At 35.3% G+C, this 72,089-nt stretch overlaps 5 protein-coding genes across 5 annotated transcripts; 3 read left to right on the forward strand and 2 right to left on the reverse strand.

The window, feature by feature from the left end:
- The first annotated feature begins 9,218 nt into the window (after nucleotides 1–9,218).
- LOC103962465 (RING-H2 finger protein ATL38) lies at nucleotides 9,219–10,930 on the forward strand. The gene has a single exon (XM_009375165.3). The coding sequence runs from the start codon at nucleotides 9,406–9,408 to the stop codon at nucleotides 10,663–10,665; it is 1,260 nt and encodes a 419-aa protein (XP_009373440.2). The 5' UTR covers nucleotides 9,219–9,405; the 3' UTR covers nucleotides 10,666–10,930.
- Nucleotides 10,931–19,918: 8,988 nt separating this feature from the next.
- On the forward strand, nucleotides 19,919–21,113 carry LOC103962475 (putative clathrin assembly protein At4g40080). The gene has a single exon (XM_009375177.3). The coding sequence runs from the start codon at nucleotides 19,919–19,921 to the stop codon at nucleotides 20,966–20,968; it is 1,050 nt and encodes a 349-aa protein (XP_009373452.2). The 3' UTR covers nucleotides 20,969–21,113.
- A 1,012-nt stretch (nucleotides 21,114–22,125) lies between these two features.
- On the reverse strand, nucleotides 22,126–26,512 carry LOC125476034 (protein DETOXIFICATION 27-like). Its single transcript, XM_048581742.1, has 8 exons — nucleotides 25,959–26,512; nucleotides 24,503–25,044; nucleotides 23,974–24,060; nucleotides 23,790–23,846; nucleotides 23,455–23,693; nucleotides 22,937–23,055; nucleotides 22,696–22,785; nucleotides 22,126–22,547 (listed from the first exon to the last, which is right to left on the reverse strand). Exons 1-8 carry the CDS (start codon nucleotides 26,259–26,261, stop codon nucleotides 22,467–22,469), a joined length of 1,518 nt encoding a protein of 505 aa, XP_048437699.1. The 5' UTR covers nucleotides 26,262–26,512; the 3' UTR covers nucleotides 22,126–22,466.
- A 1,078-nt stretch (nucleotides 26,513–27,590) lies between these two features.
- LOC125476104 (protein DETOXIFICATION 27-like) lies at nucleotides 27,591–30,919 on the reverse strand. Its single transcript, XM_048581828.1, has 7 exons — nucleotides 30,257–30,919; nucleotides 30,045–30,131; nucleotides 29,237–29,293; nucleotides 28,865–29,103; nucleotides 28,598–28,716; nucleotides 27,929–28,018; nucleotides 27,591–27,811 (listed from the first exon to the last, which is right to left on the reverse strand). The coding sequence occupies exons 1-7, from the start codon at nucleotides 30,790–30,792 to the stop codon at nucleotides 27,737–27,739; spliced, it is 1,203 nt and encodes a 400-aa protein (XP_048437785.1). The 5' UTR covers nucleotides 30,793–30,919; the 3' UTR covers nucleotides 27,591–27,736.
- Nucleotides 30,920–45,287: 14,368 nt separating this feature from the next.
- On the forward strand, nucleotides 45,288–46,067 carry LOC125476078 (pollen-specific leucine-rich repeat extensin-like protein 3). Its single transcript, XM_048581813.1, has one exon. The coding sequence runs from the start codon at nucleotides 45,288–45,290 to the stop codon at nucleotides 46,065–46,067; it is 780 nt and encodes a 259-aa protein (XP_048437770.1).
- The last annotated feature ends 26,022 nt before the right edge of the window (nucleotides 46,068–72,089 follow it).

The following is a 72,089-nucleotide window of genomic DNA, read 5'->3' on the forward strand; positions in this document are numbered from 1 at the left end:
ATATATTCCTTTAGTGTTAAAAATGTTACCATTAGTATATTTATATTTATGGCTAAAATTTTTATCATATATTTTTATTTTTAGTTTGTACCCATTTTTAATTTGCAAACCTTTTTTTTAATTTGTTCCAATTTTCATTTTCAGTTTTAATTTGTACCCATATATTAATTTCTTTTTGTGCCACATATTGTTTAAAGTTTTATTTGTATTTGTGCCCATGTGTTTACCGTCATATGACATTGTATAATTAATCAATGATAGAAAAATTACATACAGTGTATTTATGTTTTATGGCTAAACTTTGTATCATATGTTTATATTTTTAGTTTGTACCCACTTTTAATTTGCAACTTTTTTTTAAATTTGTAGTATTTTCTTTTTAGTTTTAATTTGTACCCATGCATTAATTTTTTTTTGCGCTCATATTTTTTAAAATTTCATTTGTACTCATAATTTTTTAATCTTTTATTTGTACCCTAATTTATTTATAATGTACCCATTCTTCTTTATTAATGTACCACTTTGTTATATATGAAATGTACCAATTTTTTTAACACTATGGATACATTCTTTTGCCATTTATTATTTCTTATTGTTACATAGTTTTTATCCATTTATTTAATCAAAATGTTTGAATTTTTTTATTGTAGCCATTTCTAATAGTATTATAATAAGGAATTTTAAATTTATAGGATTATAAATTTCATAAAATATCAAACAATTAATGTCACAACTATAAAAATATAAATATTAATGGTAACATAATGAGGTGTACAAAGTCAAGAGACTTTGATCAAAGTTTGAATACCATTAAGGTTTTAGTCAAAGAGTATTAGAGACTAGGGACTGCATCCAAAGTATCCCTTTTTTTTTTTTTGGTTTTTAAAAAGGTGCTAATACTATTTAGTTTGCATGATAATTTTATAATAGAATCATGTACACGCATAACAATTTAATTACCTTAGCAGTGTAACAGGGAATTTTGACGAATTCTAGAATCAATCATTTTGAATTCCTTCCAAGGATAAGTTACTATGGGGATTAAGCTCGACTAATCTCATGTTAATTTATATAAAATCTCGTGATTTTGCTTCTTTTCACCCCGTTTGGACTCGGTTAGAACACAAAAAGGGGTCTAAAAGCTTTGCTTTTTGTACGTTCTTACGTTTATAGCATATGTACACTACAAAATGTCCTCGGAACGCATTGTACATTGTTGCAAATGCCACCCTGTCTGACAGTCTGAGTTAGAAGTGGCTACAATTATTTGATAACGACTTAGTTTCAATTTTTGTTTTCATTTTTTCGAAAATTGAAAACTGAAAATTTGTTTGTTAACTTTTAGTTTTCAATTTTCAAACAAATGAAAACAGAAAATTACATTTTGGATGGCCGTTTGATAACAATTTCGTTTTTTGTCACATCCGGCCTAGGGCGGATCACTTCTCGGGCCCGCTCCACCACCGTAGCACGATATTGTCCGCTTTGGGCTTACCATTCCCTTACGGTTTTATTTTTGGGAACTCACGAGCAACTTCCCAGTGGGTCACCCATCATGGGATTGCTCTAGCCCCTTTCTTGCTTAACTTCGGAGTTCCTACGGAACCCGAAGCCAGTGAGCTCCCAAAAGGCCTCGTGCTAGGTAGGGATGAGAATATATATTTAAGGATCACTCCCCTGGGTGATGTGGGATGTTACATTTTTAGTTTTTTTTTTTTACTTTTTTGAAAACCGAAATCTAGTTCGGTTACTACTTTCATCTTTCAAAAAAAAAAAAAAAAAAAAAAAAAAAAAGAAACGAAAACTACTTTCTTGCTGGTGATAATAATTTTGTTTTTAGTTTTTGTTTTCACTTCTTGAAAACTGAATTCTTGTTCAGTTACTATTTTCAGTTTACAATTTACAAAAAAATGAAAACTGAAAAATGACTCTTGATAGGATTTTTACGACACGAGCAAAAGGGTTAAAAACACCTATAATACTTGGAAGAGAAACAAGGATATTGTAGTATAGATGACTTTAACAAGATCGTTCTCTACAGGAATTATTAAATAATTCATATTAAACCAAATCTCAATTAATTATTTAAAAGCAAAGTTTTGGGATGATTGATTTTATGACCTAATTAAATAAAATTGAACTTAATAAAAAAGAGTGGAAAAATATGCAATATTAAGAGAAGGAGAAAGAAACAGTTTTTAGAAATCAAATTGAGAAAGCATTAGAGTTCCGCCGTCACCTTAACAATATATGCCTACTTGGACCCCTAATATAGAGCATATATCAAACATACAATCAGTCTATGGTATTTAGATCAAATCTAAACATGCATGACTCATTACGTTTTGTAAAAATCCTCTGAAAAACCATGCAACCCTTAAAACGTGGTATTCATCCTAAGTGAACTTGCATAGATTAACCACAAGAAGCCTTCGTCAATTTTAGGGACCGACCTCCAACCAAAATTGCATTAAATTACTTTTCTGAACATCGTAATGTCGCGAATCATCAAAACACTTAGATAGTTTAAACCGGTGATTAATAATTTAAAAACCTGCATGCATATTATCATAAGTGAATTGAAAATGAACTACATATTCTTGCAAAGGCTCATGGCCTCAAGCTAGCAAAAGAGATTAGTTACACATATTCATAATTAAAATCAAAAGGAATTGTAAAGATCAAAAATACCTTGAATGTAAAAGTTTGAAAATCTCTAAGCTTGGCCAATTTCCTCTCTCAGATATTGCATAGAAGAATAAGGAATTAGGGTCGGCCAAAAGGCTTATTTAAACTACTATAATTAAATCCTCCAAGTAAAAGGTCTTAGAATTATAAGACTGGGAAACCAAATAAATTAAAATAAATTACACAACATAATCCTAAATTGACTAGTAAAATTCGCTCAAAATCTGTACAGCCACGTTTTGGACCCATATTTGCTCCAAAACCAACCCAAATAGCAGGATTTAAAGTTTGCAATATTCTGAACACTTCTCTAGAAGGCCACGAATCCATCAGAAGTCCTTGAGCTCCAAAAATGGCAATTAACCACAAAACGTCACTTTCTAACACCGCGCATGCTTCTTTATTTTATCATCAGAAAATAACCGTATGGTGGAAAAAGCCGAAATTTTGTTACGAACAAGGCAAGGAATTGCGAACATCCTCCAATTTGAATAACTCCAAAATTCGTCCGTCTAGTCACGTTTTGCTCCAGAAGAAATCGAATGTCCTATATATTATATTAACACCCCACATATTGTTGAATAAACCTCACATACTTAATGCACCCCACATTTATTTTTTCAATTGAAAATTATCTTAATATACCCCCACATACTTCCCCAGAATACCCTTACATTCCACATTTTCAAAATAAACATTACTTTTCTACATGCACCCCACATTTTCTATACACCCCACGTTCTTCAAATTTTATAACACTCATTTGTTTCTTGAATCTCTCCTTGTTCAAAGTTTTCCGCGTTAGTACCCCTCCCATTAAGGAAACTTTGGAAGTTCTTAGCAGTAAACCCCCTTGTTTATCAACCACAATCACCTATTGCTCCTCACTTGTGAGGGCAAAAACCATGTCCATCATTGCTCCTTCCACAATCTCTAAACTTCACTTGGTTGTTCTAGCGATTGTTTCTGCAGAGTAGTCGTACTCCAATAAACATCCAGCAGACAAAACTGAAACATTCCTACAGCGATACCGACGTGAATAGAAATCCATAATTTAGACCACCCTCGCCACTTATGGGCTGCTGCTACGAATCATACACCTCAAGAACAAAACTATTAATATTGTTGATTAGTAGCAGCAGTGACATTGTAAATAAATATTAGGCTTGAATTAATAATAGGCTTAAATAAATATTAGGGTAGTATGGTTTCCTGGGGAATCACAGGCAGGCATTTGGGAAGAAAGAAAGGAATCCTATAAAATAAAAAAATTGATCTTGATTCACAGTTTGAAGCCCGCAACATATGTTCGAAAGATAATTATGATACTTTTATAAAGTTTAATAACCCAGAAAAAGAGAAAGGGATTGGGTATGGAGGGATGGGCATATACGTGCAGTAAACGTTTTCAAAAAGGTAGTTTCATTCGTTAGAGTTTGTTCAATAATGAAGGATAGGAGAGGCTTTGATAGTTAAAAAAGATAAACAATATGTTAAAAGTGATTTGTAGTGTATTCAGAAATTTCTTATTTTTATTAAACCTAATAAAGTCGAAATTATCATTGCATAGTAAGGTACATAAGTAATTTAGTATTATAGGGTGCGTTCAATATTACGTGGGTACTAATAAAAAAGTCAAATTGTAAAGCAAAATATCAAATTCTACCAAAATAATTATTAAAACATACTAAGAACAGGATAAAGTATATAATATGAAATTGACCGTCAACTCTCGAGTTTTCAAAAGTTGGCCTTGAATTTTCACTTTTTGGTTTTCAAAATTTTCAATTAAAAGAAAAAAAAAAACGAAACGATTATCAAATACTCCATAAGTTTTAAATTTTAACCTTGAATTTTCACTTTTTGGTTTTCAAAATTTTCAATTAAAATAAAAAAAACGAAACGATTATCAAATACTCCATAAGTTTTAAAATTTAACCTTGAATTTCTACTTTTTGATTTTCAGAATTTTGGGGAGAGAGAGAGAGAGAGAGATGAGGACGTGGAAATGAATCTATATGGCAGCTTCTGGTTGGTTGGTTTGACAGGTTTGGTAACTGCAAGCCAATGAGGAAGAAATGACTATGCTACATGTCAGCACATTTAACCCATTTTGACGAAATAGAGAATCCGATCAAAGTTGAGCATACATCGAGTTACATGATGGACAGTGACAATGCTTCAGGGAGAAAAGTGAGATTAAGTTTGAGTTCAAAGAAGTATTGCAAAAAATAAGCCTATCATTTTCTCATATTATAGTATAATATTTTGGAAACATATCAATTTATGTCTTTTAAGTTATTCAGCTGTCTAATCATTCATTAAATGGGTAATACGACGAGTGTGGAACAATTTATGAGCTAAAGTCTCCACCAACACTTGCAACACATGACAAAAAAAAAATAAAAAAAATAAAAAAACACGCATTGTAGAGCTTCCTCCTAAATCGATGCTTTGTATCCTAAAACCATAACCAATCATACAATTTGGTCAAAATGTTCAAGCTTGGCTTATACAACAAATCAAAACTGTCCTACTACTACATAATGATACGTCATCAATACAATGATACATTAGACATTTAAACGAATTAAGAAGCGTAAGTTGATACAACTTTAAAACTTCATAATGCAATATGAGAAAATTCAAAACTCATAACCAATTTTGAAAACCACCTCAAAAATTTAAAGCATATAAATTTAGTAAGCCCAAAAAACTTAAAGGTACTTAGCAAAAATTCTACTTTTACCATAGTTTTCACTTTTCATACAACAATTGTATTACCTTTCTAATAAAAGTGAAATCCACTTATATCGTTAAACTATGTGTCTATTAAAGAGGTAATACAAATATAATATTAATAATATAATAAATGTAAAATTACTCGGTTCTTAGTAAGGTCAAATCGTAAACATACCTCTATTGTACCATCAAATTACAAGTGGAGTAGCTTAAATTATTGAGTTTTCTCTACAACTCTTCTTCTATATCTTTTGGCCCACAACCATGTGAAACTTGGTCCGTACTATCTTCCATTAGTCCACACGTGTCTCAAGGGCCCCAAAATATTTGTATTCACTTTTGTTTTTGTTTGAGCCTTGGGCCTTTTTCCATGGGTCGGTGCCTTGGGCTTAAACAACTCTCTTTTTTCACATTTGACATACTATATATTTTGAGTAATAGACTGTTTCAGAAAGAAAACAAACTTGTGATAAGATTGATAGGGACGGATCAAGGGAAAGGTATAGAACACCCTTGTGTATATTTGGTAATGACGTAAACAATCACGGGGTGATCTAGTGGTTGGGGACGAATTTTAGGTCCGAATTTTAAACGGCACATCCTAGGTTCGATCCATGATGTTGGTGAATTGCAGAATGGTGGTCAGAGGGAGACTGAAATGCATTTGTGAGTCTTTTCGGTCCCCGAAAGGATGGACTGGCATGACTAAATCACCAACTAGTCCCTTTTAAAAGAAAGAAGGTGATGAGGTAATGTAGATATTCTCTCTATGTGTTTGATATGTCATTTATATATTCAATTAGTTGTTATGGTTCTTGCTGAAAAAGGACTACAATATTATAACTTGTACGAAATTAGATGTGTCTTGATTTGGTTAGCTCAATTTGATCAACGTGAAATGGGTCATTTTTATAGATCAAAGGAATGGTGGTTGATAGTGTGGCAAATAATATGAGCTTTAATTCTATGGGCAATGTTGTGTTTGATGATATCTCGAAGGTTATTTGGATTGGGGTTGTTTCTTTATGTTGATTTTTCCTTTTGTTCGGTGTTTTGCTTGGGCCTTAAGCCCCCTTTGTAACTAAATAAACGACGGAGCAAAATTTGGATTTTTATTAACAAAGTTAAGTGTTTTGCTTCATTTTTTTTCCCTCAGTTTATGAATTTGGATTTTTATTGAAATTGTGAAACTCAAAAGTTGGGGATTATGTACAATTTTTATAGGGTCAAATATAATTCATGTGAATGTAAAAAAAATTTCAGATTGTAGACGAAAGCTGAAACACACAAAGGAGACCGATTTTTTGTTACTTGGTTTTCGAAAAAAAAATGTGTCAAAGGATCGTAGGTACTGAACAAGGAAGAAGATGAATATGATGGAGAAATAAAATCTTACTCGAGGACCACCCTGGGACTCTTGTGTTCTTCTTTTCCATTACCAATTCATCCTCGATTAAATACCTAGGCAAGGAGAAATCAAATTCATCTGCCAAGACATATGCTTATGTGATGAACAATGACAGCAATAACAGGATAAATTAGTAATTGTATGTTACAACTAAACATAAAAATTAGATGGAGGGATTTCAAAATAACAATTAGTAATTACTAACTGTATGATATTCGATCATTACCTATTTTTAATATTGAAAATTAAGACTTTGTTAAATCAAAGAAGAAACCAGGATTAAATGTTTAACAATTATGAATACAACTCATCGTTCAGGATGTATATAATTTTTAACAAGCCCACGGTTTTAATAGGATTAGAGAGTTTGAATTTCTTCTAGTTAAATTTGTGTTTTGATTAGGTATGTGATTGAACCAATGAAATTCTTCCATTAAAACATAATAAGGAGTAGAAGCCAGCGAAGATATATTTAATTGTGGGAATAATTAATTAAAGAACTTGACGAACAAGTAAGCTTTCTCTATCACTGACTTTTATATTACATACATCACAAACATGAATTTTGTCCATGTGTATAACCAAATAAATGAAGAAAATTTTGGACAAGTAAATTAACCAATCTCTTTCGTGCCTTACATTCTAGTGTCAAATGTATTCATCAAGTTTCGAAGCCGCACATTGAATTAATGGAACCAAACAGTCAAAAAAAAAATTATTATAATTGATCCAGTGGACTAATCACTTAGTACTATGAACCTATAGTCTAATGATATTTTTCTTCACTTGTAAGTAAGATGCTTTAGGTTCAATTTTGCCAAAGACGAATTTAAACCACTTTATTGCTAGTTCATTATGAGGCTAAACTCACCTCCTTCTTAGTATAGATAATATCGTTTATTGAAAGAAAAAAAGTGATCAAGTAGACTAATCAGATGATCTGCCAGGAATAGTTTTAGCTACAACTTTTTTGCAGTCGTGGCTATCTCCATTGCCACTCACCTTTGCAATTCCTATATACAGAATCCAAAAATGCATTTCCTTTTTTATTCTTCTTTTTTTTTTCGCCTACAATGCTGATCACCACATGCCCTTTGAAAATAAGTCCTTTTCTAATTACAACTAAGCAATCAAGAACCAATGAGACACGATTATATCCCACACACAATTTGCATCACACATTTAGGCATGAAGAGCAACAAAGGGGGCAACAACTCTTAAGGGCCGTTTGATAACACGCATCTCGTTTTCAATTTTTTTTTTCATAATTTTATTTTATTTTATTTTTTTTCAATTGTGTTCCCTTCCAACAAATTAAAAAAATACTATCCAATCTATTACAAGCATGAGCAGGCACATACGTAAAAGAATATGACCGCATCTGTTTGCCTTCCAACGCTTCTTCCTTTTTTTTGGGTTGCCTAATCCTAGATGGAATGTAACGATGTAGGAATTCATATGTTTAGTACCTATTTAGATATACTCAAATGACCACTTCTCATAATTGAAATATGTATATAACCCTGGTCTGATCTAGTTTGGTACGGAATGAACGTATAATCATAAAACTGACTTGATCATCATATTATGGATTATGAATTCATAACCCTAGTCCAGTCCAATTTTGAACGTAACAACAAACCTATTAATTCTTGTAGAAGCTAATTTTAAAGTCTTGCCATGAAATGACATTACCTAACAGAACAATCAATATTCTAGAAATAAACAAACACAAAAGAAAAATTAGCTTGGACATGGTTGCTACTTTTCACTTCAAAAACTGTTCCTATAATACTCAGCCACTTTGATGCATTTTGAAGACAACAACAGTTATATATGTAGGCATTATTGCTGTCCTAAAGATAGAATTTTGCCGGAATGTGAAAACAAACCTAATAGTTTTTCAAAACATGTCAAATGTTCTAGAAGATCATATATTATATTGTAGGATAAAATTACACATGTATGTCCAGCTCCAGCTACACAAGCCGCCTTAACTAATGGATTTTCTTTTTCAAAAATCCACACCAAACATTTACAACCAACAAAAAGAATCAAACTCCCGTAAACACATGGGCACCATTGCCACACCCAAACCCTACATCACCATTAATCATCACATTCAACACCAAATAAACGACAAATTATCCTTTTTATTGAAAAAAAAAATCCTAAATAATTATTTTTTTGATGAACGATAAGATTATTATACTAAAATTTATCTAAATTAACAGCGGGTGAGATTCGAACGAGGATGCTGAGAGATAACAACACTACTCTTAACTAATTTCATTAAACCCAAATCCGCCTAAATAAATCCTTCTAATCCTCCGTAAAAAAAAAAAAAATTATTTTCCTAGTGGGGTTCCACCCTTGTCATTAGTCAACCTTCAAAACTCCTTGCCTATAAGCCCACACGACTCAGTCAATCCTTCGTTTCATTCCCTCTTTGCTTTATACCTCTGCACAAACCTCATGGAGTAGCGCCAACCCTTTTTTTCTTTTTCTCACCTTCCTATTTTTTTCTTCTCTTTCGAGCAACAAACCTTAATAACTTGCCGCCAGTCATGAAATACAACATTCATGCCGTCTTGCTGTGGATGCTCAGCTTCCTCCTGTTGTCGCAGCTGATCACAGCCCAAACCACAGCGCCTTCTCCGCCACAAGCCAACGGCTCAAGCTCGTCTAAATTCGACATCAAGATGGCGGTGGTGATGGTGGTTCTCGTAATTGTATTCTTCATCTTGGGCTTCCTCTCCGTCTACACCCGTCAGTGCGCCCAGACCCGCCTCCACGGGCGCATGGTTCGAAACGGTTCCCGCATGGCGCGTGGCCTTGACCCCGCCGTCATCGAAACCTTCCCCGCCTTCATATACTCCGATGTCAAGGCGCTCAAGCTCGGGCAGGACGCTCTTGAATGTGCCGTATGTTTACAGGAGTTTCAAGACCATGAAACGCTGCGTTTGATCCCCAAGTGCGATCACGTATTCCACCCCGATTGTATTGACACGTGGCTGCTCTCTCACTCGACTTGCCCGGTTTGCCGGACTTACCTGGTTCCTAAACCCGGAGAAGAGCCATACACTTGGGTTGATCCGACTGAAGACGACATCGAGTCGGGTCAACCTGACACTGGGCCATGTACGGTAGAAGCACCCTCACCTCCACTACCGTCGCATATGCCACCCCGCCAAGTGTCAGTTCGGATGGTAGAAGATCAAATCAAAGAGGAGGAATCTCCATCTCCAGCTCCTCCAGTGTTTATCAATTTGGTGAATGGAAGTGAGGCAACCAATCAAAGAGGCCCACCTCGGTCTAGGTCAACGGGTTTTGGACCGCCTCGGTCAAGATCAACGGGGATGCGGTTCACCGGAATATTATTTCCACGATCACATTCGACCGGACACTCGCTGGTTCAACCGGGTGAGAACGTCGAAAAGTTTACACTAAGATTACCGGACGAGGTACGGGCTCAACTTGTGAATTCAGCCTTGATTCGTAGCAGGAGTACCAACGTGGCATTCCCAAGGGCCGGCAGTGTGAGAAAAGGTTTAAGGAGTGCGAGTGGGCGTGGAAAAATCCCCGGTTTGTATGAACGGTCTGACCCAAGTTCGCGTTCGAACCGGTCGGGGCGATCGAGCCGCTGGGCTTTCTCATTGTTGCCGCCTTTTGTGTCTCGGAACGGGTCCGTTAGGAACCAAGTTGGTGATAACGACGTTGCAACTGTGTCGGCAGCCGGGCCATCGGAATTGAATAGAGCACCGTTGGACAACAATGGTGGCGATCAACGATCAACTGATGCCTTGCGGCCGAAGGATCGTGTTTAAACAAGGAATACGTTAAGGTAGTTTGAGTAAATTGAAATTTTGTACATATATTTTTTTTTTTTAAGTATAGTTCATTTTCTTTGTTTTTATTCATTTCAAATTAAATTGTGAGAGGGAATACGTGTAAGAAAATGATGTGGTACCTATTAGTTTCAAAAATTTGAATATGAAATTTTGATTTGTTGTGACAAAGAAATTGAATACGGATGCCTTGCTAAGTAATAATGTTGAAAAATTACTGTTCTTTTTAGGAGACTCGTCCTAATTTTAGTGTAAAAAGAAGTTTATGTTACTACTAGATATAAAGGATTCCATGGATTCTTTCTTTTTCTGATAGGTGAGTTGATGTTTGTTTGTAAGTTGATAACTTGATGGGCATAGGGTTTCCATACAAAATATCCCATTATAAAATCCGAAACGTTTTTCGCTTGCGATTAGCATACTTTTACCGTACAACTTTTTTTTTTTGAATCTTCCATTTTTTTAGTTATCATTTAAATATTATCTCTATAAAAAAATCAATCCGATCGGTGATCATTTGGTTATCCAAATGTATAAAACAAATCAACAATTCTGTATCAAGTAACATCTTTATAATAAACTGTCAATTTCACTTTAAAAATTTAAATGGCTAAATGGTCTTCGAGTTGATTAATTTTTTCAAAGATAATCTTTAAACGATTTTGATTGTGAAAATTGTATGTTGAAAAGACGTTAATTGCAAGAGGTGAACAACTGTGATGAATGCAAACCGATGTGAGCAATTGGAAATAGAACATTCATTGGAATATTGAGAGAAATATCTCAATCCTTCATAAAGTAACATAAACATGAAAGTTTACCGTTGGACACTAAACAATTAAAATGTCTGTGGGCCGTTATCCTAAATATATTGGGATGGTCAAAGCATTTTTTGTGCTGCAAATTAATACAAATTAATATAATTTAAATAAGCAAATGTAGTTAAAAAATATATTTTAGAAAAAAAAAATAATGCAAATGTAAGAGTTTGGCAGTGCTGTGAGTTTTGGTCTTCTTTGATTGCTGGGCTCACGTTTTATATGCAGTGAATCAAACCATATCAAGTTTGTATTCATGTGTTGAAAGTCAATGTTTACCAACTATTTAAATAAAATTTTGTTTTCAAGTGCGTTTCCAAACCAATGAAGAAAACAACATTATAAAAGAATGAAGACTTCGATGTAATCCAGGTCTGCGGACAGCCAACGCACCCTTCTTCGAGCAATCCTCTGTTTTTCTAGTTTCCAGACGTATGCAAGATGAATAAATGATTTAGTCGTTTGCTGTTTATTGTATAAGCTAAAATGCAAGGAGAAATGTATTTTTGTCATACCAATTTCATCGCATGGCAATGTTTATTCGATAGATAGTACATGTTTTTGATATATGACAAATGTTAAACTTGGTTGCATGGGAGAATCTTTTATCCAAGAGAAAAACTTGTGCATGACTTAACTTGTCACTGAATTATACTGAGTAGAACTACAATCCCATCAAAAATTGACACGTACTAATTTTTAAATATTATTTCTTATTTATAATTCATATTAAAAGATTTCAGAATACACACATTAGTTCTAAATAGGAAACATAAACAATTAAATTATAAACTTATCTCCTTCAGAATTCAATGGAAAAGATTGAGGACATTCAGATTCGTCGGCAAGTTTTTCCTCTATATGGTCCAATATTTTTTTTCTTTTCAAATTATGATCAAATTAATTGAAGAGACGCTATGTTCTTGACGGATATAAAAGAAGTTTAAATTGTTGACGAATATGATCCTGTTTACAATACTAAGTCGAACCGCAGCATTCAAAGATCAAATTATCAGAAGTTAAAATTGTATTTTCATAGCTCCCTGGTCTCCCTTTTCCTTGTAAGTGTTGAAAGAAAATTATGCAACTAATTAAACGGATAAATGTGTTAAACAAAACAAGTATGGAAAATTGCAATGGACTGATTAATATAGGATAAAACCTAAGATGTGATGTTGCTGCTGCCTTATTCACATGTGAATGTGCTTGACAAAACCAAAACCCAGGATTAAACCTCTTGGCTACGGCCCCATTCTCAATTTCTTGGGCTAGCTCTACCCTCCAGTTTTGGCATTGAGTGGTTCTTTGTATACCCAAATTTCATCTTTGTACATTTATTAATTTTATCTAAACGAAAAAGATGCTATCCCATATATATATATATATATATATATATAATTACTACAACGGGCTTAGTGATTACTCAAAAAAAAAAAAAATAATTTTCTTTGGAAATCTGTGGAGTTTTGAAACAAACAACATGGTAACTAAGTGACTGATTAATTTCGCGGTTGTTGATTCACTTCAAAAACGTTCTTTGTTCCTCATATTTTGTCTGATTATAGTGCAAATTTTGCTTCATGAAATAAAAGAACCATGCAGTCACATATAAAACAGATAATTATGCCATCAGCGAAATTCCTTAATTGACGAGAAAGCCTTTATAATTTATACAAAGAAAAGAGTGTGCAAAGAGAATAAAAAGCAGGTGTCCAGAGAGAAATAAATTCATAAAAAAGTAAAAGAAGTGCACTCTTGAAAGTTTAGTAAATTATATTGGGTTAACCTCGGTTTATTACCTTCAAGTTTCGTGGTTTTCAACATTTAGTACATGAAGTTTTTTTTTATCTCAGAGTCATACCTAAAGTGTTAATTTTAGGACAGTTTTATACATCTATTAGTCTGGCTGTTAAGTCTCTCGTTAATTGATGATGTGGCGCCCACATAAACAATGACTTGACGCCATGTGTCAATAAAGGTCCCACGTGGAGAATGATTGGGCGCCACATCATTAGTTAACGGAAGACTTAACAGTCAGACTAACGGATGTATAAGACTGTCTCAAAATTAACACTTTAGGTATAACACTAGAACGAGAAAAACTTTATGTACTAAATATTAAAAACCACGAAATTTAAAAGTAGTAAACTGATATTAACTCAATTATATTTGTAACTATAATGCCTCAATCTTGGGCCCACATTCTTTCACGTGGTCTATGACTTCATGGGCCAATTGTAGTTCAAACAGTGGCTACCGGCGTCGATCTTGTCGATACTGGACGGTCTTCACATCCATCTTTATTGACCTGTTGTGAATATCCTCTATGTTCTTGCTTCATCAGATTTTTTCATTCATTTTATGTGTTAATGACTTGTTCTTTTTTCCTTTTCTTCTTTTCTTTGGTTTTTAATATAACTGATGTTGGAGAGAAGGGAAATTAAAAATTTCACTTGTTTGAGTTCAAACTTTTTCCTCCTCGTAGTTCAAATAAATTTAAGAATTTTTACGACTCACTTTATTCTCGTCTGTTATGTTTAGGCAGAAATTAACACCAAATTTTTTGTTTGTTCAAAACTATCTTAAGGGTGGTTCCGCCAGTTCTGCCTTTCCTTTTCAGTTTTTATTACCTCCAATTTATGTATCCTCCTACAAGAGCCTTCATAACTGCATATTTATATCCAACTATAGGTCAATTTTATCTTCATAATTGTGTATGTATGTATCAAATCATAAGTCAATTTTATTTTGAGAGATGGCAAGAAACAAAATTGCATGATGAAATTGGGTCAATCATGTAATATTCCGAAAATTTGAAGTAGTGGATTAAGAGTGGATTACTTGCGGGCATGTGGCCATTGTTCGTAAAACTAATTTGTCTTATTTTAATGTTAGATTTTTATCACAAATGGTCCCTAAAATTGAACCACTCAATCAAGATGGTCCTTAAAATTGAAAATCGACAGTGTAGTCCCTGAAAATGGGTGTCGTAATTCAATGTGATCCTTCCGTCACGACTCCGTTAAATATTATGGTATGTGATGATGTGTCACCTAGTTGGGTCCCACATATATAATTAAATATTATCATATAAATTAAAAATATTTAAATAATGAAATAACAATTTTTATTTTGTATAATTAATTTTTTTTTTTAAAGAAAAGAAAATCATCATCTTCCCATCTTGACACTCCAAACAATCCAGTCGGCCGTGCAACTCCTGAGGAGCTCAGCGTCGCCGAGCCAAACCCTGAAAATCCAATCAATTGCCTCCCTTTGTAGGTGGCTTTGCACTCTAGGAAAATTTTGGAAAAAGTTTTAGATGGGCAGTGTGAGGGAGGGGTATAGTAGCAAAGACTGGAGCTTTGCCGTATGTGTACCTGTTTGGGCCCAAAATAATATTATTGGGCCGAGCACCACATTTATGTTCGGCCCAAAGCTTTTTCAAATGTATTATGGGCTGTCTGGTGGTCCTAAGCCGCTCAATTAGGGTGGTCGAGTCCTATGGCAAGAAGGCGTGATTTGGATAAGAGCGAATGGGTCGAAGTCCTAGTACGATAAGGGGTCCTAATGCAATGAGGATTCTTGGCTGGAAATGACTACGGCCTGAAAAGGGGGTGAGTTTAAAGTCCTAACAGGAGTATGATTGGTCGAGATAAGGTTGGATCAGAATAAGAAGTCCTAGTCCAAATATGGTTTCAACTCGATCTTAAGGAGAATTTGTTGCTATAAATAGATGGCAGAGTGCATCATTCAAGCCCCCTTCAATTCAACACACAAATTGCCCTGCGCAAACCTCTCAAACATCTTGAGATTTTTTATTTTCTTTTTCCGCCAACACATCTTTAGTTTGGATAAACAGCAGTTTGGATAAACAGTACTGTTGCTGTAGAATCAGCCGACCGAGGAGCACCTTCAGTTTGGATAAACAGCACTACATCGAGGTCGACTGGTTACCTATCCAAGTCTCGGTCGAGAAGGGTTTTCGAATTCTTATCAGCGGATGTCATCTTATTAGCCTTCTCTGCGAAGTAAGGTGTTACAAGTTACTACATTCGGCGCATTGAACGCCGAGCAGTTTTATGATTGGATACTCACAAGTGAGTTTCAAAGTTTGGCATTCTGACGGCCGAACCACATTTATCATCAAGACATACATCTTTTTTGAGTACTTGTGTCCGTATAATTTAGAGCCCGTTCGACGTGCTTATACTCTTACGAATATAATCATCGTGACCGAACCCAGTGCCAACGATTCGTGAACTTCGCAGAACTAGCAGCCTTGTCTTCAGCCTCTAGAACCTGACGGCCGAGACGTGTTCCTTCCTGGGCCATAGTCGCAAGATCAAGAAGTCAGCAACCCACTCAACGTAACATCAACAAATTTTACTCCTCGGGCCTAGCTCGGCCGACGAGTTAGCACGCTCCGCATCAACTGAAGGACATAGTTAGCTCATTAGTTACTTAGCCTGTGCGCCACGTAGGCTTTGTAATTTTTAGGGTCAACAGTACCCAAAATTGTATTGGAGAACGAGCTGGGTTCATGGCTTGGTTTTGGAGAGTTCTATGGGTTTGGTTACTTCGAAGAAGAAAGTTGGTCCGGCGTCGTTTTGAAGGGTGGGCTAGGAGAGACCCAAGTTTCATTAATATTTGAATGAATTTGCAAAAAAAAAAAATAGTGGTTAATCTTTCCAAATGCGGCACTGAGCTCCGATCTGGGTATTTGGCTTGGCGTTGATGAGCTTCTCAGGAGTTGCACACTTGCACGGTCGACTGGGATTTTTTGGTGTGTGAAGACGGGAAGAAGATGACCATCATCTTTTTTATTCTTTTCCTTTTTTTTTTTTTTTTTTTTAATTTTTTATTCTTAATACACACTTTGTGTGTATAAACACGTTTTTTTAGAAAATGAGAATGAGAGAGGGAGAGAGGGAGAGAGAGAGAACGTATTTGGGGGGGGGGGCGGAGGGAGGTTTTTGTTTTCCCTTTTTTTTTAATATTGGATGTATTTTAAAATTACATGTAGGTGATGCTTCAATAAAAAAAATAGTAAAATTTGGACTTGTGAAATTACATTATTGCCCATCATTTTTTTGTGTGATAGCAGACTAATTTGTTTTTTCATCTTCTTTTGGTTGACAAAGAGGGTTTTATTAATTAGTAAAGATTATAAAAAATAAAAATTTTTATTTTAATATTTTTTAATTCATATAACAATATTTAATTATATTTGTGAGACCTAGTTATGTGCAACATCATCACATTATATAATATTTAACAAAGTTATGATAGAAAAACCACATTGATTTGTGACACTTATTCTTGTTTTTAAGGACTACATTGATTAATTTTCAATTTCAGGGATCATTTGTGATAAAAACCTTTAATGTTTAGAACAGTTGGTTTTTAGCCCATTAAAAAATCCTTTACTCTTGGGACCAGTCCATGGTAAGAAAGAAAAAAAAAAACAAAAAACTTATAAGAGTTTACATTAAAAATCAAGGGAAGGGTGAATTTCTCCTGTCTAGTTCTTTTGTTGCCAATTTTTTAAAGGAAGAAGAGTTCAGTTTCCGGTTGCTTTACTTGTGACGATCAGGACGGGTCAAATTCTTTCCTTTGTCTCCACTAGAGATATCCATTTTTTCAATTTGAAATCTGTTTGTTATTTGGTGTAACCCTTGAATTAGAGTTTGGTTTTCTTATAGTGTGTTTATTTCAAAGCATTTTTACAGCATATTCCATTGTTGGATTACTTAGTAGTGGATTTGAATGATTCTGAATTACTCTTGTTGTTTTTTGGCATGCACTAAGAATTTAAATGACTACAGACTTACTGAAAAACCCTACCGAGCATTATTCTCCAAATGGCCTGAACATATCTTTATGTAAGAAGCTCAAAGTTTCTTTCGTGAACTCGTTATATTTTTGGCCCTGAGTTATCTTATGAGAACCATTATAAAACTTGGTTATATTCAAATTTGTGGTTGTTTATCTACTATTCAGTTAGCATTTTTCATTTCAGATTTTGACACTTTAGGATGAAATCGATTTCGTTTCCAGAGTCTTTGAAAGTGATTTGGGGCTGCTGAAGTTTTTACGAAAAAAAAAAAAAAAGCAGCATGCCTGTCTTAGACTTCAATTTTACAGTACTTTCCGAACTTGGAAACCCAATTGACATTTTAACACAAGTTAGTTTTATATGTACTTTGAATCCTGAAATTTTCACACTTTTTAGTTAAACAAGCTATTTTTGGTGAATTTTACGGTATATGTTATTTCTGCATTTTGTATTACAGCAAGAAGTCCTTTATTTTATTTGTTAAAGTTACACTTGTAATTTTGGTTACTATATTTGTTGAGTTTATTTTATTTGTTAAAATTCCAATACCAATATTGTCCTCATGGAACCATCAATTATTAGGGTGAGGTTTTATCACAAAGTGATATCAGGGTGTGGAATATATATATATATATATATATATATATATATATATAAATTGTATATTATTTTGTTCTATTTTAGATGTGAAACATTTCTCTAAGGGTAGCTTCGAGGCCAAAAAAGATTAAATTTCGATATGAAGGAGGTATACCTGTGAAAACTTACATACGAGACATTGTTGCTTTAGTTAATGTCGATACCCGCGTTAGAAATTAAGGGTTTTAAGAAGAAGGATCCAACACGTTCGTTTGACTCATCTTTCTATACGTGCCTGTTGGTGATTCATAATTATATATGTTTGGATGATCTCATATTTCTAGATTCAACATAAAGTCTTGGAATTTTAATCCATTAGAGATTGTTAAACTGATGATATGTTAAATCATAATCCAATGGGTCAAAAGTAAAATCGCGTGAGTTGGAAACCAAATAACTTGGTTGAAATATACAACGGTTGTAAAACTAATGTTTGAGAGAGAGAATAGAGGGAGGGCCGGCTAGAGAAAGAGAGAAGGAGAGATGGGCTTGAGGAATTGATCCTTGTGTAATTCATGTTGCTTAGTGCTTTTATTTATACTAGTTATGATGAGTTTTACTTGCTTTACAAGTAATACAAGTTAAACAAGAAAAGACTTTTTAACCAAAATGGTCATTAAGATTTGTATACCTCTTTACTTTTGTCTCTGAGATTTGAAATCAATACAAGTGGTCTCTGAGATTATTCACCATGAATCATTTTGGTCCTTCTGAAAATAGTTATGTTAAATAAAAATTAAAATGACATAACTACCCTCAATCTAATAAACAATAGGCCAAAATGATTTAACAAAAAATGAGGGTATTTTTATCATTTTATCTTATTTAATGAAGATTTTTCACGGAATGACTAGAATGATTGATGGTGGATAAACTTGAGGACCAATTCTATCAATTTCAAATCTCAGGGACCAAAATGAGAAGTTATGCAAATCTCAGGGACCATTTTAGATAAAAAGCCACAAGAAAATGATCTTCTAAATCCTATAAGATTCCTATTTCTAGTTTACACAATCACACTAATTAAAAAAAAAAAAATACTATTTACAACAAAAATCTTAACATAAGTTTACAAAGTTGTGGAAATGCTCTCCATTTTTCTCATGGTGAACTAAACATGAGGAAATATCTAATTGGACTTCGGACAAGTCAATTACCTACTCTAGCATAATATACTTTGCCATTGCAAACTTGAACGTTTTAAAATAATTAATTACGAAATATCCAAAAGAGAATGCCACTAGACCAACAAACAGGAGAAGACATAGATGTCACGTTTTAATACCTAATAATAGTAGGGAGAATACTTTTGGCACAACATTTTAATACCACTTGAAGTCAAGTAATACATGTAATTAATCTCCCATAAGATAAATCATTTCATACATAAAAAATATCATGTTAAATTCACATGTAACACAAAAATACGCAAAATCATTGTTTTATATCACTTCTCCATAAATCTTTCTTCTCATGTGACTTATATGTATGTGGTGAGTAAGAGAAGTGATACAAAACCGATTCGGAATGGTAGTCGACACTCTACACATACAACAAATAGGCAAAATCATTTAGAACATATATACTTCTAGACTTTTTTATTTTCTTTATGTAAACTGTTCTGTAAATAGTTTTAACTTCTTTGGAAAATACAGATATTATCTGTAATTCTTCTATATTTACTCAAAAAAATTAAGAGGATGTTTTCCATATAGTTTTATTAGTAAAGCGATGTTCGCGCTCCAACTTGCACATAAGCGTATGAACACATTATAAAGCGTCAAAAGCTCTCTCCTCACACAGTAAGATCCATGCATAGTTTGCACACACACGGACACCATGAAATAGTAAAACCGCGTCCAACTGTCATTTTGTATCTTTCTCTGCCCTCCCACCTCAATGTTACTCAACCCTTCTCATTCTTTCTTCATTCGCAATGGCCCGAATCAAATTCATCGGCATCCTGAAAGACAAAGCCTCAATCCTCAAAGCGACTCTATGCATCAACGGCCGAGTCTCCGTACACCTCGCTGTCCTCCGCGCCACCACCCATGACCCGTCAAGGCCGCCTTCAGAGACACGAATCGCCTCCGTGCTCGCCCTAGGGCTTTCCTCCCGCCTCACTGCATGCGCATGCATCGAGGCCCTCATGGACCGACTCCACGTCACTCGGAGCGCCTTTGTTGCCCTAAAATGCCTCCTCACAATTCATAACATTATATCAAGAGGGTCTTTTATTCTCAAAGACCAGCTTGCTTATTACCCTTGTTTTGGGGGATACAATTTTTTGAATCTCTCCATGTTTTGTGACAATTCCGATTTGTGCATGCTGGAATATTCATCTTGGGTCAGATGGTACGCCGGTGTGATCGAGCAGAATCTCATGGTGTCTAGAGCAATTGGGTATTATCTCAATTCGACAAAAACCGATGGTAATAAAAGAGACAAGGAAGAGAAGGCACTTGCTCTTTTGGACTCGGATTTGGCAATGGAGATTGAAGTGCTTGTGGAATTTGTGGTACGAATTTGCGACGCACCCGATTCATTAGAACTTCAGAAGAACAATTTGGTATACGAAGTGGTGAGAGCAGCGGGCGAAGATTACAGGTCGATTCAGCGTGAAATTGTTGTCCGAGTCAAGGAAGTTGGAGATAGAATCGACTCAGTCGAGGGTTTGAGTTCGGATGAGTTGACTCGGTTGATTGACGCATTGGAGAGGCTGGAGAGTTGCAAGGGGAAGTTGATGCTATTGTTTGTGAACAGGAAGAGGAATGATGGGTTGTGGGAGTTGGTGAAGGAGACGAAGGCTAGGCTTGTGGAGATGCAGGAGAAGCGAGAGGAGAAGAGAGTGGTGGTTTTTATGGGTAGGAACGAGTCAGCCGAGTCGACTCAATGTTGGAACCCATTTCTTGAACCAGGACAGTTGTTGCTGTTACCATCTGGTGGTGCGTGGGTAGGCTTGGGACCGACACCAATAGCCGTTTGAACAGCAGATTATCGTGTCTTGTCGGGTTTTTGTACAGTGGTATGCATCTAATTGTATGTGTGAATTATATTAGCATTTATACATAAGCGATTACCAACTGTTAATAATACATTATGGAATATAAATGTGAACCGATGACTCATCATCACGCATTGCCCTTGTAGGAGAATACGAGCACTAGCTACTCCGTATATATGTTTCTAGATTAAATTAACAAAAGAGTTATCTTTTCGTAATCAACAAAAACGAAAAAAGTGACTTTTGATCTTCAAACAATGTTCTTTGGTGTGAACACCTAAAATGGGTACTTTGACAACCCAATATTTGGTGTCACAATTCTTCCAACAATGCGGCTGTAACAGTGTGAATGTATTTTGACATGCCAAAAAGAATGGTTGAAAGAATTTTTTTATTTTTGGGACAACAACAGCAACGGTGTGGCATTATTGTTGTTAGACAAAAAATTGAATGGGGTCTGTTTTTCTTTGGAGAGAAATGGACAAAAGAGAGAATGAAATTCTAGCCAGGTTTGCATTATTAACCCAAAAAATGAAGTTTGATTTTTCTCATGGCCTGGCTTTTGATGGGGTTTTCCATGACGTGTTTGACGAAATGACAATAAGATAATTCTGATGTTGATTGTGTTCTTATCTTAATTTCTTTCTGTGTGTTGCTAACTATGTTCGGAACAATAAAATGCTGACTTTGGTTATATTGTTGCGTTTTCAAGGCACTGTATGCTGTATATGTACCCAAAACAAAGAAAAGAAAAAATTAGAGTAATTAATCTTCATCACTTCATCCTGCCCAGTCAACTATAGTAGGCCTTTCATAATTGTTCTCCTAAAAGAAGTGGATGGAAATAATTGATAAGAAACGCCATTAAGAGAGAGTATTGAATTAAGAGAGAGTATTGAAGGAGTGTTGTGAAATAGACAGATTATGAGAGTTGAGTTTTGTATGCTTCAACTTGAGAATGGGTGAATCACAACATCCCTTTAGGGGTTTCACAAAATAGAGCATATACAACACTTGAAAAAAAAAAAAACACCCTATAGAGCATTAAACATGCTTCAAAGAAAAAGTCTCACTTGACTTCGATTATATTCAATTATCTTAGACGCGAGTTCAATACCAAATTATAACTGACACAAAGCTAAATATATACGGCTTCACTCCAATTAAAAGGTTGTATAGAAACACAAAGGTCGTTATTTCACCACACTATTATTTCTCCATACTACTATTTCACCCACATGCAGGTATCCATATATTTACAACGAGTTCTCTTTACCTATTTGTTGGGAAAACGTTTAAGAACTACTCTGTGGTTAAGCTTTTGAATTCACAGGGATGGCCTAAAAACCAAAATGCTACATCAAAGAAAGTTGGTTTAAAGTAGCTCGAAATATTTATGCTCAAATCATTCTGTTTCCTTTTTTTTTTTTTCATGTATATTCAAGAAACTAGAGTAGCCTAATAAACTGCAGGTAGCATTTCATGTATATTGTTGCTCCTCTGTCTGATCATCTGGATTAGGAGTTGACCACTTATTTACACGCTGGCTGGCCTTCTGAGCCTGCAAAATTTGTCAACCAATATTATGCTCGTTTCAGCTTGGACATTTTTTTTTTTTTTTTTTGCTGAAAAGAAACAAGTGTACACGTAGCTTTTATTTTTGGTGAAATTAAAGAAATAAGTGGCTTTTTTATGATCGAATCTTATACCTCTTTTTCCCAATCACGTCGCGATGTCACGATGCCCAAAATCACTGTTTGGACAGCAGTTCCGCCAAGGATCATCCCACCCCATATGCCCTATTTTTATATGAAATTTTAACAACCATATATAATGAGATAATGTAGTAAACTGATGCTTGAAGAGTTTGTTAGAAGTACATATAATTATGGAGTCAAAACACACAATAACTAGGTTGTCCATTGAGATAGATGAAAGAGCAAAATGTACCGTAACACCCAAGTCAGCGACCCATCCCATTACAAATCCTAGAGGGAGCCCAATAATGTAGTAGCAGAAAAGATTTATGTATGCCACCCATGCCTGCCATCCTGAGCCAACAGCTACTCCTGTGATACAAGTAACGACCATCTTCTTTACAAAGGAACAAAACACTAACGTTTTAGGCATAAAAAAAGTACCATTGTTAATTTTAAAGAAGTGCTATCGTACGAAGGCAGTTGTTGGACACCTACATGCATCTATGACCAGAATTAGCGCAGGCATGCACAACTAACAATAACAAAACGATTACTTCTACCTTCGCGACACTAATATTAAATCTGGAAGTGTTGTTTAAGCTCTTGAGATAACTCAAATGATGATGTGCAAAGTTAGAATTAGGATAGTTCAATGATTTGATTCCCACTTATGTTACCCAAAGACAAAACACGACCATCGTAATCACTCCACAGGAATTGAATATCTAAGACATGTAGCTAACAATTTATGAAGGGGAAAAATTTAACCTGACAAGACGGGTTGAACACCGTTAAGTAGAATTGTGATACCCAGGATGTAAGACATTTGATTAACTCGTTGGATGACTTCACTGCTTGTTGTGAATATGTATCCAAAACTATCACGGAATGCAATAATAAGTATGCAGAAGAATAGGGCAATCAAGCTGGATTCTGCCACAGATACTTTTGCTGCAAATTTTGCTGCCTGACCATTTCCAGCACCCAGCTCATTCGATACTCTTACTCTGTGAGAGCCATGACAAATTCTTTTTAAATTTTTTACTTCAATCATAATGCAGACTCACAAAAGTAGTAACAGATAAGATAAAAAAATCATTTACCCAGTTCCAGCGAAGAAGGCTAAATGAATCATGAGCTCCCAAGCATTCATAGTCATGCTGCAATAAGAAAAAAGGTCAAAACTCACTGTTGATATGGTCATTTGCATTTTTATCTTTTCACTAAATTACCAATTGCAACCCAAATTCGAATATATGCTAAGCAATGTTGATAAAGGTCTAGTACCAAATTGATAAGGCATCCACAGAAAGAGTCGCGTTCTGTAAGTGTCCAGTCATCAATATCAAGATTCTGTAGTACCAAAATTCCAAGCTGCATAAGTGATTAACAACAACACTTGAGATCAAGGATGATTAATTTTAAAACACGCGATATTAAACTGTCCAATCAAACCCTTATTACATTTCTAATCATCGAACCATAACAACACCAACAATTAGGGAAAAATGATCACTGTAATAAAATGCTTACAAGAAAATATTGACTTGATCCTTTTTAGAAGTAAAATAACTCTCTCACAAGAAACTTTAAAATTCTATTAACTGCCGACATACTGTGCATCTGCTGAGCAGTCCGGTATGTTGCTTAAGTTGACATAAATATTTTTCGATAATTAAAACTTCTCACTTAATGTTGTATGGAAAAAATTAGTAAAGCAGGGACATGGTTAACATTTAAAAGAAAAAGATTTACCAACACTTCAAATTTTTATGATAGAAAAAAAAAACATGAAGAAGAAAGGAGAGATCTATACCAAAGCATGACCCCAGAAGCAGTAGATAGTTTGACAAATTCCCAAAGGCCAGAAAAGGCCTCCATAGAGAAACCAGTCCAACTGAGTGGACACCAACCACATGTCACATATCCTAGTAGCACGAAAAAGGAAACCCACCAAGAGATATCCAAAGCAATAGCAGCACCCACAACCCCAAAGTCTAAAACATACACAAAAAGCCAACTTATCAAGGCATGAAACACCAAAACCACCAAGGCAACCCACAAAGTCACAAAGTTCTTCAGCTGGCTCTGCAAGAACCTCTGCAATGGGAAAAGAAACGCATAGCTGAAGTGCATGGGTAAAAGCCACAAAGACACCACTCCCGACATCTCTGCAACGTCATCGGACTGTCCTAATAGTTTCAGAATCGGAGAGGCGAAAATGTATATAGGCAAGAGCAGAATGCAACATAGGAACAACACAATCCATGACCTTTGGAGGTATATCCCCAACATATGGTGCCTCTTGGCCCCAAAAGCCTGCCCACATAGTGTCTCTAGTGCGCTTGCCATGCCTAACTGGTTGATTGTGACAAAAAAACAAAACAAAAATACAATTATGTCAAGACGTAAACATATAATAGAGCCCAAAGCTATTTCAATTGGCTACGGGTACCACATCATTTGATTTACAAAATTTTGTTTAAAAATTTGGTATCTTTAGCATTTCCCTTGCTCTATAACAATGTTAACTTTGAATAAATTAAAAATTTATTATATTGAAGAATTGGAAAAACCAAAGCAAACCTAGCAGCCACACCGTGAAACCCAAGTCCCCCACCCCTGCCCACCCCACAGGCGGTTCGGCGAGTCTGCGACAGCCTGCCCTCCCCTCCCCTCCCCACCCCACCCCACCCCGGTTCAAGATCTGGTGTGGATTGAAAGTTCTGCAACGAATAAAATGCAAGTCCACATTAATCGTTAAAATCAATCCCCCTTCACCAAAATCACATTTTAGATAAACAGCACTCTTACTGAAATCAAACTCAAAAACAACAAATGGAAACCAAAAAGTTCAAATTGATCATAGACCCATTAACCCATAACTTCGAAAATCGAAAAATTGAAAGAAAGAAAAAAAAAGGATTGTTAGAGGAAAAAATTGTATACTGTAGACACAAAATAGATGGGGGCGGGGAGGAGAGAGAGAAAAGGTTGCAGCCGGCAGGGTGCGGTGGTCAGGGTGGGCGGGGTCATGGGATGGGATAGCTGCTAGGTTACAGGTTAACAATGTACCGTTAGAGTTGAGTGATTGGAAACGTGTCGATTAACGACAAAGGAGACAGAGAGGGACACGGAAATAGGGACACCAGACCTCTGGCCATTTACATTTCTAGTTTGGAATTGTGTACAATTTGAAAGTCGGAATAGCACGTCACACAGAAAAAATTATTATACAAACAGACTAAAATTTATCGTATTTTGATCATTACCAGGAGACCAAAAGTGAAGCCGACAATGACATTGTTGGCAATGGAAATGGAAGCGAGTTCAACCACACCAAGGTGTCCGGCAAAGGCTTGTGTTATGACGATCATGGAGAAGGCAGACAAACGGCCGATGATGGCGGGACCGACCACGCGCCATAGTTTCTTGGATTCTATCCAAACTCTTGACCAAAGGTGTGTATTTTGTTGATCATCATCGGTGGTAGTAGTAGTAGTGTTTTTGCTTGATGATTCTGCTAATAGAGATTGGTGAAGATGAACTTCTTCTTCTCTGTCAACGATTCCCATCGTACAAATAATTTCCGGCCCAGTGGGTTGGTTAGTTGGAAAAGTAAAACTAAAAGAGTCGTGACTTGAATAACAGATAATAGCTAGCTGACGATTAGAAGTCGTTGCAGAAACGTTGTTTAAAAAGGTAGATATTAGCAATCCAGCCAGGTTCCCACCCCACAATTATTTTTATGGAACGTCGTGTCTGACGTCCAGAAACCCATAAACAGAAAAAACAAATCAAGGCAAGTGATGAAGTACAACAAACATTGGGCATCATGTAATATTTAATCTCCTTTGACATGATTTTAAAGATAAATGTTGAGAATATTGCCTCCGTTAGAGAGAAAGAGGAAACAGTAAGTTGGTTCTTTAATGCAAAGGAAGGCTATGTAGGAATTATATCTAATAATAATTCTTATATTTTAATAATTTTAAAATGTGAAGAAAAATGTTTTTATATCCTTTTACATCAAATAATTTATATCTAAATTAAGTTGGTGTCATTCTTTTTGAAGTGGAACTAATGTTTGTATATGAATCTTTGCCAGCCGAAAAAAATAAAAAAATTTTAACGAAAAACTTCCGGTACTGTTCATTTTAATGAAAAATTATATTTTTACATTAAAAAGTCAACTATGGTACTATTCACGTTACCCTTTATTTTGTCATTTTCGTTAAAACTCAAAGTTTTCAAGCCATTTTTCATTAATTTTTCTTAAAAATAAAGAACTGATGGATATGCCCTTAGCCAAATGACCACTGCTTATAGATGTAAAGTTACATCTGTTTAACAAGCAGCATTTGGATTTTATATAAACCTATGAATTCTAGTTGTGTAATATAGAGAATTAGCGAGTCAAATCTTATTCTTGAGAAATAAAGTTTCTTCATTTTGTTTCTCTCATTATTTGTTGTTCAATTCCGAATCATATCTTGAGAGTACGAAATATATTGGGCTTGTTTTCGAATTATAGATTGTTGAAACTTAGGAGACGGTCTCCTACCGAACTACAAGCACAAGAGTAAGGAAGAAATTCTGTCTTGATAACATTGCATTTATGCAAGTCTCAATTTTCAAGTTTGTCAATATTTCTAATTTTTTTCTCTAATTGTTTAACTTTTTTCTATTTGAACATTTCGTCACACAGTGGGCAATCTGGTCATATTTTCTAAGAGTACCTATCTATAATATGAAAAGAAAAAAAACTTGAATTTTCAATTCTATTAGGTACCAATGCATCGTTCTCAGCCGGAGAAGAAAAAGTCATCCTTGAATTTTTAAATACTGATGATTGTAGTGTACGTAGAGAAAAGCCTATAAAAACAAGACCTAGCAGGTAAAAACCACCATTGTTTAAGATCTAGCAGTTCGAGGCCATCATTGTTTAAGATCTTAGCAGGTAAAAAACATCATTGCTTGACCACGTACGAATTTTACAGAAATTTAAATCCGATTATCCAAATATAACACAAAGTGGATTTATTCCATTTTATTTATGTTCCTCTAATTTATTGTCTCGGTTAGAAGTCGACCAGTTGTTCACACGCTGCATAGCCTTCTGAGCCTGCATATAATTGATCAAAACCATTGTTGGACTTGGATTACAACAGTGTAACTTTGACTTGTATACTTAAAGAAGAAGGATAAATAACCCGAAATTCTTATGTTTATTAAACCATACCTCCATTTCCCAATCATGTCTTAATGTCACGATGGCCAATATCGCTGTTTGCACAGCAGTTCCACCGAAGATCATCCCACCCCATATACCCTGTTTTCCATTTAAAATTTAATCAATTAGTTGATCCTTTGAGATTTTATTGTAAGTAGTAACACATGAATTGGAATTCAAACCGAGGCTATTCAGAAGGCATATCCTAGCCAGAGACTAAGAAAACCAAATGTGTAATTTTGACTGTCTAAATAGTAGTAACACATTTTTTACATTTTTCCGTACATTAAAATGATGAATGATGACGGTAACAATGGATCAAGATCCTTTCCTGATCTATGTATGGGGATCCTCATGACCAAGAAGTGTGGGCCGTTGAATGAAAATCCAACGGCTACAAACAGGGAGGTCCCTTTAAAGTTATAATAATTATAGCCGTTGGATTTTCATCCAACGGCCCACACTTCTTGGTCATGAGGATCCCCATACAAAGATCAGGAGAGGAACCTGATCCGGTAACAATGCACATTCTATAGGAAAAATCAGATCACTTTGTCTAATGACTTCTTTTCAATGTTGCAAAAAAATTTCGAATTCGAATATTTTCCACTGCTTGAGGATGTAAAAGAAATCATTCGAGGAGAGAACATTCTGTGTAACTTCGAGAATGAAACATACCGAAACGCCGAAGTGGAGAGCCGATCCCATTACAAATGCAAGTGGGAGCCCAAAAATGTAGTAGGAGAGAAGACTTATATATGCCACCCATGCTTGCCATCCTGACCCCACCACCACTCCTGTGAATATACAAAGATGGATTTGAAAGAAAAACAGAAGCACTACTGTATATAGAGAGTATAGAATAGACCATGTGATACCAGTATTAAGGTTAATTATTCTACCACCAATTTACTGTTAAAAACTTGATGAAGGATCAAAGTTAACCTGCCAAGACGGATTGAACACTGTTAAGTAGAACTGTTACGGCCAAGAGATACGACATTTGATCAACTGCTTCGATGACATCAGGACTCGATGTGAATACGTGGGCGAACTTGTGATGGAACATGATAACAAGTACACATAAGCACAGACCGATTGAAGCAGATTGTGCCATTGAAACCTGTTGTGCAAATTTAGCTGCCTTCCCATTTCCGGATCCCAGCTCATTTGCCACCCTAACTCTGTGAGTTTCATAACAAGAATTTCAGAAGACTCTTGAAGAATTACATGCTAGAAATGCATTACAGTGCGTAAGTAAATAATGTCACAACCAAGAATTACATGACTGAAAGAGATGATAAATATGGTACGTACGCCGTGCCAACCAAGAAAGCCAAATGAATCATGAGGTCCCATACATTTACAGTCGTGCTGCAAGATGTAATCAAACCAATAATCAGAATGGCAAACGACCAATTTAAGTCTGCTTTGTTAACAATTTAATTTTTAATTTTTGAGTTTTACATTTTGTGTTAGCGACAAAGGAAAAATATATGGAAGAAATGAGGATGAAGAAAAGTGGATGAAGGACTGGGAAATATGGGAAGATATACAAGGAAAGACATAATGAAAACCTAAAATTAAAAATCAAAAACTAAAGTTTTAATTTCAAGATTTTGCTTTCATTCATTTTTCCTTTTTTCTTCTCATGCATATCTCATCGTCCTTCTTCATCTCTAATTTCCTCTATATACTTCCTTTCATATCTGAAGCACAAAAGTAAAATGGTTATCAAATGGACAACTTTGTACTTTTCAGATAGATCCTTGTAATCTTGAGTTTTAAGGTCTAAGTCCTTATAAGGTTTTGATGTATTGAAGTCCCTGTAGTTAGGTTTCACTTTTGAACAAGTCTCATAATGTCTCACACACGCATCTTCTTGTTAACTATATTTGAAAAATTAGCGAATTGAAGAGAAAATCAGAAGAAAGATGAACACAGAGAGTTTGGAGAGAGAAATATGAGATTTGTGTTAATTAAAAAAGAAATATTACACAATTCTGTTTTTATAAGAGAAAACCTAACTACTCTAACCAAATACTAACAAACTTACTATATTGTTGACTTGTACAATCATTTAACTAATCATCTAACTAATGATGTGGAACCTTAATACACTTACCATATTGACAAGGCATCCACAGCAAGAGTTGCTTCCTCTAAGAACCCAGTCATCAGTATTAGGATTTTATAGCTCCAGAATTCCAAGCTTCAAACAAAAATAAGAACAAACAATAGTTGGCTAAAACGTGTCTGACTGTTAAGTATGGTACAAATGTATATGTGCAAGAAAAATAAAAATAAAAAGAGCAAATTAAGGAAGAAATTTAGTACCACAGCAGGACCCCAGAAGCAGCAGAATATTTGGCAAATTCCCAAATCCCAGAAAATGCTTGTATTGAGAAACCAACCCAACTCAATGGACAACCACCAGACACAACATACCAAAACAACCCCAAAACGCAAGCCCAGCATGAGATATCCAGAGCAATGGCAGCACCCACAATCCCAAAATCCAACACACTCACCAAAACCCAAGTTACAACTGAATGAAGCACCAAAACCGCCAACGAAATCCACAAGGTCACAAAGTTCTTGAGCTGGCACTGCAAGAACCTCTGCAATGGGAACTGAAATGCATAGCTGAAGTGCAAGGGTATGAGCCACAAAGCCACCGCCCCAGACTGCTCCGCCACCTCATCAGACTGTCCGACTAGTTTCAGAATCGGAGACGCGTATAGGTACACAGGCAACAGAAGAATGCAGCACGAAAACAGCACAATCCATGACCTTTGCATGTATATGCCCAGCATGTGGTACTTTTTGGCACCAAAAGTCTGCCCACATAGAGTGGCTAGAGCGCTTGCCATCCCCAACTAATTGATTGCCAAAACAAAAAATATATATAGTTTACAATTACGATTTTGTTCATGAGTTAGATCCTTACGAGTGAGGAGCTAATCCTTAATTTATGCAATTCACAAGATGACACGTCAACAAAAGGATAGTGATTTTACACTCTTATTTTCTCGTTCTGCACTAATCTCCTTATTTTTAGTCCCTTCTCCTGTGATTTATTGTATTCAAGGGATAGAAGGGGGGAAACAAACCGGGAGAAGTGCACGGGAAGAGAAGGGGAGTGTGGAAATCACATACCTACACAATACTGACTCATTACACATGCAATAACTTTTGTTGTTTTCTTTTGCTTATGTGTCATATGGAGGAAAAACTTCTTATAAGAAGCCAAATATTTTCCCTTTTGTTATCAATTTCGGCAAATTACCAAGTATTATGATTAAGGTTCCAAGAAACATTATTGAAATCAGACTAAAACAAATAGAAGAATGTAATTAACCCATATCATAATATATTTTATACATATATACATATAAATGTCAAGAGTAAAAAAAGCCAACTGTATATATTTACAATGTCTATCTGTGAAATAACCAACAAAATATATAAGAGAGTAAGTGTTTGATATGTATACCAAGAGACCATAACCAAAGCCAACAATGATATTGTTTGCGATGGAAATGGAAGCAAGTTCAACATCGCCAAGGTGGCCAGCAAAGGCTTGGGTGATGACAGTCATGGAGTAGCCAGCCAAGCGGTTAATGATATCAGGACCTACAATGTGCCATAGTTTCTTGGACTCTATCCACACTCTTGATAAAAAGTCGGTCACTATTTTCTTCATCTCAGAAGTACTTGATGATTCTATCTCCAATAGGGAATATTTTTGGCGGTCCATTACTTTTTCCTCGACACTTCCCTTCATCAAAACAGTTTCTTGTTAACTAATGGACTAGATGACAGGGTAGGTTGGTCTCTGATTAAAACTACGGTTAAATGAAGACAGCTTCAATTCTTGACTAAGTGTGGATGTCCACATTGAGGATTGTGAGTTCGGAGAAATGTTTTATGTTGATGCCCACACCTGTTATAATATAGATGGATGACATGGTTGATATTTGATAAATTACTTTTGTAATATATGCCTCAGTGCCTTTTTTCCCTTATCAAGCACAAATTTCAGATTAGAGAGGATTAATTCAGTAAAGAACTATAAAATCGGTTCTTTTTTCATCCATTTATAGAGACTCTATTCAAAAGTAAAGGAGATCGTAACCAAAAAAGAGATTAAGAGAATTACTGTTGAATGAACATCTAATTAATGAGTTAAACGGTGCAATAAGTTAATTATGTTTCGGATTCTTAAAGTCGAATGAATGGACGAGTAAGGAAAAAAAATTTATATCCTTTCTTCCTTAGTTGCAAGCGACCACGTACGTTAGTAAAAAATTTGTTGACAGTTTTACCTCGACAAATAAAATTGTCATAAAGGTTACACAAACTGAGGGATCAATAATGTAACGCTTGTAACTTAGAGGATCGTTTAATACAACTTTTATAAAGTAGAGGTCATTCAGTACTACGGTATAATGATGTTCTTCTTTATTTGTAGGTGAGAGGTTTTGGATTCGATTCTTGCCAAATGCTAAATTGAACCATATTATTGTTGGCCCATTTTAAAGTTAAGCTCGTCTTTCTCTTAGTGTAGACACTATCGTTTGCTCAAAAAAAAAAAAAAAAAGGGAGAAGAAACTATTACGAACCGCAAACTAAAGGGGTGCGGAGTATGTAAAGGACCAATATACTAATAACGGACAAAACGAATTGCAGTACATATATAATCAATTACAACGCAGCATCTCACTTATTTTTTTTTAATGGTTAAAAGTAAGCCACAAAGTTCAAAAAACAAAACTGAAAATATGTCTTTAGCTTCTAAAACTCAATTGTCTCTGCATAAAACTTGATATAGATTCCACATCAATAAATTCATTAATTATATTTGACTTTACACATTGAAAAGTTTTTTGATGCCTAAACTACCCCTATTTTAATATTTGATGTATACAATTAATTACATGCGGATTGTAAAGGAGAATTAATGATTTTGCAAAAATAAAAAAAAATAATGTTATAAATTCATTGCCTAATATGTAATAACAATAAAGCATGCCTAATATATGTAATAAGACATGCTTAATAAAGTCAATAAAAAAAATATTACACTAATTAATTTACCTATATGTAAATTTATGATTAGCAAATAACTTATATTTTGTAGGTAAATTAATATTGAATCAAATAACATTCCTTCATTTGTAGGCAATTTATTTTCCATGTACTATTATATATACATATATATATATGTATTTATATATATACATATATAATACATGTCACATCCCGACCTGGGGTGGATCACTTCCCGGGCCTGCTCCACCACCGTAACACGATATTATCCGCTTTGGGCTTACCATTCCCTCACGGTTTTGTTTTGGGGAACTCACGAGCAACTTCCCAGTGGGTCACCCAACATGGGATTGCTCTAGCCCCCTTCTTGCTTAACTTCGGAGTTCCTACGGAACCCGAAGCCAGTGAGCTCCCAAAAGGCCTCGTGCTAGGTAGGGATAGGAATATACAAATAATGATCACTCCCTTGGGCAATGTGGGATGTTACAATCCACCCCCCTTAGGGGCCCGACGTCCTCGTCGGCACACCACGGCCAGGGTTAGGCTCTGATACCAATTTGTCACATCCTGACCAGGGGTGGATCACTTCCCGGGCCCGCTCCACCACCATAGCACGATATTGTCCGCTTTGGACTTACCATTCCCTCACGGTTTTGTTTTTGGGAACTCACGAGCAACTTCCCAGTGGGTCACCCATCATGGGATTGCTCTAGCCCCCTTCTCGCTTAACTTCGGAGTTCCTACGGAACCTGAAGCCAGTGAACTCCCAAAAGGCCTCGTACTAGGTAGGGATGAGAATATACATATAATGATCACTCCCCTGGGCGATGTGGGATGTTACAATACTAATTTGTGGATAGATTTTCGATAAGATTTTCAACCAATCCCGATGCGCCATGTGTCAGTATTTGTTTACAATAATTTAGCCGAGATTTCGATCAGATTTTCAACCAATCTTGTCATGCCACATGTCATTATCCGAACGTACTATTTTGTGGATAGATTTCCAATTTGATTTTCAACCAATCTTGACACACCACGTGTCACTATCTGTTTACAATAATTTAGCCAAGATTTCGAAAAGATTTTTAACCAATCACGTAGTGCCATGTGGCATTGTCCAGAACCTCATCCTTCCTATTTCTTGTCCATATAAACCCTACATTCCTACATCCATCTTCATTCACACACCAAACTGAATCCTTTTTTTTAGCTCATAATTATTCTTCATTGTTTTTAAATCTTGAGTTCTTACAATGTGTTTGTCAAGGAGATTGTATGAGCAACAAAAAAAATTGTTGGCATAACAGGAAGAATTGTTTAATCTCAAGGAAGGTAGAGATGAGGCTTTCCCAATGGAAGAGGATGAGGATGCTGAACATACAAGGCAGAGGGCCTCACATTCCTTTCATGTCATGGAAACTATGGGTCAGATATCCAAACCCAGACGTGCTGCAAACTTGGATAAAAAGCGGGAAATACGAGGTAAAGATCTCTTGGAATATTATTTTATCCCCCCCAACAGTTTATGCCTTGATCATATTTTTAGACGTCGTTTTAGAATGCTATGAAGTTTGTTCGACAAAATCATTAGTGCTATTTGCAACCATGATCCATACTTTGTGCAAAAAAATTGATGCTTTTCATGTTCTAGGTCTTCTTCCTGAGTAAAAAATTATTGCTGCCTTACGGATGCTTGCATATGAAGTATCTGCAGATCAAGTGGATGAGAAAACGAGTATGGGATAATCAATAGTTCTAGAGTCCCTGATGCAGTTTTGCTCCACAATCGAAGCCCTCTACATCGATGAGTACCTCTAGAAACCCATGCCAAGGGACATGCGAAGGCTTCTAAAGAAGGGTGAGATGCGAGGCTTCCCTGGCATGATTGGAAGCATTGACTACAGGCACTAAACTTGGAAAAACTATCCAAGTGCGTGGCAAGGAGCTTATGGCGATAGAAAATGAGCCAAAAGTATCATTTTGGAAGCTGTGGCTTCATTTGATACATGAATTTGGCATGATTTTTTTGCTGTTCCAGGAGCTTAAAATGACCTCAATGTGCTTACCTAATCTCCAGTGTTCCATAAAGTGCTGCAAGTAAAAGCACCGAGAGTCACATATTCGGTCAATGGCCATAAATACGAAGGAGCATACTACCTAGTAGACGACATTTACCCAAGGTGGACAACGTTTTTCAAAACAATACCACATCCACAAAGTGAAAAAGAAAAACACTTTGCAAAATGTCAAGGGGGTGTAGGAAGGATGTGGAGCATTGTTTTGGTATCCTGCAAGCTCGTTGGGCGATTGTCAGGGTTGCTGCCAGAATGTTTGATGTTGAGGCTCTTCGATCTATCATGATGACATGTATTATTCTCCACAAAATGAGTATGGAAGATGAGTATGATTATGATGCCGTCGATGAATACAAACCGGACACGATGAACAACTCAAGAACATGTATCTATTATGCTCATGATCGCATTGAAGATCCCGTGCAACACGAGCCATTGGAACGGGATGGACGTTACAATCAATTGATCGTTGAGCGGTACACTTCAATGCAAGAGCCATACTGGCACTTAAGTCGTCAAAGTAACTTGATTGAGCACCAAATGGGATTGCAACAAGGTGAAGATAATTAAAATGAGCTTGTGGTGGAAAAATAAAGTTCTTAGTTTATTTAGTGTGTTTTTTTTTAAGTTTATTTGGTGAGTTTTTGTAATTTTATTTGGTGTTTTTTTTTAAGTTTATTTGGTGAGTTTATGTAATCTTATTTGGTTATTTTTTTTTTTTTTAAGTTTATTTGGTGAGTGTATGTAATCTTATTTGGTGTAATAAATAAGAAATTACATAAAGTACTACAAAAAAAAATAAGAAATTACATAAAGTACTAAAAATAAATAAGAAATTACATAAAGTACTACAAAAAATAAGAAATTAAATAAAGTAGTACAAAAAAAAAAAAAAAAAATTCTACAAAGTCTGAGGAGCTAGGATATGTGGTGCTAGGATCTGTGTAGCTAGAACCCTCTCGACTTGATTCCTCGTCTCTTGCACGCCTCCTTCACTATGGCGAGCAAGTTCGTCCATATATTTTGTGTAGTCATTTTTGGAAGAACTCCCTTTTTTCTTTGCCGCCTTTTTACCTTGAGGCCTTAGGAATCGACGAGTCGACTGGTCTCCAACACTTCTTTAGATGTCCCTTCCCGCTCTTCAAATGTGCCTTCTTCCTGTTCGGCTGTCACTACAAAAAAAAAAGGTCATTTGCGAGGGTCAAATGGCATCTAAAAAGGCATTTTGCAGTCGCAAATACTTTTTACGATGGGAAAAAGCCCTCACTGGGGGTCACAAATTGATCCATTAGAAATACTTTTTTTGCTTCATTTACGACGCTTTATGGCTTGTCGTTACTAGTTATCTTTTCGTCATAATTGATTTTTCAAAATGACAAATTATTTTATTTTTGACATGTCTGTGTGGTCGCAAATACTTGTATGGCCGTCAAATATACTTTCCAAACAACATCTATTTTTTGAAATGATTTTCTTACGACCAAAACATTATGTCAAAAAATGATTTTCCAACAATAAAATGTTGTTTACAAAAGCACACAATCGTCGCAATTACGATAACCGACAATTAAGAATTGTTGAAAATACGCACAAAAATATATTTGTGAGGGTCAAGAGTCATTGGAATTATACATTTCCGTTGATCCTACTTCGTCGGCAAAAATAAAAGGATACAAATACAATTTTTTTTAATTTAATAATATTTTCAATGCCAATTTTTATTGAAAGAATTGTTTTATATTAATAATCATATATTCAACTACATATACAAAAAAAAATCAATGTAAAAAATTTACAAGTACTTGTTACAATCCTATGATATGTCTTAAACGCTAGTTTTTCATGTCCACTTTAACCAACTGTCAAGGAGTTTGAATGTAGTGCTACGACCATTGATCCACAATTATTATCTTTATTCTGCAAAAAATTAGAATAAATAAATAAATTAAATTAAATTAAAAAAAAACTTATATCAAGCACAATATAGTTGTAAATTGATAAGAAACCCAAACAATGAAAATCAGAAAATAAACATAAACCCAAACAATATAATTGTCAATTGTCAAGGTGTGAGAATATATAGCAACCACCAATCTATACCATAAATAATGCAAGTGAGTAGTTGAAGTGAAAAGCAAAACTATATGCACAGTTTAACAATTCAAATGTTTCATAGTTTCGGGATTATAAGGACAACTATATCATATAAACTGAACCATAATCACAAGTTCACAGAGAAGTTAAAGTATATACCAAATCACAAGTTCACAAAGAAGTTAAACTGAACCACACACATGCTGAGATCCAAAACCAGCCACAAAGCTATCACAATACATACTTTAAACATTCTAATACTATAACCCACACACTGCATTACATATTCCAACATTCACGCAATCCAATTCAAACCCAATTCATAAATCTACCAAAAATCAAACCAAGAAATTGAATCGAGAAATTTGTTTATTACCTTCTATGAGCTTTGGCATGGAAAAGTTTGACCATCTCATTAGTAGACATGTCGAGAAGAGCATCTAAATCGACGCCCATGTACTCACTAGCGTTGTACTTTGAGCTTCCATAACTGAATACCATTATGTGACACGGTATAATTCTTTCATCCAAATGGCACATGCAAAACAATGTTTACATGGATCTGTAAACCAAGGAAAATCAGCACAGTGAAATTGGAATTATTACATTACTGTAGAAAAGAGAGACAGAGAAACAAAGATAGAGAGAGCGAGAGACAGAGAGACCTTTGTACAAACTGTTCTTTATTACATTGGAGCTTTTCCCTTAACATCTCAATCAGAACAAGACATGCTTATGCGCATACGTAAGAAGCAAAGTGGATCATCCCACTGATTTTTTTTTTTTTTATCACAATGGACATTTTCCAAATATATGGCTTACCAAGATTTATTCAAGCTTAAGTTATTTAATGAAATTGAGGGAAACATCTTTAATTTACTAACCATATGATGGCCCTTGAACTAGTTAAGTGGAGAATTGGTCTTTTGCGGCGCACAAAAAGTGCCGTAAATGGTTATACATGGCGTGAGCCCCAAAGCAATAAAAGCCCTGTCATAAAAGATGTTTTGTCTAATATGACGTTCTTTAGTAGCCATGAATCATTTTTATCCAATAGTACAAACTAAACTAAGTACAACACTACTACTATAACAGATTCACAGAGTACTAGGCTAACCAACAAAGTTAACAATTTAAGTACTAGTCTAAGCCCCAGTGTTATTCTACTACTACAACATGCTCAGATTATTTGGATTTTCAAAACAAATTATTTGGATTGCAGTATCACTATAAGTCTATAACATCTCCATCTCCTTTGCAAAAGTAGAACCTTGCTAAGTACCCCATGTGACCTGGAGGTTCGAGACATGCACACAAAGAAACCCAAGTCACTGTGCAATCCCAGCCAAATCAGACAGAGAAAGAGAGAGAGAGAGAGCAAAATTAACAAATCCCCAACACCATAATTAAAACTCCTTAGAGTTCTGAAATAGAACCAAGTCTGAAACTAAACATTAAAAGTTTGCACTATGATTCTAGAATTATCTATTCCTTATGATGACTTGTAAACTAAAAATCAAAAGTTGTGATTTTGTATTCGATGACAGATCGAAAACAAGCACTAAGTGGTTACTAATTGACAAATGGTCTTACTGTCAGCACCTGAAATAACAAAGCCTAATTTTGCACTCAAATTGCCTAAAATTAAACAAATTATAGTTAACATTTGATTCCAGAATTGACCAAATCCAAATTCAAATCACTAAAGCTAGAAAACCCCAATTTATTTCAATCTTAAATCCCTAACTGCATACCTTATTTAGAACATATATGGTGGTCAAGAGTCGAGACCATCAAGTGCAAGTGGTGGGAGAGTTGAGAGTTGACAAGAGATGATGGTGGTACCATGGTTGGAGACGAGAGATATCGTGGCCGCTGGGATTGGGAGATACCAATTTCTAAGCCATAAAGTGAGAAAGGCTAGCAAATGCAAACTACCCTGCAACCTAATCATCATCCACCATCATTCATAAAAGAGAATAAGCATAGGGGTGGTTTTTGAACAAGAAAAATATTACTGCGACAAATTATAGGTTGTGGAGTGCAGATGTGCAGGTGGATGGCTGTTAGAGGCAAGAATTTGCAAATTCAAAACCAAATTTATAAAGCAAAAAGATAAAAATATGAAAAACATTCAACCTTAGAACATTGGCTGAAAAACGGTGGTCTTGTGAGTCCAAGAGATGAAGATTAGGTATGGATTTGAGTTTTGTTGGAATGGATCTCTTGGGTTCTTGAATTTTCGACGGTGGGCAGCAAGCGACTTGGAAAAGAGGCCACGAATTGCGACCGAGTGATGGAGAGAGAGAAGCTGTGAGAGATTTTGAGAAATGAAGGATGTATGCTAGGGTTTTGTTTCTGAAAGAGGGAAAGTTTGTGAGAGAGAAATGAAAAGGAGGAGAGAGCGCTAAGGCGTTCTCTTTGGAAATACAGTTTAGTTTTTGGGCGCTATACCAAAATTTTGGCAGCCTGCCAAAAACACTTTTATGATTTAATTGCTAGATTAAATTCAACGGTAATGATTTAATCTTACATATATCTCACATATGTAAGATTAAATCTTATGGCTATTATTGTAGTTAAGATTTTAATTGTTTCTTAATTAATGTAGAAGTACAAAAAAATATACAAACGAAAATTCAAAAAACTAACATTCGGATACCACAAAATATTATGTTCTACTTAATGGAAGTATAAAATAAAATTGTTGAATCTATCGTTTTGAAGGAATACACATTCTACAAAACTAGTTTCAACGATCCAACCGTCAAAGTTGTTTGTATATGCTCCAAGATTGCATACGTAAAAAATCGCAAAAAATGGACATTCAGATATTAGGTAATGGGACAAAATCTTTCGATGGTTATAAACGAAAACTCACGATTTAACGGTTATTTTAACTCCGATTTTGATGATTGTTTACAAATACACTCCTCAACCCTATAAGAGTACGATGAATGAATTTAATCTTCAATTTAAAATATTTGCACTAGTGGATACCACAAATTATTATGTTCTACTTAATGGAATTATAAAATAAACTCCAAGTGTTTGTTGAATCTATCATTTTGAAGAGATACACATTCTACAAGACTAGTTTCAATGATCCAACCGTCAAACTTGCTTCTATATGCTTCAAAATCGCATACGTAAAAAATGGCAAAAAACAGACATTTAGATATTAGGTTGTAGGACAAAACCTTTCAACGGTTATAAACGAAAACTCACAGTTTAACAGTTATTTTAACTCCGATTCTGATATTTTACAAATATACTCCTCAACCCTATAAGAGTACGATGAACGAATTCGATCTTCAATTTAGAATATTTGAACTAGTGGATACCACAAATTATTATGTTCTACTTAATGGAAGTATAAAATAAACTCCAAGTATTTGTTGAATCTATTGTGTTGAAGAGATACACATTCTACAAAACTAGTTTCAACAATCCAACTATCAAACTTATTTGTATATGCCCAAGATCGCATACGTACAAAAAAAAAACGCAAAAAACAAACATTCATATATTAGGTAACGAGACGAAACTTTTCAATGGTTATAAACGAAAACTCACAATTTAGTTATGGAAGTGATGTGGTTATACTTTGTTCAATGTCCAAGACAAATGTTATGAGTTAACAAAGGCATGCAAATTATTTCTTTATTATAGAATACTACGTTAAGTTATACACCTTTTTGCATAACTGTTTTATTTTAAATTTATGGTCCAATCTTCTCCATATGTATTCTAAGTTATATGATCTATTTATTGTAGAATTTAAATTAAGCATCAAACTTATTTCAAGAATATTCCAATGACACTTGTGACCATTAGTAAATAATTGATTCCAACAAAACCATATGCCTTAAAAATTTATTCTGACAAAGAAAAAATTTTGTCGGAAAAATATGATTACTTCCTACAACAACTAAGCACCCTTGAAAATATAAAGGCATTACCAAGATGACTTTTTTTTTCCCTCAAAAATATAAAAACATTACCGAGAGCTTTTTTTTCCCTCGAAAATACTAAATCAATTTCGTTAACATGAGTAAACCTTCAGAAATAACCATTCTATTTCCGATAAGATCTTTGCTTGTCATTAATACAATTGGCGCCAATTCTTCCCGCCAAACAAAACTGCATTTCCGACCAAACTTGAGACTTTTTCCAAAGACATTATGTGCGTTGGTAATAAAAATTTGTTTCATGCCATGTTACCGATGACCCATATTTTATGGCCACAAAGTGTGCTTTTTACGACGGTTTTTTTGGGCCCTTGGAAAATCTTCGTCAGTAATGACTACTTTTTTTGCAGTGTGTGTCTACTTATGGCGAACTGTGTAGAGGGATGTCGTGCATGAAAAATTCTGGACTGGTTGGCACATGTTTGTATCTTGGACAATCTTTGACAACATCCCAACATTCTCATTTGGTGAAGGATTTCTTCTTGTTCTTCGCATTGTAGAATGCTTGTGCTTGTAGTGTCTAAAAAAATGTGGGATAAGACAATATTATAAATGCAGGTGTAACACAAATAAATAAATTAAAATATTGATGCAGGTGGAATACATATAAATAAATAAAAATATATCACTTGATCCGCTAAAGGATATGTTGAGTTTTGTCCAACGACCTTGAAGACCTTGACTACTTCTTGTGCGATCTCCAAGCCTATTGCATAACACTTCCCTAATTCTACTCCACATTTCTCGCAACTCCATCTTATTACCTGTAAGCGGGTCATGAGTAATTTGAACCCAACATTGATACAACGTGACGTCTTCAATGACCGTCCACGTAGCCATTTTTTCCACACAAAAAGTATACGAAAGCTTTGGTTGAAAGTGTTGAAAATACTAAAATGTGTTGTAAGGTGGAAGATGATGGTTAGGTATTATAGAAAAACATAATTTTTTTTTTATTTTTTTTGCATTTTTAAACAATTTTTATTAATTTAATTAATCTAGACCGTTGGATTTGAAAAAGATTCAAATCCAACAGCCAACAGTCATAATTCTGACCGTTTGGTTTTTGTTTTTTGTTTTTTGGACAAAAAGCGTAGACCGTTGAGCTTGGGATCGGATGGTCCAGAACGTGCCACGTCAACTAGCCGTTGGGTTCCAATTTCAATTTTTTTTAACCGTTGGAAATCTAACGGTCCATAACGAGCCACGTGGCCACTCACAGGTAGAAATTGGTGAGCTACAATGGTGGGCCCCACCGCCTTTTTTTGTTGGGGACGTGTGCCCATTCGTGCATGTTTCCCACATGCCTAACGCAAAAAAAAAAAAAATATATATATATATATATATTAATGGCCTGTGACATCATGCTGACGCAAGCCTGATGTCACATAGGCCGTCCCTTGGGTCAGCACATTCTAGGCTGTCTTGGAGACTGGCTTGGGCTGGGTGCTAGCCCATTAGGCTGGGCTGGAGCAAAAAAATGGGAGGCTGGCCTATTTTGTGTGCTTTGAGCCGGCCTACCCCAATGGGGTGGAGCTACTTTTACAAACAATGACCTCATACTAGCTCGACCATTGCTTCTTATTACACGCCATTCCAATTTTAGCAAGAGTATTTTTTTAAACAATAAAAAAATAGTAGGTGATTTTTTTTTTTTAATTGTTCTTATATTCTTCTTATAATTTGTTAAAAAGTTATAACACAGTTTGATGCCATGTGGATGTTGAGGGATATGAATCCTTTGCAAAGCCATCATTTGATTCATGCACCGGAACCTCAGAAGGAAAAGTACTAATACAGAACAAGTGGATTACTGGATATCCTATGATTATTCCGATACAAATATAATGTCCAAAACCTCATTGCTGTAATACAATAGTGGTTAAGTATATGTCTCTTTCATGTGATGCTTAATGACAACTACATATACTCAGAATTCGAGATTTCAGGTTGAGAAGAAGGTTACTTCAGATAGCCACCTTGAGTAATGAACATAATATCTCATGTATATAATTCTTAAGAGAAAGAGCTATACATCAAATTAAACAAAGATAACGATAATAATGTGTTAATAACCTATAAAATAAAATAAAAAGAATTGTTAAACTAAGTACGTGACATGTGAAGAAAGTTGAAGCTCCTTTATAAAATTAATTGGTAATATGTGGAGTAACTCAACTACTTATATACACAAGTAAGACTTCTCATTTTTCCGATATGAGATCCACTATCAACCACACCCTCTTATGTGTGGCAAATTTTGAAGCCTAACACATAGACAACACGACGTAGAGCACGTGTGATAGACTTGACACATAGGACAATCTGTTATGATAGCATAAAATAAAACTAATTAGATATATGGAGAGTAGCCCAACAGCTTTTTCAATATTTTGATCACAAAAGCAAGCTTTCCATGTTAATTATTATGGTTTAAGTACATTTTTTTAAGATCGCGATGGATAATGTTGGAATTTATTGGTTTATTTAGAAAATTAATTAGAGATTTGATTTTGTATGAGGGTCTATTTGGTATTTGATACTATATGTTTTTTAGGTTTAATTCTTTGTAAATATGACTTGTAATATAGTTTGAAAAGTAAGTCAGCTAAAATGTAGCTTTCAATTTGTAGTCATTTTAACATTCTTGTTCATTTAATTTCCGTTAATAATATTCATAGTATCATAGTTTGTTTATTCGTCTGTTTGATCCTCTAATTTTCAACTAATAATGGATTGGCAAAACTCTATATATAGACAAGGGCAATATTGTGTTCGATGATCCTCCATTTTGGATTGTTCACTTACTATACAGGATGATATATTTGGAGCGGTTCAGATTTGAGCTATAGAAATAAAAATACTTTTCTTCTTACGAGAGAATTAAACTAGGGATGTACTGACAAAAGATAAAGCTATAGTGATTCCAATATAAACTTTAATAAAAGTAAATTACATGTTGTAAATATTATTTAATATATATATATATATATATATATATATATATATGATTGGGTAAATCACGGTTAAATTGGATTTTAGCTTACTCATTATTCTTACTGATTCTTTTCTATTAGACAATTTCTCCTCTCCCTCCCTCCCTCCTTAAGGAAAACCACACAATCTTTAAGCGTTCTACAACCCCTCTCCACTCTCTCTCTCTTGCCGCATCCTCTTTATACCCTTTAGAAAATCGGCCACAATATTACGGACATAATTGGAAAATGGTAGCATGTATATGGGGAAGGAAGAATATGAAATACTTTGCTGGCGTCCTTAGATATGCGAAGTTTATGATGCGATATAAAAAATGACAACTTTTGTTGAAAGAATTATTTTTAAATGGAAGGCCGGAAAGGTTGCTACTTGCTACCTTGTTGCTATATATTTAACAGTTGGACTATTTTGTTTGCAATTTGCTTAGGGCTCATTTGAAAGTACTCTTAAAATTCTTAAAAGTACTTTTAGTGAAAATGTTTTTGGGTTTTAAAAGCACTTAAAGTGTTTCCTGCATGAAGCAGAGAACTGATGCTTCTTGCAGCAAAAACTTTATGTGCTTTTCGAGGATTCACTTGCATTTTACTAATGATTGGTTTTAAAAATATTTTCACCAAAAACATTTTGAATCATTTAAAAGTACTTCCAAACGATATCTTAATCTATGATCTAAAAAAGCACAAATGTATTTTTATAAAAGAGCAGTACAGCACTAGAATGCATAGAACAAAGTGATTATCGGCTCTGATGAGCTTGCAAAGTGGATAATTTTTTGCTAATTTCATCACGCGATTGTTTTGTTTATTACAAAATTTAGTTGAGCTTTTAGAATTTAGATAGAGACCCACCCAATAATGCATACGCTTGGAAAAACATCCTAGTGTTGTAGAAGCCTTCGTATTCAAAGGCCACTACTCTATATTTTATTTTTACATAATTAAGGACAACTAATTGTATAAACTTTAAAGAATAATTTCAATTATTATGTCACTTGCAAAAATGAAATTTTTTTTTTTGGGTAGACTTGGAAACTTGCAAGAGCTTCCTTCCTAGTTACTCCCATTACTAGTACAAATATGGCCTGCATGTCCATCCATTATATCCATCTCTCTGTCTAGCATTTGCTGAGGGAGATAGAGTGATAGGGAACTTGTTCAAACTCCCCATAACAAGGATATGGGTTACCCTTACTACTCTCCACCACCACCTTCACCTACTCTACCATGCCCTCCACGACCACCACCTCCTCCTCCGCCAGTACACCCTTCGGAGCCATACCCACCAAAAGCTTCACCACCAAAGCCGTACCCACCAAAAGCATCGCCACCAAAGCCTAGCCAACCTCCAGTACACCCTCCGAAGCCATACCCACCAAAAGCATACCCGCCAAAAGCATCACCGCCAAAGACTGGTAGTCAACCTCCTGTAGTGCAAACCCCAAAGCCATACCCTCCCAAATCATCACCACCAAAAGGCAGTCACCCACCAAACACGGCGCCACCAAAACCCGCATACCCACCAAAACCACCAAAGGGCGCGACACCACCTGCATTCCCTCCTGGTTATTACGGTCCACCGACTTATTACGGCAGCCCTCCTCCTCCTAATGCGGTACCACCCTCATTCGAAATCGTTGCACCGCCTCCGGGGAAAAACCACACCACCGTTATCGCGGTGTGCGTTTCCCTGGGTGGTGCATTCTTCCTTGCATTCCTCTTGGTCGGTCTCTTTTGTTTTGCTAAGAAGAAAAAGAAGAAAGTGATGATTCCCGCACCTGTTCCTTGTGTTGAGGAAGAAGAAGAACATGTCCAAGTTGCGGTAGTTAGAGGAGGACGATATGGTGCTGAGCCAACTCCAGTCGAAGTTCCCGTAGAGCAACATGGATATGGTGGTGGTGGTGGTGCAGCTGACATCAGACCTTCTTATGCTCCTCCTGGTCATCATCCAAGTTACTAATAAAGCCACGTCATTTTCGGTTGCATTCGTCTACGTTGGTGTGACTGCATTATTCCGTAGGGTTTGCAGTAAACTTTGGTCAACTTCAAGATTTTAATTTCTGCATTATTTTTTTGGAGGATAATACTAAGGTGATCAAATTTTTTAAACCAAATAATATATTACAAATAAAAAAATAGGCACGTTAATCGATACTTAATTAATCATCCAATCATCTACAACCACATCATTTGGTTTAAAAAATTTAGTCATCATTATCCTTTTTGAGATTTTATTTATTCGTGTTGTGTGCCTGTACATGGAGCATCAAAGAAAGAAATGTTAATGTTTGTGGCCCTGAAATTGTTTTGCAAGAAATCGAAGAAATGCACTGGTATTGCTGACAGAATTCGAAGAAGAAGGAGTTCGCTGCTCCTTGAATTCTATTACATAAGTGTGTGTTTTATAATAGGATTTTTACCACTTGCATAAAAGGGTTAAAAACATCAAAAAATGCTTATAAGAGAATAATGTTACCATAATATAAATGACTCCAACAAGATCATTTTCCGTAAAAATTAATGTAAATTATTAGTATTTAAAACAAATTCTTAGTTAATTATTTAAAACAAGTTTTAGAAAATACTTGAAAAGTTGAAATCGAAAGACAGAACAAGAAAACTAAAATAATTGAAATTAGATTTTTACAAAACGTGGCAGCAAAGAAGAAAAACACACTTTTTAAGAAAAATTAATTGAAAAAGGAACTAGTGTTTAGCACTCGTCATTAACAATCTTATGTAGTTCCTACCAATTACTTATGAAATTACCATATACATGCTTTCAAGGTTAGGTTTTTCTAATGCATATTCTTCTTATGATATTCAAGCAAATATGAACATGCACAACTCATTAAACTTTGTGAAAATATTTTGAAAACCCATGCAACCCCTAAGAGCGTGATATTTGCTTTAAGTGAAATTACAGTTATCAATCACGAGAAGCTCTAATCAATTTTCTAAGGTGATAGTCTAACAGAATTGCATCCAATTACTTGTCTAAATATCCTAATAGTGGCTAATGATCAAGACATGTAGATGGTTTAAACACATTAATTAATAATTCAAAGCAAATATGCATTAATCCATAAGCAAATTGATATAAACTACATATTCATGCTAATTCCTGACCTCGCCCTAAAAAAAAATATCAATTACACATATTAATGATTAAAAAGCAATATATCATTAAGAAGAAAAAGATGGAAACACCTTGCATTAAAGTCTGCAAATCTATCTATGCCGAGTTCTTTCTCAATGCGGCGTACAACCCAAAAAACCCCAAGGCACAGTTAAGCCTATTTATTCTACTACAATTAAATCATTCCTAACATGATCTTAGAATAGAACTCGGAAACTAAATAATACATTACGAATCAAACATGTAGAATTTGCCCACCTAGAAATCCTTCACGTTTCTGGCCCATCACAGCATCAAATCCAGCCCCAAAGATCCTTTTTTTATTTATTTATTTTTATTTGAAGGTTAGGACATCCTCTTCAAGTTCAAGAAGAGCCTAACTCCAGAAAACGCCATCTTCATGCCCCAAAAGTTGCAATTGAGCTTAATAAGTCAATCTACCATCACTGCACTTTGGGCCTTAATTAATTCACCATAATCCAACAATTTGGCATAAAAATATGGAACTTTGACACGAACAACTTAAAGGACTCACAAACCCGCTCCAATTGGAATTACTCCAAAATTCATTCATTTGGTCACTTTTTGCTCAAAGTAGACTCACATGTCCTATAATTGAAATATAACCCAAAGTATTTGCACATAATAGCCAATAAATTAATACCAAGAATAGAGTAAAAATATAAATTAATATCGACTCATTAATTTAAAAATGACAAAATGTGACCATTGTGACTCCATACGAGCCCCACGAGTCATCAGCGAAAACTACTTCATGTGAGCTGCATATGGTTCACTTAATGTAAAAACTAAATCAAATGAAAAATTTCCATAAAACTTGAACTCTAAGAAAATGATCTCTGCAACAAGCTTATTCATCAACGCTCCCTTCTAAGGTTGTTGCAAATTTGACTCTAAGCATACTCCTGAGAATATAGAATCTGTTTTTTGCCAAAACTTTTGTAAAGATGTCTGCCAATTGTTCTTCAGATTTGCAGAAAACAAGATTGATTATGATATTTTACAAAGCATTCCTGATGTAATGGTACATTCTGTGAATATGCTTTGATCTTAGATGAAGGACAAGGTTCTTTGTCATTGGTATAGCTGATTGGTTGTCACAGTACAGGGGAGTTACATCAGTTTGCAATTCTCTAAAGTCCTCAAGCACAAACCTTAGCCAAACTACTTGAGTTGTAGTCTCAGAGGCACTAACATACTCAACGTTAGTAGTTGACAATGCAACACTATGTTGCTTCAAAACTACCTGAGCAAAAATGCCACTGCCAAATGTAAAGACATAGCCTGATGTACTTTTCATGTCAGTTGCATCACCTCTCCAATCATTATCATAATAACCCACAAGCATTGTTGATTTCCCTTTAACATATTCAATCCCAAAGTCAATAGTTCATTGGATGTACTTGAGTACTTTCTTTGCAGTTTCAAGGTGCTTCTTGGTTGGATTGTGCATGAATCTTGATAATAGGCTTGTTGCAAGCATTATGTCAAGCCTTGTTGCAATGAGATATAACAAACTCTCAACAATTTCCTATACATTGCTTCATTTGCAAGCTAACTTCCATCATTCTTCTTAAGCTTCTCAATCATTGCTAAAGGAATGCTCACTGGCTTGCAGTCCTTCAAACCAAACTTTTCAAGAGGAGCCAGTGCATATTTCTTTTGGTTTATGAAGAGCCTATGCTCAATTTGAACAATTCACATTCCTAGAAAGTGGTATAGCAGTCCAATGTCTGTCATCTCATACTTTCTCATCATGTCATCCTTAAATTCATGATTAGCCTCATGCTGCTTCTAGTGTGAACAATATCATCAACATAGATTGAGACAATTAGTGATTCTCCTCCTTCTTTAGTTTTGATGTACAAAATAGCTTCACTAACTTCTTTATGAACCATATTCAAGCAAGTAATAGTTGTTCTCTTAATACTAAGCTCTACAAGCTTTTTTAAACCATATAAAGTTTTTCTAAGATTATACACTATCTTCAGAACATGAGACAATGAATCCCTCATGTTGATCCACATAAAACGTCTTCATTCAACATTATATTCAAGAAAACTGATTTAACATCAAGTTGAAACATTTTTTAGCTTTGCTAAGCTGCAAGTGCAATGAGTGTCCTTATAGTGTCCAATGTAGCAATATGAACAAAAGTCTTATTGTAATCCATTTATGGCTTTTGAGATTAACCCTTGGCAACCAACCTTACTTTATGCTTCTATACAATGTCATCTAGTATGACAACCCATCCCTAATTTTCCTTGTAATTTCTTTTCAGAGTTTGTAAAATAACAAAAATGCCCTTTTTGGATAAATGGGATCTTATGTAGACGTTTGAGCTTGGCACTTAATTCGTCTTTCTTTTATCATATTTAATACTAATCGACAATATGAAAACGTGAGGACGCATCCTAAACCCAAACCAGACTTGTAACAAAGAGAATACGCTCGTTTAAAGTTCGATAACAACTGGTAAATTTTGAGATTGTGTGAAACTCACACGTGTATTTTGTGATAAAAAAAAATGTCAGTGGACACTGTTTTGGATAGGGAGGAAATATGATTTTTTGGCTTTTGGAATTTATCCAATTGTGGACAAATTTCCCTTAAATCATGCCCCCACTCTTTAGGAAAGCCACACTTCTCCACCAATTCCACTCATTGTCTCTTTCTGTCGTCCAATCAGAGTGACCTTACCCTCTTTCTCTCTTCTTTCTCATTCTCTCACTCTGTCTCTTTCTTCCCTATATAGCCTAAAACAATTTCACTCGAACTAAACGGTAATAACTAAAGTATAGGTGTTGAATATTGATTGGTTAGAATGTAATAAGGAGAGGTGTAGAGGATTGCCACATAGGCAAATTAGTTAGGAATGTGGTGTTATAAAAGCTACTGTAAAAACGTTTGTTATTCATTCAATTCAGTTGGTCATCTCTTTTCCGCTGCTTATCTTCTTTCTCTCTCTAACTTTTCTTTCTCAAGCTTCTTGAATTCTTCGATCTTCATCTTCTAAGAGTTCTTGGAGTTATCATGGTATCAAGAGCCAGCGATCGTGCGTGGGTCTGTGCTCGTCAGAATCATTGATGGAAGCATGATGGTTTGCAGATTTGTCTGGTGATTTGGAGTATTTTTCTTGGCGATTTGGGGTTTTCTATATGCAATGAAGGTGGAATCTGCAGAAATTTCAGGTTCTGTGTTTACAGTGCTTCAATATATTGTCTTTTTTCTTGAAATGCTTTTGGGCAATTCTGGTATCTTTGAGTAGATTGTGTTCAGTAATTTTGTTTGATTTGCGAAGATAAAGTTCTGAAGGCCAAAGCCATTATTAGATAGTTGTTGAGCACTGGGTAGTTGAGAAGGCCAATACCATTACTTTGTGCTAAGAAGGAATCTAAAGGCCAATGCCATTGATTCAAGAAATTTGAGTTAGTCAGAAGTTTGTTTCAAGAAAATTGTTTTGTTTTTCTGAGAATTATTCGAAGAGTTGTTAAAAGGTTGATTCTTGAACTATATTAGGTATGGCTCCCTCTGTGAAAATTGAGTGATTGTTGGGCATGTTGACTATTCGACTTGGTAAGCACAATTACACCAAATGGTCCTTTCAATTCAAGTCTGTGTTAAAAGGGTACAAACTATTCGATCATTTTGATGGTTCAGCTCCTTGTCCATCGAAATTTGTGGTTAGTGCAGAAATTGGGGTTACCAAAGAACTGACTGCTGCCTTTCAAGATTGGGAGACCACAGATTTGTCACTATTAAGTTTGTTGATAGCAACGTTGATTGATGATGCTATAGAATATGTTATAGGGTGTAAGACTGCTGCTGAAGCTTGGACAAATCTTGAGGAAAGGTTTGCATCTGTGTCTAGGACAGGTGTTAATCACTTGAAAACGGAATTACATACAGTTCAGAAAAGTGGGGATTCAATGTATAAATATCTGTTAAGGATCAAGTCAATCAGGGATCAATTGATGGCTGCTGGGGAATATGTATCAGATAATGATGTGATGATTGCCGCTCTTGCTGGGTTACCCAAAGAATATGCAACTATTAGGACTGTTATACTTGCGAGAGACTCTAATGTCACTATGAAGGAATTTAGGGCATTATTAATTGGAGCTGAAAGAGAAAATGATGTGGTGATGAATTCATTGACTCAAAATATGGCTGCTTTGTATATGCAAGGAAATAGTGGTGGTTCAAGTTCTTCTCTGTATAATAATGGTGCATCCAGTTCCAATTCTTCTGCAAATGAACCATCTAGTACAGGAGGTGTTATTACTGCTACTCCACTACCACAACAAATGCCATTCTTTCCATAGTCTCAAATGGTGCAACCTGCTTATTTTCCTAATCAAAGTTCTTATGGCTCAGGTGGTGGTTATGTTGGTAACTTGGAGTAGCATCCACAAGACAACTCACGGCAACATCAATCTTCAGCACAGTTTAATGGAAATCAACAAAGGTTTTACAATGGATGACAGTCAAGAGGAAATAGTACTTATCGATCAGGATTCAAAGGTAAAGAGTCTAATTATAGGAACAATAATGGTTGGAATGGAAACATTGAGTCCATAACTACTTTACATCCAGAATGTCAAATCTGTCAGAGAAGAAGGCACATTACTCCAAACTGTTTTTATAGAACTGCTCAGAGTACTTCACCACATTTTAATACTGAATGTCAGATTTGTGGTAAAAGGGGACATAATGCACTGGAATGCTATCATAGGGGAAATTACTCCTACCAACCCTCTGAGCCTGCTGCTTCTCTTGCACCTACATTTCCTGGTCAATCTTAAGTGATCCCTCCATCATAGGGTTTTGTTCAACAGCCTCAGAATTTTGCTGCTCATTATTCATATTAGTTGCATCCACCTGTCATGCAAGGGATGAATGCTCAACAGAACATACATGCACCTGATCTTTCATATCAAGTACAACCTGCAATGCAAGGGATGAATGTTCAAGGTTCACCATCATATTCCAATGCTGCAAATTGGATTGTGGACACAGGAGCATCACACCCCATGACATCTGACCTTGTTAGGTTACACCAAGTTTCTCCTTTTGAAGGTTCCGAGAAAATTAAAATTGGCAATGGTCACAGTTTGCCAATTCAGAATACTGGTTCTGCAATTATTAAAACACCTTCTTATTCTATTATAATGAAAAATGTGCTACATGTTCCATCTCTTGCTGTGAATCTAATGTCTGTAAAGCAACTGTGTAAAGATAACAAATGCTGGTTTATCTATGATGACATAAATTTCTTTGTGCAAGACAAGGTGACAAAGGAGATCTTGTACAAAGGAAGGAGTAGACCTCAAGAGTTGTTTCAAATTCATGTGTCATCATGGACAGTTCCGAGTGCTTTTATTGGACAGTTGATAAAGTCTTCTCTCTGGCACCAACGGCTAGGGCATCATACAAATGAAGTCATGGCAGTTATGTTAGCTAAGTCTCATATTCCAGTCTTTATGGATAATAAGCATACCATGTGCACAGATTGTATTCATAGGAAGATTACTGGAAAACCTTTTGATAATGAGTCTTCTAGATGTATCTTACTTTTTGATAGAATCCATTCAGATGTTTGGGGACCCTCTTCAGTTAAGTCTATAGAAGGGTATAGATTCTATGTTGTATTTGTTGATGATTGTACAAGATGCATGTGGATTTTTCCACGAAATAATAAATCAGAAGTGTTTTCGATATTTGTCAAATTTTACAAGTATATTGCGGTTCAATTTGGAGCACAAATAAAGTGTTTACAATCAGACCGGGGTGGTGAGTTTGTCAGTAATTCATTCAAAGAATTTATGCAATGAAAATGAATGGTTCATAGAATTTCATGTTCATACACTCCACAACAAAATGGCTTGGTTGAAAGAAGACACAGGCAACTACAAACTTTGATGAATGTTGCTGGGTTATCACAGGAGTTTTGGTATCTGTCTTGTGCACATGCTGTGTATTTAATAAATAGAATGGCCTCTAAGTCATTACAAATGAATTCACCTTATTTCTGTTTATACGATAAGCATCCATCCTTGAAGGATTTGAAAATATATGGCTCGGCTGTGTTTCCATACTTGTGACATTATAATGACAGTAAATTTCAAGCTAGAACCTCAATGTGTATATTCTTAGGATATGCTTTGGGTTATAAAGGGGCTATTTGCTACAACTTGCAGACGCAGAAATTGATTTTATCTAGACATGTTGTACATGATGAGTCTCTGTTTCCTGCAAAGTGTAAACCCTCAGTGCTGTCGAGTAGTAGATTTGTACCACTCTCGGTCAATTCCACTCCAATTATAGTTCAATTAAGAGCTTCAAGTAAACATGACAGTATATCTATAGAGTAAGTTCAGTTTATGTCTGATCCTACTTCACAGTCTACACCACAAAGGCAGGAATCTGAGTCATTAAGCTCACATTAGTCTACTCCTATACAAGATCTCAATCAACCTTTGTCACCTGTTTTAGATCCAGCACACCTTTTGGTATTACTTCCTATCTCTGTGAGTGATTGGAATCAATCCTCTAGTTCTATTCCTGCTAATAATTCTAGAACATACTCTATGACAAGGAGACTTCAAACTGGAGCAATTGAGAGGAGAGATTATGCTGCTTTTTATGCTAGCTTACCTGAATTGCAGTCTTTGGAAATTGATGATGGTTCTCTATGCTATGATGGATTCTCTCTTCTGGCTGAAAGTGTTGATTATGAAGAACCAAAGAATTTTAAAGTAGCAACTACAAATTCAAATTGGCAACAAGCTATGCAAGATGAGTTTGATGCTCTTAAAGGGCAAGGGACTTGGGTTCTTGTACCTCCTCCTCATAACAGAACTATTATTGGGAGCAAATGGGTATACAAATTAAAGAAGAATCCTGATGGTAGTATATCTAGATACAAGACATGTTTGGTGGCTCAAGGTTATACACAAGAACATGGTCTGGATTACTCCGAGATGTTTAGTCCAGTGGTACGACACATTACAGTGCGGTTAATCCTTGCACTTGCTACAAGTTACAAATGGGAACTTCGACAACTTGACATCAAGAATGCATTCCTACATGGTGAGTTGCAGGAAGAATATATACATGAAGCAACCAAAGGGTTTTGTCGATTCCAGAGCACCAAACCATGTTTGCAAACTTGTTAAATCATTGTATGGCTTTACAGGCTCCAAGAGCCTAGAATGCTAAGTTCACAGGTGTGTTACCATCTCTGGGGTTCACAGTTTCTCAATCTGACACAAGCCTCTTTATTAAGACAGATGGCGAGGATATTATCATTCTACTCCTGTATGTAGATGATATAATACTTACATGTTCGAATATCACCAAAGTCCAAGTTGTGATTACTGTTCTCAGTGAGATATTTGATTTAAAGGACATAGGAAGGCTCACATACTTCTTAGGGCTGCACATTGAGTATAAAAGCAATGGAGATATGTATATTAGTTAGACCAAATATGCACAAGAGCTTATAAAAAAAAAAAGCAGGAATGGATAATTGTAGGCTTGCACCAACACCTTCAAAGCCTCATACTCATTTACTCATATCTGAGGGCCAACCTTTGTCTGATCCAATTGTCTACAGGAGTATTGTTGGAGCACTTCAATATCTGACCTTCACTAGGCCTAATATTGCTCACTCTGTCAATGTTGTGTGTCAATATATGACAAATCCAACTGATGCACACATGTTCTTAGTAAAACGGATACTAAGATATCTTCAAGGGACTCTAAAGTGTGGAATTACATATCATTCAGGTGCTGATATTCACATTTCCGCATATTCAGATGCTGATTGGGCTTCTGATATCAACACCAGGAGGTCAGTCACTAGATATGTAGTCTTTCTTAGTTCTAATCCTATTTTGTTGCAATCCAATAAGCAATCATTTGTGTCTCGAAGCTCAACAGAAGCTGAGTATAAAGCTCTAGCTAATTGTGCAGCTGATGTGTGTTGGATACGGCCCTTAATGAAAGATCTCAATCAGTTCTTACATGTTCCTCCTGATTTGCACTGTGATAATATCTCAGCATTGTCCCTTAGCACAAATCCTGTCTTCCATTCCAGAATTAAACACCTTGATATTGATTATCATTTCGTTCGTGAACGGGTGCAAAAGAAAGATATCGTGGTTCATTATATCTCCACAGATAATCAAGTTGCAGACATTCTTACTAAAGGACTTCACAGTTCTGTGTTTGTTAAGCACTGCATCAATCTCTGCCTTGGTGTTCCTAGCTACGATTGAAAGGGGGTAATAACTAAAGTACATGTGTTGAATATTAATTAGTTAGAATGTAATAAGGAGAGGTGTAGAGGATTGCCACATAGGCAAATTAGTTAGGAATGTGGTGTTATAAAAGCTACTGTAAAAACGTTTGCTATTCATTCAATTCAGTTGGTCATCTCTTTTCCGCTCCTTATCTTCATTCTCTCTCTAACTTTTCTTTCTCAAGCTTCTTGAATTCTTCGATCTTCATCTTCTAAGAGTCATTGGAGTTATCAAACAGATCCACGCCTAAACCATCACCATCATACTCCTCTTGTCACCACGAACCTGAACATATGCTTCATTTCAAAAACAATTAAACTTAGAGGCTCCAACTCGAATGAAAATTTCCCAATATTTTCCGTCCAAGTTACATCGTTCTAGAAAGGTTAGAAGCCACCACACAACTCCCCGATGTATCTGGGTCCAATTTGAAACAAACACAACTCGAAACCACACGGTTTCAAGGCGTCGAAAAAAGGGTTGAGACTTTAGAGCCATTTTCAGTCTATCTCCATTCATTTGTTGGACTCTCAAAAGTTTCCCAACCTTCTTTCCCAATTTCTGAGGAACCAAACGGCGACAGACGATGACGACGGCGGCGGCAACGGATGATGGCGTGGTGACCAAAAAAACCTAAGAAGATTAAGAATATTCTATTATGTTACATCTAACGGTATATTCTCACGGCATCAGGGGAAACTTATCCCAAGGAGTTTTGAGGTCAAGCAAGGTAAGGACGCTACAATCCAAGTATGTATTAGTAAATGGACTTTTGTTTTCAAGCATATTATATATTCTTATATTTTCCATAAATGCTTTGGTTAAAATATTATACACACATGCCATGCTTTATTTTATTTGTACAAGTGTTATTATATTGTTGAGAATTTTGAAACTATCAAGGCATGTTCATACATATTTTATCTGCTTATCATGTATGCCTACACCAGTGTTGTACTTGTCCTGTGATAGTACCAGTCTTTAGGTGTGTGTTCACATCGTATTGATACACTCATCTTGGATCCATTGTAGGTGTCTATCTTGTCTTAGGTTGCAATAGGCAACTAGGACTCACATATGATGCGCATAGTGCTAGTCTTCACATGATTATAATAGTAGAGCATAAATCTTAATTACACCCAGTCCTGTTTCATGTCAAAAATATCTCTGCTTGAACTTATGTGTCAACATATGTCGACGAGCATCTGATATTATATGTTATTGTTGAGATATTGTGAGTTATCGTACTTTTTTGAAATACTGTCATATAGAGTAATTGTTTTCATACTTATAAGTAGTATGACTCTTGGAAACTATACTTGTTTTATAGTGAAGGGTTAGTATATTATGAAAACAAAGGTTTTCTCATACTTTTGTTTTTGCCCACTTGTACTTTCTGTTCCCCACCCCCCAAAAAAAAGGACTTAGTTAGCTAGACTTCCTATGGCAAGTGAGGGATTGTTGGTGGTTCCACTCGAGTAAATGGAGAAGTTCGTTTCTTGTATTTTGTAATAATATCCTTCCTATCCATGATTGGCATTTTCTTCTTGTAGTTGCGCACACTCTCAATATTAGTTTAAATTTATTCTAAGCTTTGGTTTTAATTTATTCACATTTTTACACCATTTAAACTTTATAGGTATATCACCTTCTAGGTGTCGATCAGCACACCTTGACTCTTGTTGGTGTGTGTCATCTAGTTTCAACGTTGTCTTGAATACCCATTTGACACCAACAATAGACTTATGTTGGTCTATTAACCAACTCCTATGTTTCATTTTTCTCAATCATTTCAATTTCTAAATCCATGGCTTTCTTCTAAGCTTCATTAGTGACAACATTTTTATATTTTCGGTCCCAATGATATTGAGATTACACCATGCATATTATATCACTCAGTGATCTTAGTTTCACTAAATTGGTACTTGCAAAGCTGATTTCTCTAAATTCAGTCACTGAATCCTAAAAAATAGTCTTTTTTGGAATGCTCCTTTTCAACTGTGTTGATCCTACATTTATACTGCCTTCAACATTTTCAAAAGTCTTTTCCGATTTACTGGAAATGACATTAACTTCTCACTTTTAGTATTCCAACTCCATATAGCATTTTCATTAAATAGGACACTTCTGGAAAGTATAATCTTCTTAATGTCAGGAACAAACACTTTATATCCATTCTCATCCTTTCCATATCTCACAAAGATTTTCTTCATTGAGCATTCATCCAGTTTATGTCTCAGTTTACCAGGAAAGTGACTATAGCAAACACATTCAAAAACCTTGACAGGCTTGACTTTGGTTTTCTTCCACTGAAAGCCTCAAATGGAGTTTTCTCCTTCATTGCCTTTGCAAAACATCTATTAAGCAAATAGACTGTTGTATTGGCAGCTTTACCCCACAGGTAGTAAAGCAACTTCTTTTCGTGCAACATACTATTTGTCATTTCCACTATTGTCCTACTTTTCCTCTCAATAACATTATTTTGTTTTGGAGAATAGGCAACAATCAATTGTCTTCCAAGACTAATGTCTTTACAAAAACTGAGAAAATCATTTAACGTGTACTATCCTACCTCTATCACTCATTAGTTTCTGAAGTGCATATCTAGACTACATTTCAATCATTGCTTTGAATCGTTTGAGCTCCCCAAATATCTCAGACTTGCAAGTTAGGAAATAAACCCAATGCATTCTGGTGTAGACAACTATAAAGGTTAGGAAGCACGTATTGCCACCCATTGTAGTCACTTGCATTAGCCCACAAATATTAGAATCTATGAATTTTAATGGTTGTAAGCTCTCCAAACTTGTTCTCTACTGAAAGCCTCTCTATGTTGTTTCCTTGCAGTACATCCTGCATAAACTCCACCACAACCTTTCAATTTTGGTGGCCCATACATCATTTCTTTTTCATCCAACAATTGCAAGCTTTGAAAGTTCAAATGTCTCATTATTTTTGCCAATCCCACACTTTTTCTTCCATCACAGCCTTTCAAGCTACTACCTATAAATCATCCATGAGTAAAAACACTTGTTTCTAGCAGTGCTTTAAAAATCGGCTCAGGCGCTAGGCAGTAAAGGACCGAGGCGATTTAGTTTTAACTTTCCTAAATTCTCAATACAATTATATTTTTATTTTTTCAGTGTAAGTAGGCACTTATTTATATGTTATATAATAAATTTAATTAAATCCACTTAGGCCCCAGGCTGTTGCCTGACTAGCACCTAACATATTTTAGATCCTTGGTTTCTAGTCATTTGCACAATGGCCACATGATACTCAAGCTGCCTATCTTCAAACATTGCCACCATATCATTACCAAACAGCAAGAAATATCCATGTTGGATCATTTGGACAACATTGAGCAAGTTTTCATCAAGACCAGGAATCGACTTACTTCTTTAATGTACCTAGTACCATTTTTAGTCTCAATTATCAAAGACCATTTCCCTGTGGCTTGACCAATTTATTCATTACTCATCTTGATTCTGGTATTCACAATCCAATCAACATTGACAAGTAAGGACTCATGTGAAGTTGTGTGGTTACTACAACCATTATCAATAAACCAGACATGTTCATTTTTAGCCATAGTAGATGAGTTGCAAGCAAAAAAAAACGAAGTTTATTCCTCCACTTGTTTAGCATATAGAACTTGTTGAACCACATTGCTACAGCAATCCTTGGCAATATGCCTAAATTTCTCACACTTATGGCACTTTTGTTTTCCTTTGAACCAACATTCACTATAGTGTAGGTTTCCGTAAGTTTTAACTTCTTTTGTATTCTCCTTATTGCATCCAAACTTAGCTACTGTATTTGATTTGTCACCATACTTCACAACTCCTTTTCTCTCCTTATTCTTCCAAGGTTTCTTCCTTTTTGAATTTCCAGCATATGAGCTATTCTTGGACTGAATACTCAGGTTGCTAAATGCTCTTTCAGTAACATCACCATCCTCAACATGCTTAATAGGCCTTTTTTTTAAAACCCTTTCAGTGTAGCACCAACCTTAGTATGTCTATTTCACTAAGATTCTTAGTTTCCTCAATCACAAAGACAATATTATTATACATATAGGTAGGGCTAATAAGCAATTTCTTAACAATTCTGTTATTGGACAGTTCCTCAGCATACATCTTTATTTGATTTAGCAAGCCAAACAGTCTAGTCAAATAAGCAGATAATGATTCATCACTTTTCATTCTAACATATTCAAAGTCTCATCTAATACTTTGAAGTTTCATTGCTCGGACTTGAGAATCTCTTCTATACTTTTGCTTTAGTGTATTCCAAGTTGCCTTGGCAGTTTCTCGATTTGTAATCCTTGGGAAAATTTCATCTGAGACTGCACTCAGAATCAGTCCTAGAGCTTTAGCATCACAAGTAATCATGTCCTCAACAACGATGCGCTCTTCCTCAGTGAGTTCTTCATCTGAATCTAAAGGAAGATCATAACCTTCCTCTACAAATTTCTAGAGATTATGAGACTTAAATACTGTCTTCATGTTGATACACTAGAAATCATAGTTGACTCTAGTGAAGATCAGAGCTCAAAGCTCCGCTTTAGATCCAGCCATTTCAATCTATATTGCCTGAGTTCTTCCCTGAGAATTTGAGAAGCAATCCTTCACGGTTCACGCCCCTTGATTCATCTCAAACCAAAATGTGGGGCCAATAAGTACATGTCCTATATATTGTTTTATTAAATGTAAATGTTATACATACTCTCAATTTTTTATTTTATTTTTAACAAACGATATTATTTACATTGAGGGAGAGAGTGAGTTTAACCTCATAATGAACTAACAATAATGTGGTTCAAATTCATCTCTGACTCAAATCCCAATTAACTTCGCACTATGTATCATTACACCTACACCTACTAGGATGCCATGGGAAACATGTTAACTCGTCAAGCACTTTCTCTTTCATGCGCATGTGGTGGATTGGTATTGTAGATAGACTATTCTCTCTTCAACTCACGCTATTCTGAATTCAAACTTTAATATAATTTACAATAATAGTATTGTATGTAACAAAATCAAACATTTCTTTGTGTTTTATATTACCTTTTTCACATAGCACTAGTGTATATCACATTTAGGGTGTGTTTTGTAATGCCCGAAGTATTTCTAGAAAACTGCAGTTTTACAGCATTCAGCAAACTTGGAAATAGTTTAAGCGCTTCTTGAGAAAAATTTAAGAGGTGGATGTTTCCATTGGAAACACTTTCAATTTGAGTTTTTGATAAAGTTGTTATTTTCTTTTAATAAAAACACTTGAGTTTAACAAAATAGTTTTGAAAAACTGTTATTAACACTCTAAAATTTTCATTTTTCACTCTTCATAACTGTATTTTTCTTTTTTAATGTAAAAAAAAGTACAAAATAAAAAATTTTGAAGTCCGAATAACAATTTCCTGCTTCTAATGTAAATACTTCCAAGTTGGTCTAGAGGTAGCATAAATAAGATTGTGAGTAACCTTGTAGAATAAGACTATAAACAAAATTAAATTAACTTTGGAGGTATTGTGCTTTATAACCTTATCAACAATGAACTTTCTACCGCATGTCTTAGAGAAAAGACCAATTGAATATTATTGTAATTGCAGTACATGCACTCTTTTTATTTTCTTTTGAGCAAAGTGCTTATAGTCAACCAAAGTGGGAAAGAAAAAAAATAAAAAAATAAAAAAACTAGCGTAAGTGCTCCACTAATTAGAAAGGTATGATTGATCATGAATTCGTATCCCACACAAACACTTGAGATGGTGAGAAACTTAGACACGAAAAGAAAAAACAAAATAGGAAACAACAATATCAGGTTCTCGATAGTCCAAATACCACCTTATATCTAAAGGAGTGGTGAAAACATAATAGAAATCCAATCTGAGATCAAAAGAATCATAGTAGCACATAGGGATTAAAAAATAAATAAAGACACATATGCAAATGAAAGACATGCATTACTGGCATTTTGAAAACTACACAATCAGGCAATGGAGCACACACCAATGGATTGTCTGAGATGTTCATATCGATTATTATCCCGTGGTTTTGTGAAGATATCAGCAAGTTGTTTATCAGTGGGAATATATTCCAATGCAAGAAGATCATCTTCTACAAGATCACGAATAAAGTGATGCCTTATATCAATGTGTTTAGTGCGAGAGTACTCAACAGGATTCTTTGAGATATTAATTGCACTTTGGTTATCGCAAAAAATGATCAATTTTGCCTTGCACTATACCATAGTCACACAACATCTGCTTCATCCATAACAGTTGTGTGCAGCAGCTTCCAACAGCTATGTATTCAGCCTCAGCGGTGGAGAGTGAGACACACTTTTGTTTCTTACCATGCCAAGTGACTAAGTTGTTTCCCAGATAAAAAGCAACCTCCTGAAATGCTGTTTCTATCATCTATAATACCAGCCCAATCTGCATCCAAAAATCCTGCAATTTTCACATTTGAGTCAAATGAGTAATGAATTCCAAAGTGTAAAGTGCCACTTACATATCGTATTGTTCTTTTAACAACAGTCAAATGTGATTGTTTAGGACATGATTGAAATCTTGCACAAGGAAACAAACCCTCCACACAGGAAAGAAAAACCTCAAGGCACACAGCAAATTTCACTAGAAAACTTAAGGACTTATACAAGATTCAATTGATACTTTCTTACATCACAAAAGAAGCTTGATCAAATACTCTTGTCTTGTAGAACACGCCCTCTTCAGATTCTCTTGGATGAACACTGATTCATGCAGGTTGATGATCTTCTTCACAGGCAAAGCTCACACAAAGTTCCATGATGAATGAATGATGTGTTATGCTCTCAGACTATCACCTAGATAATCTAAGAACCCAACAGCCTTTTGAATTACCCATGCAACTTTGAATGTTAGGTTTTCCTTATACATATTCTACTTGTGGCATTCAAACTAGAACGTATATCAAACATACAATCCGTCTATGGCATTCAAATCAAATATAAACATTCATGACTCATTACGCTTTGTGTAAACCTTTTGAAAAACCATGCAACCCCTACGACATGGCGTTCGCCCTAGGTGAAATTACAACTATTAATCACAAGAAGCAATACTCAATTCCCCGATGGCATTCCGATCGAATTGCATCCAATTATTTATCTAGACATCGTAATGGTCACGAATCATTATGATACAAAGACAGTTTAAAGCATAGTGATTAATAATTCAAAGTATGCATGCATAATATCATAATCAATTAAATAAAAACTACATATTCATGCTAAGGCTCAAGGTATCGCCCTAACAAACGGAAATTAATTACAAACAACCATAACACAAAAGAATTTTATTAAAATAGAAAAATGATAGAAAACACCTTGAAATACAAAACATCAAAACCTAGCTAATTTCTCCAAATTGATGGCCTCCCTCACCCTAATGGCTAATGCGTCTTATTTATACTACTACAAAATAAAATCCTTACTAGAAGAAGTCTTCTAAAAACTAGAAAACATAATAGAATAAGATAACTAGGAAATAAAAGCTTTCCTATTTAAACTAAAATTTGGACTTCTCATAAAATCAGACTTTTGATCAACCAAATCAACTCCGATTTGGTCCCCAAAGGTCTCTTTTTAAAGCTTAAGTCGTCCCCAACAAATCTTCAAGAAGAATCTTCCTCAAAATATGTCATCTTGACCTTCAAAATACCCAAAACGTCCATAAATGTCAATCTGGGAAAGTTGCATGCTGAGCCTTCTTTTCATCACCATGGTCAAACAACTTAGTAGAGAAATCTAAAACTTTGATACAGTCATATTGAAAGAGCCACGAACATCCTCCAATTGGAATCACTCCAAAATTCATCCATTTGATCACTTTTTGCTCCAGATGAAATCGAATGTCCTACAGCAAAATATATAGTATATTATCGACTCATCAAATACCCCCAAACTTAGCTTTTTACTTGTCCTCAAGCAAAACAAAACTCAAAAACAAATATAAAAACTAACAAACTAGAAACTTAAACAAAACTAATTAAGACAGAACAATTTCATCTTCAAGTTGCAATCCATAGAAAACGTTAAAAATTAGAACATCTTTTCAAAAGTTCCAACTAATCCCACTATAGAGTCTAAGCCATTTAGAATCAATTAGAAAAGAATTCATAAGCTTCCTTTGGTGTAAAATGAACCAACACAGTTAAAGAAACTTGACTAAAAATCGTAACCACTCGTCCATTTATTCACACATACTAACTTCAAACATAACTATTTCTTTTTTCTTTTGCGAATGTTTCTTTTTTTTTTTTTTTTTTTTAGTAACAGTAGTGGTCGTACAATGCCAGTTCCCTTAAGCTTTCAATCCAACCCATGTAACAAGCTTTAGGTCAATGACTCACAAACCATAAGGCTTTACGGCTCTAGGTGTAGAACACCCCTAAGGACTTATTAACTCGAGCTGAAAGGGCTACGAAACCAACTAACCACCCTGCCACATGCCAAGACTCTACCGTTTGACGCGAAAATCACTACTGATCAGGTAGGACTAGCCCGGTTACTAAGCAAAGTCTTAGGTGGAACAATTATTACTTTATAACTTTACTTTACTTTGAACAAAAATTAAAATACACTCGGACGAAAAGTAAGTGTTTCCAATCTCACTCCCCACAAACCACGTTGATGTGAATGTGCAAATTTTCAAAGTATAACTCATGAATTAGTGTCTAAGCAACCATAAATAGAAAAGACTCTACTATAGAATTAACCTTGACCATGTCCATTTGTTCTAATGTTTAAAATAATCTATGGATATTAACTTAAAATTTGAAAATTTTTATTTGTCTCAAAAATTAAAAATCTAAAATTTTACTCTCCCACCCACAAACTTATTTCACACTTTGTCCTCAAGGTGTGGAAAGTAAATACAATATAAAAGACAACAAAAATAAAATAAAATACTAAAAAGAAACCTGAACTAAACATAACAAATAATCAAAAGACACAAAAGAAAAACAGCAAAAACACAAAGAAAGGGAACAAAATAAATAAATAAGTAAAGAAAAGAAAAGGGTGCAGTTTTAAAAATTTGGACTTGGCATTGGACATGGGGCCCTATGCAAAGAAACATGGAGCATGACTGGCAGCCCTGGGAACCAAAAGAAACTGGGCCCTGAAACGAGCCATACACCTTGTGTGAAAAACAGCCCACGCCTGGCACATGTGCAAGGCACATGTGTGACTGAAACCCTAGAGCTCCCCTATGTAACTTAAAACACAGCCATTTCCGTTACATTTCTAAGACCTAACTGTCAACCATCTCGAGACCAGAGCCGTGAGAGCTGTCTTCATTTCTCACATAACTGAAACCCTAGTTGCATCTCCATCAAGTCCTTCATCTCTCTTTGTCAAAAATCAGGAACCGAAACCTCCGTGGCTGCAGAATGTGAGAGATGCCTATCTCTCTGAAACCTCACACACAACGAAATTCGCCATGCCTGCAAAAGGGGTTGCAGCCCCTTACTCCGATCGAACGGGTAAACTGGAGATTCCAAAGATAAAACCCTCAAACTCCTTCGTGTTAGTCTCCATGGCTTTACCATAATACATGCATGCTCATGAATCTCTGCTTTGCGTTGTGCATGTCTCCTGATGATGAATGCCAAGGAAAATTCGTGCAAAAATCTGGATCTGAACTTAGCTTGAGTACTGGTCTCCTCTGTGCTACTCGGTCCACCCCCAAACTTGTATTGTAGTGTGTGTGTGTGTGTGTGTGTATTTTTATTTTTATTTTTTTTAATTGAAATGAGAGCGAATGAGTGGAGTGGGTCCAAGTAGTACAGAGTCTTCTTTGCAAACCCACTGTAACGTTTCTCGAACTCCAGTTAGCTTTCCTTTTGAATTTCTGCACCGTAATGTTGATGTTGAATGCAAAGCTGTGATGAATGGATGGTTGAATGCGTTCTGAGGTGAGTGGATGAATGCAGCTAAATGCATGATTCAGTCGATTCCCGTATTTGATTCAAATTCAACCTGCATAAAATCACAATATTAAAATTGCACTAGAATGAATTCCAAATAAAATACTTATTAACTAAAAAACAATTTGTGTTTTAAATTTTTTTATTTTTTTATTTTTTTTTTTGTGAAAAAATAATATAAGCAAGAAAATAAAATAAATGCAAATAAGAAGAAAAGAGTTAGAAAAATTGGATTGCCTCCCAATTAGCATTTTGGTTAACGACCATAGCTAGATGAATTTGAAAGAAACTGGTGATTACATAATTTGTTTTTTTAGAGTCGACCATTCTTTGACAGCATCAAAGACTAACAGTAGGTATGGAGTGACTAGATGGTTAACAACTGTGCATCTGAATTCATTGGTTGAGGCCTTGATGTCCACCTTGTGTGAAAGAATTTTTATATTCAAATAAGGCTGTTTACAAAGATGCTAATGTCTCCGCGGAACTGATTTAAATCGTGTATTTAACACCCACAATTTCTGCTTTGGTCAAAATTCTTGACGAAGAACTGGGTTGCCATTAAGCTTTTTCTTTGTTTCCATATGGATCATAGTCTGCTTGTGTGACTTGCACAGAATACCGTCAAGTATGATCGGCTGTGTTGGCGCACTGTCCAGTACAGCAACTAAAATTTTCCCATCAACCATTTGCCCTGCATCCAAATCGTTCAGCTGGCTGAAAAGTTGACCATGTAACATGCTTAATGCTGACTTTGTATTAACCTCCCCCAACACATTAACACTGATGTCTTCCTGCAGCCTTTGTGGAAAAGGTGTTGGTGGCACACAAAATTAGATAGCTATAGGTTCTGGTGGGATTTCAGGATCGGTAATTTCCTCCATTGTGCTAGAGTCATCGCCTGGTGATTTTTCAATTCTAACGTCCTCCTGCGTGTAGTCATAACTCGCTGCACATTGGGGTGTTTGAATTACACACCATTCCTTTGAATCTTGTGGCACGCTTGGCTGCTCAAAAGGTTGTTGAGTACCTACCTGCCCATCTAAAATTATGATGCTTTTTCAAATATGGAGCATAGTAATCAAAAGTGGGATCGTCCCAACGTCTTAGTGAGTCGTTCCTCGTAATAATATGCTCCTTCACATAGTTTGAAAAATATTTCCTATCAGGGCATTGCAAAATTTCATAGGTATTTGAACAACAAAGGGCACAAACTAAACTGTAGGTTTAAATTTATAGAAACCCTGTTTTGCGAAAAAAACTCATAAAGGTTGTCCTCCTGGTGGTAGGCCCCAGCCCATCATTGAATTGCTTCCAAAATCAACATATTGTAACAAGGTGTTTTCTTGTGAGAATCGAAACCAATCCCTTGCAGGTAATGACTCTCTCATGGGTCTGCCAGCTTCATGTATGAAGAAAGCCATCCTATCGCTGTTCACAAAGTCAAAACCCAGCAAGAAAAACGAAAATTAATAAAATATTAAAATTAAAATTTATATACACAAATAATCAACTAAGAATATGATAAACACAAATTATTTAAAACAATTCCAAGCAACGGCACCAATTTCGTGATAGGTTTTTATCATCTGCAAATTTACAAGGTCATCGTAGTATAGTAGCTCAAGCAAAGTCGTTTTCTGCAAGGATTGAATGAATAATTTATGTAAATACCAAATCTTAATTAATTATTTGAAAACAAAGTTTGGAAGAGGTTGATTTTATGACCTAGAATATTAAAAACGAATTTTAAATTCAAACAATTAAAGAAATTAGCAAAGTAAAGAAAACAAAAGAAAATGTTTAGAAAACCAAATTGTAAAAGCCTAGGGTTCCGCCGTCCCCTTAACAATTCTATGTAGATTTACTAATTACTTATGAATTACCCATGTAACTTTGAAGGTTAGGTTTTCCTTATACATATTCTACTTGTGGCATTCAAGTTAGAACGTATATTAAACATGCAATCCATCTGTGGCATTCAGATCAAATATAAACATGCAACACTCATTACGCTTTGTGAAAACCCTTTGAAAAACCATGCAACCCCTAAAACGTGGTGTTCACCCTAGGCGAAATTACAACTATCAATCAAAAGAAGCAATACTCAATTCCCCAGTGGCATTCCGACCGAATTGCATCCAATTACTTATCTAAACATCGTAATGGTCGCGAATCATTAAGACACAAAGACAGTTTAAAGTACAGTGATTAATAATTCAAAGTATGCATAATACAAAATAAAATCCTTACTAGAAAAAGTCTTCTAAAAACTAGGAAACATAATAGAATAAGATAACTAGGAAATAAAAGGTTTCCTATTTAAACTAAAATGCAGACTTCTCAGAAAATCAGACTTTTGACCAACCAAATCAACTCCGATTTGGTCCCAAAATGTCTCTTTTTAAATCTTAAGTCGTCCCCAACAAATCCTCAAGAGAAATCTTCCTCAAAATATGTCATCTTGACCTCCAAAATGTCCAGAAATGTCAATCTGGGAAAGCTATGCGTTGGGTCTTCTTTTCACCGCGATAATCAAATGGCTTGGTAGAAAAATCTGAAACTTGATACAATCATCTTGAAAGATTCACGAACATCCTCCAATTGGAATCACTCCAAATTTTATCCGTTTGATCACTTTTTGCTGCAGAGGAAGTTGAATGTTCTACATTGAAAATATATAATAAAGTATCAAAATTCTACTAAAATAACCAATAAACTATAATTAAGAATAAGGTAAAATATATAGTATATTATTGACTCATCATAAAACTCCCAGCACAACCCCTTATATACTAGGTTAACTCTTTTACCTAATAAACAAAGAGATTGGCCTTATTTAAATCTCTTCCTTATTTAAGATTGTATGCAGATTTGTATAGACTTCTAGAATCCCACACCAAATCAATCTTTAATAGGAAAAACAAATCATATATGAATGCAAATGATTCTTACCATAAACGAGTTTGGCGTGCAACATTAGTCAATCGTGCTCCTCATTTAACGTAAGCTCCAACCTTTGTATGTTACAATTAATCCTAAGACCAGGAATAACCAACTTACTGACTCTTTACATTTTCTAGGAAATAGCCAGCTTAATTACACTTTCAAAAAATGTTTCCCTCATTGAGCTATACATGTCTGTAAAATTTGGTAATTTTTGGAGTTGGTTGGAATTTGTGGTTTCTGTTCACTGGAAACCGCTGCATGCGACAGCGCATGGCCAGTGGTCCGGCGATGTCTTTTTAAGTTAATTTCAATATTTTAAAATTATATTTGATATTCGTTTGATGTGATTCGATTGTTTGAGTTTAATATCGTAAATGATTGCCATTTGAATATTTTAGAAAAACGGTTTAATTGACGGTGAACTACGAATGGCTTGATCCTATTTAAGGGTACATAGGCAGTCTAACAAGAAGGTTAGATGCAGCCATAAAATAACCAAATTAAATTTATTATGGTTTATAGAGTATTAATTAGCCATGACATTGTTTTTGGCCTACCACTGGATTTTGCTTCCAAATAATTTTTCTATAATTTTGGGTCGTTATAGTTTGCTTCTTCTCGAAACGCAACTTTCCCAGGGCAGAGCCTTCCACATATGCTAATTCTGGTAGCGCACTTCATGGCTTTTGCACGTTGGTTATCTGTGCAAGCTGGGAAAGGAAAGTCAACAATAAATGTCCGACTTGCTGGGCTTAACATGCATTTGATGCAATAATCTAGTTCAGTCCTAACTAAGAGAGTTGGCTTGCTAGGGAAAGGGATAAATTAGGCTAGTTCTCTCTCAACGATGTTTGCGTGAAATGCAAACGGTATGAGCTTGGATCTTTGGGCCCCAAGCAACCCAAAGTATTCCATGGTTGGATTAGTGTGTGATATTTTTGGGCCTCAACAATAACCAACCAAACTCGAAACAGTGTTGTTACCCCAAATAGAAGGTGCTTCTAGATGAAGATACTATCAGTTGCCAAGCTGAAGATATGTTGACAAGTTTGAAAGATCAAAACAATTTTGTGTGTTCAGTTTTTAAAATCCTTTCTGTGATATATATGTATTTATAGGCGTATCATCGATGATAACCGTGCCCAAACTCCTGCTATTTTTCTCTTGGACGATGGCTATTGGTTTAAACTTGTCGACTCATCATCTGACCATTGAATTATGCTTTTTTTTTTCTTTTTTTTTTTTTAAACAATAGCCTCACCAAGCATCAACATTACCACGCGCCACTTGTAATACATATCCACCCTATTTGGTGGTTTCGCTGTATCCACGAACCACTATGATCCCATCATCATCCCATTTTGTTTCCTCTTTATTCAATCAGTAGCCTCGCTGTAATAAAGTCTAACACGAAAATTCATAAATAAAGCCTACCTTGTGTAGTCTTTTCCATAGGCTTGTCTACCACCATCACTTTCCAAGACTCGAAATCATATCACATCACCTCATTATTGACTAAGATTATCATCCTTTCTTTTTGGGAGTTTTAATAAAAAAAAAAAAAAAAACTCATGCTACTGTTCATTTTAACGAAAAATCATATTTTTACATTAAAAAGTCAATTCTGTTACTATTTATTTTATCCTTATCATTAAAACTCAAAGTTTTCAAACTCTTTTCATTAGTATTCCTTTTCTTTTTTCGTCATCTTTCATCTCAGTCTCATATATTCTTTATTTTATCTGTTTTTTTATATAAAAAATTAATATAAGATGTTGTTGAGGTTTAAGCTTGACCATTCAAATAAGAAGAGAAGAAACGAAAAGAAAAAAAAAAAAAGAATCCGACTCTATCTTAATTTTTCTAAGCCATCCAAGTCTAGAGATTTATGCGTGACCGTTCGAAGAAGAAGAAGAAACGAAAAGAAAAAAAAAAAGAATCCGACTCTATCTTAATTTTTCTAAGCCATCCAAGTCTAGAGATTTATGCGTGACCGTTCGGAGGGGAGAATACGATTCAAAACGTTAGAATGATTAGGATAGGCCATGGTTAAATCCATGCAAAGCCACTCAGTCCGTTGAAGACCACGTGAAATAGGACTCCAATTGAACTCAATTTCTCCACGCCCATAAAATATTTCCACCAGATAATTACTACAAAAATTCAATAATGATATCTAAGAAAATATTAAAATTCAACGGCCTCAATTAAACAAGCAGATGGTGCAAAGTCAGGTACACACAATTCATTTTTGATAACTTTTGTTATTCATAAACAAGCACAAAAAGAGAATGTCTCGTCGGCCCAAAAAGCAGACGAATGATGGGTGGAGGTGCATCAACAACGACATGCAAATTAAGAAATCCAAATGGGACGCACATTATATGCTTGTGCATGACATATGGTCATTATTGTTAGTGACGGATCCAGAATTTTAGATTCGGGGAATTCCAATAATAAAGATAAAAAAAAATTATAATGAAAAATGTCCTATCCACTGCTCCTTGCACATCCATGGAGACAACAAGCCTTTTCATTTCACCCAATGGAAGATGCAGGATTTTAAGATTAGGTGGTCTCAATGTAAAAGTTCAAAAAAATATTAGACGAAAATATAAATTACAAAAACTAAATTTGTCCATAACGAAGTTTCATACTTGAAAATGTTTCATTATAGATTTATTGCAAACTAGAACGAAAATATCCAAAATATAATTGAAATTATCTAAAATTGGAATTGAACTACTTAGTTTGTGAAGACAGGGGAAGAGGCTGGGGTTGTGCTAGTCGGTGGGGAGGTGACTGGAGAATGGGATTAGCCAATTAGGAGTTAGATATGGAATTGGAAAAGTTCTGACTCTGTTTGAAAGTTGAACCATTTTGTTTAATAAAAAATTGCAAAAACTATATATTAAAGAACGTTGTATTGACGCACCGTTTTACTTAGAAGGTTTTTTCAAACCATACATCAAACGCACTGTTTTCCCAAGTCATTTGAATAAAAAGTAGTCTTCTTTCTGGTTTGCAGAATACCAGAACACTCTGCAGCTCCGCTGCTCTTCTCCACCACCATATATGCCCAGACTTGGGTGATCGTCGAAGGTCTTCACAAAAATTTATCCCAGCTTCCGGTGGTGCTAGGACCACTCAAGCCCCTTAACAAATCCGTCCTTCTACATTTGCCCAAATTGTTGGAGGGTCCTGAAGGTCGATCACAAGTGTTTCTTCAAGCTTTTGGAGGGTCCTAGGACCTCCCGGGTCCTTATATGGATCTGTCACTGATTATTGCAGAACATATATCCTATGGAGTGGTCGTCCTAAAAAAATTATTAGAGGAAATGAAAAGCCTTTGTTGAATTAGCTATCAGTAAGTGTCAATTAGTAATTTAAAAATTAATTTTGATATGAAATCTATTATAATTATTAATATCTTAATAGTTTGTGCATGACATTTTGATTTTATTATTGATGATACACTAACCTGATGAATAACATTGACGACATATTCAAGACGTGTTATGACACACCTCAATCCAGAATGTCCACCTTGACTCCGAATCGAGCTATGTTGACCGACACCATGAGAGTGA

Source organism: the organism of the source record quoted next, unplaced genomic scaffold (genome assembly GCF_019419815.1).
Source record: "Pyrus x bretschneideri cultivar Hongxiangsu unplaced genomic scaffold, Pyrus_bretschneideri_v1 Contig17, whole genome shotgun sequence".
NCBI classification, from domain to species: domain Eukaryota; kingdom Viridiplantae; phylum Streptophyta; class Magnoliopsida; order Rosales; family Rosaceae; genus Pyrus; species Pyrus x bretschneideri.

Coding starts and splice junctions, on each gene's coding strand:
- LOC103962465 (XM_009375165.3), top strand. CDS start 9,406: ATGAAATACAACATTCATGCCGTCTTGCTGTGGATGCTCAGCTTCCTC.
- LOC103962475 (XM_009375177.3), top strand. CDS start 19,919: ATGGCCCGAATCAAATTCATCGGCATCCTGAAAGACAAAGCCTCAATC.
- LOC125476034 (XM_048581742.1), bottom strand. CDS start 26,261: ATGGGAATCGTTGACAGAGAAGAAGAAGTTCATCTTCACCAATCTCTA. Junction 24,061..24,502: donor GCTTCTGGGGTCATGCTTTG/GTATAGATCTCT, acceptor TCACTTATGCAG/CTTGGAATTTTGGTACTACA. Junction 23,694..23,789: donor GCCTTCTTCGCTGGAACTGG/GTAAATGATTTT, acceptor TGGCTCTCACAG/AGTAAGAGTATCGAATGAGC.
- LOC125476104 (XM_048581828.1), bottom strand. CDS start 30,792: ATGGCAAGCGCTCTAGCCACTCTATGTGGGCAGACTTTTGGTGCCAAA. Junction 29,104..29,236: donor GCTTTCTTGGTTGGCACGGC/GTACGTACCATA, acceptor TGAAACTCACAG/AGTTAGGGTGGCAAATGAGC. Junction 28,717..28,864: donor TGTTCAATCCGTCTTGGCAG/GTTAACTTTGAT, acceptor GTATATTCACAG/GAGTGGTGGTGGGGTCAGGA.
- LOC125476078 (XM_048581813.1), top strand. CDS start 45,288: ATGGGTTACCCTTACTACTCTCCACCACCACCTTCACCTACTCTACCA.